At 43.6% G+C, this 72,089-nt stretch overlaps 1 long non-coding RNA gene across 2 annotated transcripts; it reads right to left on the minus strand.

Moving 5' to 3' along the window:
* Positions 1–4,419: 4,419 nt before the first annotated feature.
* Positions 4,420–26,126, minus strand: LOC101671660. Of its 2 annotated transcripts, XR_200029.2 has the most exons (4): positions 25,954–26,126; positions 9,208–9,391; positions 6,298–6,483; positions 4,420–4,545 (listed from the first exon to the last, which is right to left on the minus strand). It is a non-coding gene; the product is annotated as an uncharacterized LOC101671660 (long non-coding RNA). The 2 variants fall into 2 exon arrangements; XR_001180755.2 differs by lacking the exon at positions 6,298–6,483 and having other exon boundaries at positions 25,954–26,117.
* Between the last annotated feature and the right edge of the window lie 45,963 nt (positions 26,127–72,089).

A 72,089-nucleotide genomic window follows, 5' to 3' on the forward strand; every position in this document is an offset into this window, starting at 1 on the left:
CAACAACGACAACAGTAATAGTAACCCCCATTGTTGAGTTTACTCCGCGGGAGGTGCTCTGCCAAACACACATCATCTCACTTAATCCAAACAGCCGTGACGTTGACTTAAGATCCCCATTCTAAAGACGCAGACGCTGCAGCTTTGTAAGACTCAGTCACCCCCCAAAGGTCACACGGGCCCAAGGTCAAACCGGTGGTTGAGTTCCGGGCCCAGTTCCTTTGCCAACAGCAAATGCTAAGGTCCCGAGATTAGTCTTGCCTGTAGATCTGTTTGATTTGGCCCACGGGGGTTTTGACATTAAAAACAAAAATTGATTTCCTATATTAAAAAAAATGAGGGATTTTGGGGGCGCCTGGGTGGCTCAGTGGGTTAAGCCTCTGCCTTTGGCTCAGGTCATGATCTCAGGGTCTTGGGATCGAGCCCCACATTGGGCTCTCTGCTCAGCAGGGAGTCGGCTTCCTCCTCTCTCTCTCTGCCTGCCTCTCTGCATACTTGTGATCTCTATCTGTCAAATAAATAAATAAAATCTTAAAAAAAAAAATGAGGGATTTTTTACAGGGCTGTTGGGAGAGCTGTTTTCAGCAAATTACAGATAGCTTTCAGGTGGCTGAGCCAGGCCTTAGATTCCAGTCTGACTCTCAAGTCTGTGTTCTATCCAATAGAATATTCTGCCTTAGCTTTTTAAAGCAGATGTGGACCGGAAGAACAGTGTTTCCCTGGGGCCCAAGCTGTTTCCTCTTCCGTGGGCAGGTCCTTGGATCCCGTCCCTGTGTCCCCATGCTCTTCTCTCTCCCATGACCTGGAGAGAGGGTCTGGGCTGCTACTGGAACCTATCCCACCATTTAGACAATCTATCCACATCTTCACCTTTTGCATGATGTCCTGTGAGTGGACTGGGCTGTTGTAGCGGGAAAAAACAAAAAACAAAAAACACAACATAAATATGTCCCTGAAAAAATAAATTTTGACCTAAAGAGTTGGTAAAATTCAAGTCATTATCATCTGGATTACCTCCAGTCCCTGAGTTGGTAAAATAACATTTTGAAATGCCATTTAAAAAAAAAAAAAAAATTGGCCTGTCTACACAGTGATGGGTCTGAGAGGCCTGACAGCTCAGGTACTTAGCTTGGAATTTATGAATCAAAAGCTTTAAAACTTAACCCAAGAAAGTTTTTTTAAGTACTACTATTTCCACCTAATTAAGGACTGTCATACAAATATGATTTATTTACAGCTATCATTCATGTGCAGCATAGAACTATCCAAGGCTTTTTTAAAAAAAAATTTCTAATGACTTTTATGCATTAACTCAATCAAGGGGCTTTCTAAAAATATTATCTTTCCCCTTCTGGATAAAGAAATTAATGCCTACTTATCATATAAAATTTAGAAACTATAGGAAAATACAGTGAGAACATAAAAATTACTGGAATCCTACCACCTGGAGATAATCATGGTGGACACTTTGATAATAGTTTCAATTTTTTCTGTATGCCCTTGTATAAAAATTGATATATGTGTAGTATAAAAATAGATAAAGATATATATTGTTTTATTTCACGTTTCATTTGTACTCATTAAACAGACTCACAACTGTAAACATTGTTAGAAAACATCATTTTTAATGACTTCAAGTTGTCTCTCTCATGGACTTACCATAATTTGCTCAGTCTTTTCCCTATTATTGGAAACTCTGCCTGTTTCCAATTTCCTGCTATTACAAACAATGCTCTCATGAAAATCTTTTACATACTTTTCCCTTTTTGATTATTTTCTTGGTCTAGATATAAACAGAATTAGTGGGATGAATAGAGAATCAAAGGTCATGATCTTTATAAAGATCTCAAGGAGTCGCTCCCCTTCTCAGCAAGTTATGGGGAAAATGGTTCTTTTGTAATATCGGGTGGAAAAATTAGGATGGGGAATTAGATCTTCATTTTCTCAGTTATTTGAAACACACTAAAATATGTCTTATAGAAGGATATAGTCAACTGATTGCCTTTGGGCAGTGAATTGTTTTGTTGTTATTTGGTGGTTTTTTTGTTTATTTTCATTTTTTTACTTCTTTAGACTTTGCAACTTTTATACAAAGTGTTCCTGTGGTGTGTTTCTTCTGCCCCCTAGACGCAATATTATGAGCCACCACAACGTGCAGGGCTCATCTTTATCCATGCACTGATTTCTCATATTTTTGATTCTCCATTTCCTTTTTTCTTTCTTTTTTCAGGTTTTTTTTTGGAAAGTCATACGTGCCCTTTAAAACTTCGAGGACTCTAACCTAGGTGACATCCCCCTGTGCTGTCTACCCACTTTCCCGCTCCTTTCTTTTTTTGTTTTAAGATTTTATTTATTTATTTATTTATTTGACAGACAGAGATCACAAGCAGGCAGAGAGGCAGGCAGAGAGAGAGGAAGGAAGCAGGCTCCCCGCTGAGCGGAGAGCCCCATGCGGGACTCGATCCCAGGACCCTGGGATCATGACCTGAGCCGAAGGCAGAGGCTTTAACCCACTGAGCCACCCAGGCGCCCCAGAAGACACTCTATTTCAACTCATTTTACTCCCTTCCAAGTTTCCTGATGCCAAATGGCTCACAGATCCCATTTGATTAGTGGATGCATGGTTCCTGCTAAAGTCTCAAAAGTTTCTGGACGTTAATCATGTCAAAAATAAAGATTCAAGGTAAGTTAAAATGAGATTTTCTCAGGCTGAGTGCACAGTGAAGATTAGCTCAATCTGTGATGAAAGACCGTTTAATTCTATAGAGAAAAGTACCCAGTTGTCTGCAGCAAGTTACAATTGGAATTGTGTAGAGGGACAACATTGTTTTGTTAGTACTAATTGTTAATCTAGTACTAATTTCTTATTACTAATTTAGTACTAAATTATTTTATTTTATTTATTTCTCAAGATTTTATTTATTTGACACAGAGAGAGAGCCCAAGCAGGGGGAGCGGCAGAGGGAGAGGGACAAGCAGGCTCCCCACGGAGCAGGGAGCCTTACCTGGGGCTTGATCGCGGAACCCTGGGATCATGACCTGAGCTGAAGGCAGAGGCTTAAGGGACTGAGCCACCCAGGCACCCCAATACTAAATTGTTTTAAGGTATACTGCCTTTTAAAATGTTTTAGTTAATCCGTTTATTTAGAATCTATTTCTTGAAGACCAACCATATCCTGACCGTGGGCAAGAGTGTGGAGAAAGGCGTGTGACCTCTGACCTCAGGCAGGTGACACTCTACTGAGAAGTAAAAGGAATCCTGTCTCTGTTTCAACGTGTGGTTTTTTCCAGCACCAGCCGGCAATTAACGTAGTTCTGACCCTGTCGACCCAAGACAGCGTTGGATCCCACAGGTTAAGGTTCAGCCTCACGGGCTGCACCTCACCACCGACTTCAGAATCCAATCAAAAGTCCAGCGGGTCACCTATGCTTCTGACTATAGAGGTTCCAACCACCCTCTCCTTGGGTGGGGTTAATTTATTACGGTGGCTCCCAGAGCTCAGAGAAGTATTTCACTTACAAGATGACCAGTTTGTGATAAAAGGATATAACTCAGAAACAGCCAGATGGAAGAGATACACAGGGGCGGGTGTGGGGAAAGGGCACGGAGCTTCCATGATCTCTGGATCTGACACCCGCCCCATCTGGCACATGTTCGCCAACCCAGAAGCGCTCCCAACTTTATGGAGGTTTCATTACACAGGCGCACTTGATGAAATCGTGGGGCATTGGTGACTCAACCTGCAGCCCTTCTCCTCTCCAACAAGGTCCAAGAGGGACTGGTTGTTCCAAACCCTGATCATGTGGTTGGCTCCCCTGGCAACCAGCCTCCCTCCTCAGGTGCTCTCCCCCACCTGCCAGAGCCGGCTCATTAACATAACAAAGGACACATTAATCACCCTCATTACAAGAAATTCCAAGGGTTTTAGGGAGTCCTGTGCCAGAAGTGAGGAAGAAGACCACACATAGGTATTTCTTATTATAAATCACAGTATCACAGGAGGAGATGAGCAGTCAAGAGATAACCACAAGTAATTACAAATCAATAGGCAATTGCAAAGTGTGGTAAAGATTCAGAAAGAATACAGGCCTTTATATGTAGGGGAGCATGATTTCATCTGAGGAATTCAGGAGAGGATTGTGAGTGAAAGTCTGAACAACAAACAGTAAAAGAAAAAGAGAAAAGAATAATGCAGATAAGTAAACTCTACGCAAAGGCTTTCATATCCAGATAATATCACAGAACTCATGATTTAAAGCTACCGTCGCTTGAGGACTATCATTTTGTGTGGATGGGCAGCTTTGGTTGGTGGTCCCAAAGATGAATGATTTTGGAGCACTTTTCACAATAATAGCCATACCCTTTTGAATGTCTTAAAAAACAAAATTCAACTGAGTATGTTTAAAAGATCTCATTGGCTTTATTCAACAGTTCATGCATGAATCAGGGAGCTTCCCGTCCAGCACCTCGCCAGGAGCTTGGAGGAGCTGTGCAAAATGGTAGATCTTCACAGGCAGAAGGGGGTCAGAACAAGGAAGCCATACCTGCCAAAAAAATATAGGTTGGTTATTGCAAGGTCACTAATTTTAGGGGATGACGGGGGTCTGCCAGGCAGTTGGCCTCACTCGTGCTGATCAGGTGATTCCTGACTGCTTTGGGGTTCTGTTTCTGGGAGAGCTAAGACTGTCATTAAGTCTCCGTTTGGTGATGTGGGGCTCAGCAGAAACAATTCCATTTGGGGGCTTGTCTTGTCTTTTAATGCCTGCAATTTGCCAGACACACTGCCTTAGGTTTCTGATCCAAAATTGGCTTTATGAGCTGTCTGCTTTTATTACTATGCCTGTTTTAGAGAAGGGGGTGGGAGAGATGAAACAACTTATCCAAAGACCCCTGGCTCAGAGATGGAGTAGCCAAGTCTTGAACGCAGTCACCGGATTCTAGAACTCCTACTCACTGGTACGTTGCCCTGCCTCCCATGCTTGGAATACGACCCATTTTTATGCTCGAGTGTTCAAGGAAGGTAGCACATGGGTTAGCTGAGGATATGTATTATTGGCCTCTTTTCTATTCCACTGTATTGTTTAAATAATAAGTATTTATGAAACCTACAAACGCCACGACTTACCCCTATTAACGCAGTGTCATTTATAAAAATAACAACGTACTTGGTAGTACCGATGGACTGCGAGGAACTTCCTTTCTGCCTCAGGGACAAAGCAGCAAGAGAAAGCCCTGTTTGGGCAATGGCCCGAAGCCTGCTCTCTAGTCCCGAAATAGTACTTGGCCATGGGTGGGAGTTTCACCACTGCTCTATCTTCTCGTACCTTCCTTCTTCCCATCTGACCTCTGCCCTTGAAACGTATATAATCCGGGACCTAAACCGGAGCCGTCTGCGGGAGCCACAAGGGCTACAGTGAGTATTTGCCGCACGTTCGCTTTGTTTGAGTACATTGACACACTTTTCCCAGAGCATACATTTATAAAGATATATAAATATATTATTTTTAGGGCGTTAGGCTTTTTCCAGAACATGTCCTTTCAAACTTGTTTCAATAGAATGTAGAAAGAGATGGAAAAACAGCTTCGTATTTATTGGGCCGATTCGAATGGTAAAAATCACCTACTTTCCCTCCATCCCGACTGATAATTTTCTGTGCATACATAGGTATGTGAGGTATGTATACAATTGTGTAAAACAGTCATTATTCCTTAAAAAGGGCTCTGTTGGGCACTTGAGTGGCTCAGTCAGTGAAGCGTCTGCCCTAGGCTCCGGTCGTGATCTCAGGGTCTTGGGATACAGCCTCGCGTCCGGCTCCTTGCTCAGTGGAAGCCTGCTTCTCCCTCTCCCTGAACCCCCACTCCCGTTCACGCTCACACTCGCTCTCTCTCAAATACATAAATACAATCTTAAAAAAATTGCTCTATTAAATAAATACTTTTTACTCAAGAAAATATCGTGCTGTGTCAATAGAACCATTTTGAAGTGTAGGATTCCCTGCTCCACGATTTTACTGAACTATTTCCTTGGTGGTTTCCAACATTTTACCAGAATAAAAATTGTTGCAGTGGATATTTCTACACATGTGTATTGCATAGTTTCCGATTCTCTCCTTAGGGTAAAATCAGGGACAAAGGACTTCTGGTTAAAAGTGTAAAATAAACATGCTAAGCTGTTTGATGTACATGGCAACGCGTCTCAGCAATGAGAATACACCCATTTTCCACCAAATCTTGTAAGAGTTCCTGTTGACTCGTATCTCCCAACAATGGGATTCACCACTCTTTCAAACACGTACCTCCCTTGTAGACTAGGAACGATAGCGTGTTCCCGTGTTGTCCGGTCGGTCTGCGCGGAAAAACTTCAGAGACACCGTCTAAAGGAAAAGACTGGCCAGAAGAAATGGACCCTCTTCTTTGAAGATCCAGAAACTCACTCTTTCTCCCTCGCAAGGATCTGATCCCAGGAGAGTGACTCTCGCCAACTAAAATGCACACGGTGGTGAGAATATCAAGATATCCATTACTGATGGTCAATGGAAACCATGACCATGGCAAAGACCAGAAATCCATATGTGAATAAAACCAGTGTATTTGGCTTCAGAATGCTATACATGCACTGAATATCCATTGGAGACCTCTCTATGATTTTGTGTGTGTGTGTGTATTACTGTCAAAGGGAATAGAAAAAACCATGAAATCCATGTCACCAGCATGGTCATCAAAAAGTTGTTAGATGAACATGGGATCAAAATTAAGGCGAGGAGAGAATTCGATTCCATCATGGATGGATGGGTTTGCCGGAAGGAACAGTGTTTGGAGGCTGTTGGCTATCATCTCTCCACTTTGGCACCCATCTAAGGACAGCCTGCGGTTGAGATGGGGAACATTTGCAAGAGGTGGTTACCTGGGGCAGCATTTGGATAGAGATGACACTTATTATTTTTTTTTCTTCCTATGTTGATTCATGAAGTGGGCTGTCGTGGAATTTTGCTGACCACCCAGTGCATGGAGCTCAAAGTAGGGCTCGATCTCATGACCCTGAGATCTCCACCTGAGCCAAAATCAAGAATCGGATGCTTAACCGACTGAGCCACCCAGACGCCCCTCCTCTTTTTCATTCAGCAAATCAATGGTATGCTTATTTGCTATATTAATAAGGATAGAACCCTGGCTTGGCTTAGCTCAGAGAAAAAGCAGGAATGTTTACTGGCTCAAAAATGAGAACCAAAGGAGTGAGGTAGATGGGCTGGTGGGCAGCCAGAATGGAGATCCTAATGCCATCCAGTTCTTGGTTTCTCAGTGTGGCGCTCAGTTGCTCTGGTTTCATGCCACAGCGGGCCAGGGAGAGAGGGTGTGAATGTGTGTGTATGTATCAGTGGGGCAGGGACAGTTTATAGATGTGACTCCGGAAAGTTCCAGACTCAAGGCTTTCATGACTTGAACAGAGACCCAAAGACTCTTCTCTGCCAGATACCGTTGAAATAAGAATCCTCCTCCTCCCCCGCTTTTTTAAAGACTTTACTTATTTGAGAGAGAGAGAGAGCGCAAACATGAGCGGGGGGTAGGGGAGGGGCAAAGGGAGAGGAAGAAGCAGATTCTCAGCTGATCAGGGAGCCTGATGTGGAACTCGATCCCAGGACCCTGGGATCGTGACTTGAGCCCAAGGCAGAGGCTTCACCAACTAAGTCACCCAAGTGCTCCTGAATAAAAATTCTTAAGAAGAATTCCATTCATCCAGCTTGGGTCCCCTGCCCCAAGAAAGGTGAGTAATATATCCATTAGCAATACCTACTTGAGGAGAACATTTTCCAGTAGGATTTGGAGAGTCTTCTGCGCAGGTGAAATAATACACATTCGCCACGTGTCTCTATCATTAATAAATAGTGGGACTCCATTTCTAGTCTGTCTGTATTGACTCGTCTATTCAGGCTGTGATTTTTCACAGCTAGGTTTTTATGAGACTGACGCGCTGCCTACTGCGCTAAGGAGGCACCTCACAGCTAGGTTTTTAAACCGAGCCCAACATTGGCCCGATCCTCATGTGCACACACACACACGTATACACACACACACACACACACACACCTCGGTCACAGTACAAATCTGTAGACCATGGGACTCAAATGGGCATCCAGCTGCTTGGCAGGCTCAAGGGAATTCCTCTGTGACCTATCAAGGGATTATGGTGAAGGTATCAAGAGACGGTGCCGATCTCATCACCCTCTGCGCTGCCGCTCTTCTCCTGCCCGGCAGAGAGTACATCACAATTGTCTGGCTAACAGGCTTGAGAGGACGCACTGAGCTCTGTGCATCTAAGCTCACCAGCGAGGGACCCTGAGCCGTGGAAGAGAAGAAAATTAAGGTAGCGTGATCACAGGAGATGATTATCCTCCGTATATCCAGGGATATGTTTATTGTATGGTGGTTAAGAATCCTGACGTGACCAGCCCCTGGTAATATGGGTTTTAGGAAATCATTCCATGTGTGAAGCCCTAGGTGCTTCCGTCTGAAAAATGAAGGTGACCCACAAAACCACCTGAGCAGGTGATGCTAAACTAAGCATGTCCCCGTTTCCTATTGGATGGATTCATTTTTCTCCTTGTTATTAGTTACTACCATACGGGGCAGGTTTGAGATTTCAGTTTGGATGCTCAAAACCTTCAGAGCAACAAAAAATTCTTTGGGAGATCATCGGCCCTATACCATGTGGTCTCCTACTGGAATGGAATCATGAAACTCTACTGTGCTCCGTGGGGAGAACAGGGGTTCTGTGATCGAACTTCTTTGGAATGTACTGAACTTAACAGAGTTAAACAGGCTGTTGGAAGCTTCTACTCTGCTCATAGCCACAGAGATTTTTTTTTTTTTTTTGAAACAGAAATAATGATCAAGTCACCTTTTTGACCTGAAACTTTCCAGTGGATTCCCTTTGCACTTGGAATCAAATCTTTGTGCTTTGACCTCTACATCCTTATGTAATTTGACCCTTGGTCTCTCCAGGGTCCCTGGGTACCCCTCTCTGCCTTGCTCACTAATCTCTTGCTCTGTGCATCAAATCCTCTGCCTCCAAGATTTTACACTTCCTCTTTGTCCTCTCTGCAGTGATTTCCCTCCACCTCGTTCCATAGCAGTGCATTTGCACTCTCTAGGTCTCCGAGGGCTTCCTCCCCGACCACCCCATCTAAAGGAGGCCCTGCACCACCTACCTTGTTTCCCTCAAACAAACTCTTGGTTCACACCGGTCGAATAGTACCTCACGGGTGCCTTGGAAATGTTACATATTTTGCCGTGCTTTCCGGATCTGCTCCAGTTCTCCATCATCAAAGAAAACGGGTCTTCCTTCATCAAGCTGAAAATCCGTCCGTGTTTCCACCTGTCACTTCACGCAGCCTGGAATTAAGTGCAGTTGGAATATGCATGATGTCAGCATGAATATTTACAACAAGGCAAGAGAATTGCATCAAAGCAACCCTTGCCTTGAATGATTTGCATCAAAATTTTTTTCCACCTTGAATTCACTCAATGAAATCATGGGATCGATTAATGGGACTTTGGGGGGGTGGATTTAATGAAATTGTGAGCGTTCTCCCTGAAGCAGGGAGGTGTAACGGGCAAGCTGGTGGGTTTCTGTAACCCATTGTGTAACCCCACTGAAGGATTCCCCTTTCACGGGGCAGCCCTGTAAGGATACCTCCATGTACAAGTCCCTAGAATGTGCTTTCACGGGCATTGTCAGCAGACTTTAGCCTGAAAATCAACCAGTTGGGGCCAACCATATGGGACTCCCCGGGAGTCCTACACAGGGGAATGTGCTGTTGGGTGCTGAATGTGTATTCCCGGGAGGAATAAGGCAGGTTGATAGAATGCTGGAACTCGAGCCCTCTGAGATGTTGGAGCTGGAGCCATTCTTGATTTTGCAGGTGGAGGAACTGAGGCCCACAGAGGTACAGGATTGTGTGTGTGGGGGGGAGGGATGTGATGTCAGAGATGTTGAAAACCTGGCCACTTGATTCTCTGTCCAGAGAATCTTCCACCGAGTCACAACACCAGAAACACATAGGGCAGATGTAAGCCGTCACCCACGCAGAGGCACAGGAGGTGAGGCCCCGGCAGTGGAGGGATGGGTGCTCTACCACAGCAGGGAGCCGGCAGGTGGCTTGGGGGGCTGGGACCGTGAAGGTTACACTTGGATGGTGGTTATGAAGTTGGGTCTTGAATGGGAGCAGTGACAAGAGGCTGGAGCATCCCTGGGGGTAGCATTTTAGAGTCTTTTTTTTTTTTTTTTTTAAGATTTTGTTTATTTGTCAGAGAGATCACAAGGAGGCAGAGAGGCAGGCAGAGAGAGAGAGAGAGGAGGAAACAGCCTCCCTGCTGAGCAGAGAGCCCGACATGGGGCTCAATCTCAGGACCCTGGGATCACGACTTGAACCGAAGGCAGAGACTTTAACCCACTGAGCCACCCAGGCACCCTGGCATTTCAGAGTCTTGAAGAGTGAGGGGAAAGTGGACACATTTGCGATGTCCCGGGTCTGTCACTGCTCCCTCTAACATCTCTGTTCATTCTCTGTCCAAGTCCCTTGACCAGCTTCTTGATGCTTGTTCAGCATCCTTCTGGTCCGTACCTCATGCATGGGTGACCTCTCACAGGTCCCCAGTGTGTCAGTAAGTCCCCGGTGTCTGTCCATCAGGCCTAGGTCCTCAGCATGGGGGCAGGAGCTCTCTTATTGCGGATGATTTCATGCTCCCTCCTGTCTCTGCTGGAGCTTTCCCTGATGATCCTTGCTCTGCCATTTTTCCATTTACCGGATGCCTTTGGCCCTTGCTGCCATTGCTGGGTGTTTAAATACTCCACTGTCTAAGTTACCTGGATCTCTCACACTGGGTCATAAGCAGAGATTGTCCTCTCTGCTCCTCTGGGCCCGGCTCCCTGCTCAGGAGCAGTAAGTAACCCTAAGGCTCGGTTAGACAAGGTGGGTCTCTGCTCTCCACAGACAGTGGCTTCTGCTATGATCTGAAGGTTTGTGGCCCTCACAAAGTTTGTATGTTGAAACGCAATGGTATTAGGATATCGGGCCTTTGGGAGGTGATTAGGTCTTGCGGGTGGAGCCTTCATGATGGGATTAGCACCCGGATGAGAGACCTCACCAAGTTCCCTGGCCCCTGCCACGACATAGGGACCCAGCAAGAAGCACGTGGCCCGGAAGAGGGCTGTTCCCCAACCACACCAACATTTGACCTTGGGCGTCCGGTCTCCAGAACCATGAGAAATAAATTTCTGTTATTCACAAGCTACCTCATCTGTGGTATTCTGTTAGAGCAGATGTAACAGACAAAGACAACTTCTATCTGGTTTACCCTTTTGAGATCTCCAGCCGGGGCTCTGGGGGCATTGACTTGGTGAGCTCTGGTGTGGAGGCACATGCTTAAATATATGTGTATTTTTAAAATTTTGGAAACATATACATAAAATTTACCACTGTAACCATTCAAAGGGCACAGTCCAGTGGTACTAAGTACGTTCCCATTCTGGAGTGATCATTGCCACCCTCGATCTCCAGCACCCTTTGCAATACCTAGAGCTGAAACCTAATAACCTAATACTTAAAACTAAACACCAATCCAGCCCCTGTGTGCCTCCCACTCCCCTATCCCCCCCCACCCTGCTGAAGCTGCCTCTCTACTTTCTGTGTCTCTGACTTTGGCGACTCTAGGAACCTCACTCGTCTTCGTCCTTTTGGGACTGGCTTATTTCAGCGAGCAGTGTTTCCAATTCACCTATATTATAGCCTGCATCCAGAAAGTCCTGCCCTTTGCGGTGCCTGGGTGGCTCAGTCAGTTAAGCGTCTGCCTTCAGCTTGGGTCAAGACCCTTGGGTCCTGGGATCGAGTCCCTTGTCGGGCTTCCTGCTCAGTCGGGAGTCTGCTTCTCCCTCTCTCTCAGTCCCTTCCATCTCTCAAATAAATAAAAATCTTAAAAAAGAAAAAGGTCATTCTCTTTTATGGCAAAATAATATTCCACAGCCCGGGTACAGCCTGTTTTATCTACCCATTCACCTGTCTCCGGACATGCCAGTTGTCTCCACCTTCCAGCTGTTATGAAGTAGGCTGGATTGCACATGGCGGTGGAAACATCGGTTTGAGTCCCTGCTTTCCATTCTTGCTGGCTTTCGGCTCTCTTCTCCGAGGGAGAGGCTCACAGTCATATTGGTCCTCCTCCCAACTCATAAGTGAGAGGTGGATGTGGCTTGCACGGGGTGGGGGCAGGTGGACAACTCTCTGGGGCTCAAAGGGGTGCCTCGGTCCCCACTTGTCAGACTTTCTAATGACTCTCCCGGGTGCACACCACGGGACAGTTATGGGAACTTCAGCCTGAATGTTTTGGCTGACCTCTGCCACCTCCCCCACTAAATGGTTGTTAAAATGGGGGAGTTGCATGGGTGAGGGATTATCGTTACCTTAATTATTTTTGAGTCTTGAGAAATTAATCAGTGTCCCTGTGATTGTTTACGTTAGACCATGCGAGAACCCGTCCCAGCATAGCCGGCCCGTCCAGCTGCTTGCAGATGTTGAAAGGGGCCATCAGGAAAACCTAGTAGGCTCATGAAGAGTGGAGCAGAGGATATTTTCCTAATGATGTGTAACTAGTCATAAATGAAGTATTTGGTTCCTGCCCCAAATTTAATTTAATCTGTGACCCTGGAACACTCAGAAAGGAGGGAGTTAGAGAATATTCTGCAGCCACCGGACCCCTTCAAAGGGGGATTTTCTTCCTGGGATGAAGTAGGCACCTCCATCGCCGGTCAAACGGGACCACAGACACAAAGGCCCGGATTTTGGAGGGTCTGTATTATTTAGCAACGTGACTGACTTGTAAACGGCCTCACATTGGTTTATGCAAATAAGCAGATGCCCCTTTGCACGCCCCCCAGTCTGTTTTTACGTGTTCCTCTTACGGGGTTCTTTATCTTCAGTGAAAGGGCTTGCTGCGCTGTTAACCCCAAACCAGCCCGAGAGAGAGTGGATTCAGTTGTCTATCCACGCAACCAGTATTTATTGAAGAGCTACTAAGAGTCAAGTATGTCAGCTGGGCTCCCTCCCAAGCGGGCAGGGGTGGGGAGGGGAGAGAGCTGGGGTATGGCAGGGGGAAGGAGAACCCACGGAGGACATGCTGATGAGTGGGGTTTAGTCATGTTGCGGACACCTGAGAAAACAGGTGGTGAGGGTCCCAGGATCAAAATGATCGTGGTGAAAGCTATTGCAAGGCTCCAAACATACTGTTGACTAAATAAAACAGGACGTAAAGCTCATATTTGGTGTAATTTCAACCACATATAGAAAAACACGAGTACACACAGGCACACATGATCCTGACGTTGAGGTGATACTACTGTGATCATTGGATGGCCAAATGATATTTTGTAGCGCGCATATATCGTAAGTTGCTTTCTATTGTGGAAATAGTAGTTGCTTTCAGGTTTCAATAGGGCAGTGGATACCTTGAGCGCTAACCTGGGTCTAAATGTTTGAAAATTTCCTAGTGTAGATTTTTGACATTGCCATTTCTGAGTTGGAAAAAAAAATGAATATGTTTAAGGCTTTTCATAAATGTTGTCAAATTAGTTTCCAGGACAGCTGAAGTGTTGATAAATGTTCAGAAAACTACTCAAACTCTTGAATTAGACTGATAAAACTCTTTTGTCAAAATAATCAATCCGGTCATCCTGAGTTTTTATAGATTTTATTTGTTTATTCATGAGAGAGTAAGAGAAAGTGAGTGTGCCCACAAGTGGGGGGAGGGGGTGGCAGGCAGTGGGAGAAGCAGGCTCCTCACTGAGCAAGGAGCCCGGTGTGGGATTCGATCTCAGGACTCTGGGATTATAACCTGAGCCAGAGGTAGATGCTAAACTGACTGAACCACCCAGGTGTCCCTCGAGTTTTTAGATGCTTTTATTTTCATTATAAAACTCACAGAAATTCATTCAATGATACTGAGAAAAGAGAGAACAAAAAACATCACCTAGGCTTTAAATTGCCAGATAAAATTCCAAAGTTGCTTTTTATATAAATTTAACTAAAATATAATTTTAAAGTAGTTATAGTTTCTGTCTCTCCCTTTTTTTAGTCGCCCCTCTCCTTTATGACATCATCATCATTCTGAGCCATGTTTGTGAGTTTGCACAGGGAAACCCACCTATGTGCACGTATGTGAGTGTGTGTGACCAAAGCAAAGCTAGACATCTCCCTTTTTTTTTTTTCCTTTTGCAGTCCCTGTTGGTGCATTTTTCCTTGATTACTATTTTTAAATTGGGGATTTAGAGATGGTTTCTGAATGACCTATTTATAGCCTCACCAAGATACATCTTTTTTTTTTTTCTTAAAGATTTTATTTATTTGACAGAGAGAGACACAGCAAGAGAGGGGACACAAGCAGGGGGAGTGGGAAAGGGAGAAGCTGACTTCTGCCAAGCAGGAAGCCCGATGCAGGGCTCAATTCGAGGACCCCGAGATCATGACCTGAGCTGAAGGCAGATGTTTAAGGACTGAGCAACCCAGGAGCCCCCGAGATAACTCTAGAGATAACCATTGCCCAGGGCATGGATGCCTTAGGGAGGAAGTTGTGTTTTCCAAAAGAAGTTTTCAGAATGTTTTAAGAGTTCCACATGAGATGAGTCTGACACAAGATTTTGCATTCCTTCGACAAGTCCCTTTTGTGAGCTGGTTGCCAACACAGCTTGGGAACCTGGTTTTTCTGCTAGCAGGTGTCTCTTACTGCTCAGGTCACGGTAAGAGGGGCAAGCAGGAAGCCTTGAACCACTCCGGCCTTGCATTTATTGACGAATTCTATCAGGTTGACCATTGGAATCAGTGAGTCGATGAGGTGTCCTGGTTGACCAATGCAAGTTAAACAAGTTCCTTGCTCTTAAAAAAATAAAAGAAAGAAAGAAAGAAAAAGGGCACTTCTCTTCTTTTCTAACCATTCTTTCTGCCTCGTTCCGTGTTTGTGCGGCGTTGACGGTCGGTGGAGGTGGCCAGGACAGAGTGGTGACAAGGACAAAAGAGCGCGATAACACTTGAAGTTGGGGCCGACAGAGGGGTGAGAGGTCAGAAAAGCAAACAGAGATCAAGGGGCACAGATAACGGGGGGCAAAGCCCATGCAAACAGCGGCTCGCGGGCGGGCTGGGCGCCGGGCTGTCCTGCAGGGAAGGCTGCTGGCCTGGAGGCAGCTGCTGGCCCAGCCCAGCTGCACTTTGTCCCCTCTCGCCCTGCGGAGACCCGGCCCCCACTGAGTTCTTCCTGGGGACCCTGTCCTCGATGAAAACTGAAAGCAGCTGGCAGGTAGCTAAGCCTGGGGCAGAGGGAACCCAGACCTTCGCCCAAGACAGAGCCCTAGTGTTGCTTTTGCAAAAGAATAAGATTCCATGCTTCCTGTCTGTTTCAGGAACCGTTTGATTCCGTCCCGGCGAGAGGAGGTGCGGCGGGTGCTGGGAGCAGGGTTCTCAGTTTGCAAAAGGCTCTTCATCCGAACGAGCAAAAGAAACAAAACAAAACAAAACAAAAAAAGATGTGTGCTTCTTTAAATTAAGTCCTAGCTTTATTTTTTTTATTTTTTATTTTTTTTAAGATTTTATTTATTTGACAGAGAGATCTCACAGGCAGGCAGAGAGGCAGGCAGAGAGAGAGAGACAGGAGGAAGCAGGCTTCCCACTGAGCAGAGAGCCCAATAGCCAGGCTTGATCCCAGGACCCTGAGATCATGACCTGAGCCGAGGGCAGAGGCTTTAACCCACTGAGACACCCAGGCGCCCTAAGTCCTATCTTTAAATTAAGTTCTAGTTTCCCAGAAGCAGGGCCAGAGACCAAGAGTTTTGTGCGAGTTAATTTGGAAGGTGAATGGAGGAGAAACACCAGAAAGGTTGGAGGCAGTTGGGATGCCCCCAGGAGACCAGTTAATGTTTGCACAGTTAAGCAGGTTAGCAGGGTGGATGACTGGTCTCGGTGTCCCTGGGGAGCTCTGAGACCAGCGGAGGGCATGCTCCAGGGTTACCCCTCAGAGAGGAATGGGAGCTGAGCCATTTATCCATCAAGCCCCGAGAGTCACGGGTTGAGGACTTTTCCAGGAGGCATTCTGTCCCTGGCTTGTCCTCCTCACTCTGGCCGAGTGGGCTCCCAGTGGCCAGACAGATGCCAAAGGCAAGGAGTCCGGGTGCGACAGTGGGAGACATTCCGGGGGCTGCTCATGGTAGTGACCAGTGCTAAGGGACATGGGCAGAGGTCCGAGAGTGTGTGCCTCCAAAGGGAAGTGGGTGTTCTCCGTGATTGAGAAAATTCAACATTCCACTCAAAGAGGCATTCGAGATTCCGCCAGGAAAGCCCTCTCCCCAGTGAGCCCCTCCCTAGTGATCATTCCAACCATTTCATTGATCCAAAGTGGCAAGAATGTTCTTCCTCCCCCAGCCTGGCCCCCAGCCCTTTTACCTATTCTAGTGGCTTTTTGTTGTAAACCCTAGGAGTGTGTTTTACGTAATGAGGTTTGTTCGTCGTTGCTGTGTTTGGGGGGTATTAATTACCCGTTTATACAAATCCAGGATTAAGACACAATGTGATACGAGTTACAATTTTCCAAGGCAGCAAAAATCTGGATAAAACAATTAAGGGAAAGTACTCGGTGGACAGACGGTATCTGCTTTGCCAAGTTCATGATTTGTGAGCCAGCATCCTCCTGACAATTTTGATGTATGTTTCACATACTCATCTATTATCTTAATTTGTAACATTTCTTCTAAACTCACCTGAGGGCATGTTCTTTCAGAAACTTAATTAGTTGTTTGACAACACTTTTGGCAAGTGGTTATTGCGGGAGTGGGGTCTGGGTGTTTGACAGACAGAAGGACATAGCGCGGTTCTCTACAGGTGGGAATCCCAGGAGTGAGAGAAGCCTCCCGAAGGTTAGATGATCACGGAGCCCTAGAAGTCCTGACTTGTTACTCAGCAAGGAGTGGAGGGGATGAATGTCATTCAGGAAGTGTTAACTGAGCATTTACCATGTGCTAAAACAGTGATTCTTTACTGGTCTGACTGCTTAATACGCTGGAACATCATTGAAGACGGCAAAGAGCTTTTACATCTATACGGTTATATCTATGGATATTTTTCATATTAGAAATTAAAAGAGAAAAATATGAAAATTTTATTACTAATTGATGCCGAAAATAGCCATAATAAGGCCATTTCATGGTAACATAAGTAACATATTTTTATGGAAAATAACTCTATTTTCCAAAACAAAAGAAATGTATGGCAGGGGGAGTGGCATAGCTTTACATTTGTGCAAATGTCTTTTATGTCTGGCTTGATAGAAGTCAGCTGGATTTCTATCTCTGCTTCTGCATTCAATTTGTTGCAGTAAGTTGTTTTCGCTGAAGTCTGTCAAGAACATCCGACCTTGCAGAGATGCACGGTTGGAAAAAGGAGGAGTATTTTAATAGCCTTTTAGATAATTGTGGTTGTTTTTTTTTTGATGCAATACCCAAACTTGACAGTTCCCAAACTAACTTCCTTTCTTCCTTCCTTCCATATCTCTGTAACCATTTTAAGCATACATGTTGCTTTGCAAAAGAATAAGCTTTCTTGCTTCTTCTCTGTTTTAGGAACACTTTGACTCCCCCTAAGAGAAGGGACAGGTGCTGGGAACGGAGGTCTCCATTTGTGAAACGCTGCTCATCCGTGTTTTGACCAAATCTAAGAGGAACCATCAAAAGAAAACAAAAGCCAGTTGAAGACTCAACTTTTGATGAATGTTTCTTTAAAATGACCTTGTTGGGCAACTCTCTCCGTGGTCTCCTTCCAGAACTCTTCTCATCTTGCAAAACGGAAAGTCTGTCCCCATTCAACACTAACTCCCCATTCCCCTCCCCCTTAGCCTGTGGCAACCACTAGTCTACTTTCAGTCTTTGTGACTTTGACTACTTTAGGTATCTCGTATGTGTGGAATCATATATTCTTTGTCCTCTTGTGACTGGCTTATTTCACTTGGCATAATGTCTTCAAGGTCCATCCACGCTGTAGTGTGTGTCAGAATTCCCTTTGTTTTTTGGCTGAAAAATAGTCCGTGGTATCCCTTGTTTTGTTTATCCATTCATCCATCAGTGGATTCTCGGGTCTCTTCTGCCTATTGGCCATTATGAATAATGATGCCATAAAATATGGGTGTGTAAATATCTGTTTGAGTCCCTGCTGTCCAGTCTTTGGGGGTATATATCCTGAAGAAAAATTGCTGCATTGTACCGAGGTTATGTTTGTAATGTTTTCGGGAACAACCCTACTGTTAAGTAGTAGTTTCTTAAAAGTTAGTTACAAGGTGGGATCTGAAACCATATCTGTGAATGTTATGTGATCTGTTATGTTAACATTTATTAGTCTGTCTTGCACTTGGGATGGATTTTTAACCCATGCACGATTCTTAAAACAGTACGCATTGGTCATTTGGAATAGAGCAGCGCAGTGAGCTTTGCAAATCTCCCCACTAATGATTCATTTTCAATACAAGATAAAACAATCATGTTCATTCATTTCACTGCCGATATTAAAGCCTTTAATGCATTTCCAAGCTGTCAAGCTCGTGGTGACAGATATAAGTTTTCTAAAATTCTAATTATTCCTTGAAAGCTTTGCGTTTTATCCTTGACAACCGATGCCGTCAGTTGTTTTCCTTGAAGTGACAGACTCACTTTGTTCATTTTCGAGAACACGTCTGCCAGATAGCCAAGTGTGAATCACCCGAGCTTGTCACTTTTCAAGTAATGACGATATTCCAGGGAGGGGGAAAAGCTCTGGTTCAGTGTGTAATTCAGACAACTGTCCAAGTACTTTTCTGTGAGACACTGTCCTCCTTCGCTACACAGAGTTACCCATGGAAGAGTCTGTGTTGTGCGAACGGAGGTTTTGGTTCTTGGATTTACGACAAAAGTTACATGGGTATTCACGCTCAAACAAAGACATCTAGGAGGAAAGTAACAAGCACAATATAGTTTATTAAGGACGGCACACAGTCTCATTTTCCAAAGATTTTATTTATTTCAGAGAGAAAGAACATGATCGGGGGAGGGACACTGGGGGAAGCAGACTCCCAGCTGAGCTGGGAGCCCGATGTGGGACTTGATCCTGAAACTCCAGGATTGGTGACCTGAGCTGAAGGCAGACGCTTACCTGACTGAGCCACCCGGGGGCCCAGGACTGCATTCTCAAGAAGGGAGACCAGGCAGGCCCCGAGGTGGCAATGGCACTAAGGTTGGGGGGGGGTGTCTTTTCTTTTTATGTTACAGAGGGTCTGGGTCATAGCTAGGTCAGTCTCCTACCAAGGTTGTCTTCAATCATCAAAGGGATCCCACGTAGCGATCGGGAGGGAGGATTTGGGGCCATATGCTGGAACTGACATGGCTGTCTCTCCCCATCGGGGGATGGATTTGAAACCATGATGTAATTATGTTATAATGAAGCCCTCGGTTGCACTGGGGCAGAGATGGAAGAGGGGAGCAAGTGCTCTGCACCTGGAGCTTGGTCTCTCAGCCCCCCGGGGGCATTGGAAGCTGGAAGGTCATGATGCTGTGCCCTCAGCCTTTGAAGGGGTCACCTGTTTATGCATAATGCGTCCCCTCTGACGCCAGCCCACAGCTAACTAACTGCCTATCAACAACGGAAGTGTTTTCTGTATACTTTCCACGTCGTTGCTCAGAATATTAAAAACACTGGTATTCAAGGATCAGTCAGGATTTTTAAAAAATTTTATTTTTAAAAAGATTTTATTTGTGTGAGAGAGAGAGTGCACAAGTGGGGTCGAGGCAGAGGCAGAATGAGCAGAATGAGAAGGAGGTTTCCCACCCAGTAGTGAGCCCGACACAGGACTCCATCCCAGGACCCCGGGATCATGACCTGAGCTATAGGCAAAGCCCAAACGACTGAGCCACCCAGGCATCTCATAATCAGTGAGGATTTATTTTGATTTCTATTCATTTATTTATTTATTTATTTAAAGAACTCTCTAGTTTTTTTTTTTTTTAAGATTTTATTTATTTGACAGAGATCACAAGTAGGCAGAGAGGCAGGCAGAGAGGGGGAAGCAGGCTCCCTACTGAGCAGAGAGCCGGATGCGGGGCTCAACCCCAGGACCCTGAGATCATGACGTGAGGTGAAGGCAGAGGCTTTAACCCACTGAGCCACCCAGGTGCCCCATCAGTGAGGAATTTTATTTTTTTTTTTTTAAGATTTTATTTCTTTGACAGAGATCACAAGCACGCAGAGAGAGAGAGAGGAGGAAGCAAGCTCCCTGCTGAGCAGAGAGCCCGATGTAGGGCTCAATCCCAGGACCCCGGGATCATGACCTGAGCCGAAGGCAGAGGCTTTAACCCACTGAGCCACCCAGGTGCCCCTGCTATCAGTGAGGATTTAATAAAGTTAATCAATGTGACGGTTTGGTCAGGGGAACAATTTAGTGACATTGCATTCTCTTACCGTCTGTGTGTTGGTGGGGAAACAGAGACTATGCATGGGTGTAGTTTGGTTATTGCCTCTCCTTGGGCTAAGGCTACTGCACGTCCCCCACCAGCACCCCCTCACCCCTGCTTTCATGTCATCAGTTTAAATATCACACAGTGAAGAAGGCACATAACAGCTTAGTGTGTTTTTCACGGCTTATGTTTGACAAAGAACATTATGTTAGTTTCAGGTGTCCAACATAGTGATTCCACAGCTCTGGACCTTAAATCATGCTCCCCTCAGGTGTAGCTTTCATCTGTCACAATACAGGGCTCTTTTTTGTTGTTGTTTTGTTTTATTAATTTTGTTTATTTATTTATTTGTCAGAGAGAGAGAGTGTGAGCTTATCAGCGGTGGGGGGGGGGGTCCCGCAGCCAGAAAGAGAAGCAGGCTCCCCATGGAGCAAGGAGCCTATTGTGGGGCTCAATCCCAGAACCCTGGGATCATGACCTGAGCTGAAGGTAGACACTTCACCGACTGAGTCACCGAGATGTCCCACCGCATGGGACTCTTACATCCATTGACTATGGATTCCCCATGCTGCACCTTCTGCCCCCCTCCCCTGACTCATTGGTTCCCACTCCCCTTCCATCTTGCCACCCATCCCCCACCCCCAGACCCCTCTGGGCACCATCAATTTGTTCGCTCTATTTATGGGTCTGTTTCTGCTTTGTTTGATTGTTTCATTTTTCAGATTCCCCATGTAAGTGAAATCGTATGGTGTTTGTCGGTCTCTGTCTGATTTAGTTCACTTAGCACATGTTCTGGGTCCATCCGTGCTGTCACAAATAGCAAAAAAAACCTCGTGCTTTTTTTTTTCTTCAAATATGTTATTTATTTATTTGACAGACAGAGATCACAAGCAGGCAGAGGGGCAGGCAGAGAGAGAGAGGAGGAAGCAGGCTCCCCACGGAGTAGAGAGCCTGATGCGGGGTTCGATCCCAGGACCTTGGGATCATGACGACCTGAGGTGAAGGCAGAGGCTTTAACCCACTGAGCCCCCCGGGTGCCCCCAAACCACATTCTTTGTTATGGCTGAGCTATATTCCATTTATACATACACCTCATTTTCCTTATCCGTTCATCTGTTGACGAACTCTTAGATTACTTCCATACCTTGTTTATTGTAAACAATGACCCTTAGTATTTTTTAAAAAGATTTTATTTATTAATTTGTCAGAGAGAGAGAGAGCACAAGCAGGGGGAGCAGCAGGCAGACGGAGAAGCCGGCATCCTGCTGAGCAGGGAACCTGATGAGGGACTCTATCCCAGGACCCTGGGATCATGACATGAGGCAAAGGCAGATACTTAACTGGCTGTCTTTAAAAAAATAATAATAATTTGCTATCTTTGCTTTCAGCTAAAGACCTATATCTACATCTTTTTATTTACATATATACTCCTTTAAAAATGGAATCATATCAAGCAAGCTGTTACATAACTGGCTTTGCTTGTATAATGATACGACATAAATATTTTTCTATGCAATTAAAGAGTTTTACACAAATACAAGTTACAAATACAAAGCAAATGTAAAACAAATAGTTGGTATCACAACCTGGGGCACAGCTAAAATGTATTTTAACCAAACTCAATTGTTGTGAACATAGCTTATTTCCCATTACTTTGCTATTGTAAAAATTCTCTACCCACCATTGTTATACCTGAAGTGTTTAATATATCCTTGATGTTTTCTTTCTTATTTTATGTATTTGTAGTGGTGGAGTTGGTAGATCATGGAATCTTCATGTCTTGAAATAAAAATGGATTTTAATTGTCCTCCAAAAAGTTGTATCAACCTACTCTTTCATAGGACAGTAGAAGGATGTCCGGGTGCCAGCTGCTGTTTATTGATTGATTGACTGATTGATCTATGTATTTATTTATTGGAGAGAGTGTGGAGGAGTGCAAGCAGTTGGGGAGGGGGAGAGAGAGAGAGAATCTCAAGCAGGCTCCATGCCCAGTGTGGAGCCCAGTGAGGGGCTCGACCTCATGACCCTGAGATTACGACCAGAGCTGAAGTCAAGAGTTGGTCACCTAAACGACTGAAACACCCAGGTGCCCCCAAATGTACTCTTTTTAAAAATTACCATTTTGGGGCACCTGGGTGGCTCAGTGGGTTAAAGCCTCTGCCTTTGGCTCGGGTCATGATCTCAGGGTCCTGGGATCGAGTCCCGCATTGGGCTCTCTGCTCAGCGGGGAGCCTGCTTCCCTCCCTTTCTCTTTTAACAATTACCCTTTTAACAATTTTTATGCATATAATTCAATGGCACTAAGTACATCTATGCTGTTTTGCCCCACCATCCATCTCCAGTACTTTTTAATAAAAATGCAGTTGAAGTGAATCTGCAGTTCAAGGATTTTTTTTTTTTTTGAAGATTTTATTTATTTGACAGAGATCACAAGTAGGCAGAGCAGCAGGCAGAGAGAGAGGGGAAGCAGGCTCCCTGCTGAGCAGAGAGCCCGATGTACGGCTCCATCCCAGGACCCTGGGATCATGACCCGAGCTGAAGGCAGAGGCTTAACACATTGAGCCTCCCAGGTGCCCCAAATTACGACTCCAGTACTTTTATCCCGCTCACCTGAACTCTGTCCGCAGTCAACACTCGCTCCCTGTTCCCTTTCTCCAGCCCTTGGCCGTCACCTTTCTACTTTCTCTCTCTATACCTGTGATGACTCTAGGTACCTCACCAAAGTGGAATCATACAGTATTGGTCTTTTTTGTGAGTGGCTTCTTTCACTCAGCATGAGCACCCACAGATGTTTGCACAGTATTTCACTTTCACAAGTGCCCACACGGCAACACTGGGATGGTTCGATCGCACTGTGTTTGCAGGTGGGCAACATCAGGGTTGTCATGTTCCTCAGCACATTCGGTCAGGAAAGGGGATGTATGCACAGAGAGTCTTCTCTTTGGAGGGATAATTTGTCTAAATGCATTGTCCGAAGAAATGACCCTAGCTGTGAATGAGGCTTCCGGGGACTGTCCGTCGATCTCAACAACAAAAAAGGACTTTTAGGTGTGTATTTCCTTGCAATGTCTACGGTAAAGAGCACAGTGACCAGGGCCAGGAGGATTTCTGAATTCCTGGGACGTCATTGTCTTACTCGTCCTCTTACACAGAAGGAGCCCTCATTCCAAAGGCTGGTTTGGATCAGGTGCTCTCGTCTGGATAGAACATTGCAGAGCTGGCTTTGTCTACAGAAAGTACGGTATTCACACCCCCAAGCGCTGGGTCCGTGACCGTCCAGTTCCTTATTAAAATCAAGCTATCGGCAGAGTCAGAAGTACTCAGACGCTCGCAGGATTGCAGAGTATGATATATAGAGAAGCTGAGGACTTTTTCAGATGCTCATAGTGGTAGGATCTGACTTCTCCTGAGGGCTTGGTGTGTACCAGGCACCGGATCACTGGCCACATTAGCTCATTTCATTGTGCTAAAATGCTGTGCCCTGCTTCTTCTCAATGACTTTTCTTTTCAAATGAAGAAATAGAGGATAGAGAGATTCAATAAATTCCTAAAATTGCAGTATGCAGCAAAGCAGGATTTGAATCCAGGCAATCTAGTTCCGAAACCTTGGGTCTTCATAAACCAACCTAAGTTTCCTGATCTCCCAACAGATGGCTGAATATTTATTTATTAGACTGATCTGCTTAAGTTCCCTGTAACCGTTTCATTTACAAATATCAATAAATACTGTATTTGAGTTATATTCCTTGCAATTATGGAAACACAAGGTACATTTTGTTTAAATTTTTGAAATTATTCTTATGTTATTATTCTTAAATTTAAATTCTTAAATTATTCTTGTTCTTATAGCCTTTCAGTTAGCCAACGTGTAGTACATCATTAGTTTCTGGTGTAGTGTTCAACAATTTGTAAGATAAATTTTTTTTAAAGCAATTGTTTTTGAAAATATTTTGTGGGGTTCTGCAAACAAAAATGTTCAAAAACCCTGCTCCGTTCACAAACGATGTCGTAAGAGAATAATGATGATCTATTTTGATGGGAAAGGGGGAATGATGAAAAATTTTTTGAAAGTGATCTACAAAAAACAGTGCTTTGATGACCTTATTTTACCGTATTTACTTACTTAATTAAATCAGTAACTTTAGTTAATGTCAGTGCAATATTAGATGAAATGAGAGGCTGTCCTCAATATAGTACATGAAAATTATTTCCTTTATGAAAAACAGAATCAGGACTAACTCTGCTCCGAGAAGAACGTTACGAAACAATGCAGGTATCCAAGGCGTCCATAGACTTGGCAAGTGTAAGTAAAATTTTAACAGCCTTTCTTCCTCGTTAATAGTGATCTATGAAGCTATGCGCTAGCAGAATAAGCCTATGCTTTTCATCCAGGATTATGACAGCAGAGTAGGCAAGGTCCAGAGGGAGGGGACAGCTGGCGTCAGGACTCCCAACCGCCTACTGAAAATTTAAAGAAGTTTTCTGTTTTCTGATCCCTATCACACACGTCCCCACTTTACTGCAAGAGGCAGATTATTACAATCCCCCCGGGAGCCCCTCAGAGGGACCTTGGGGCAAAGAGGTCATGTGATTCAATTGTAAGAATATTTGATGAGCATCTACAAGGAACTGGGAGCTGTGGTGGTTGGGGACCGTTTGGGGGAGACAGAAAAGCTGGATTAGACTAAGGTTCTTGTTCTTATGGAGTTGATGGTCTTCTTAGGAGAGGAGGCAAAGCGTGTGCAAAGTAAAGAGAACACGGGGACAGGAAATGAGCAAGTGGGTGTCGCATTCAGGGGGGGCCTGATGAGGGCCTGGCAGAGAGACAGAGCATAGGGATCGTGCTGGAAAGAGGAGACCAAGTTGGTATGGGCACTGTATCCAATAAAAGCTTAGCCATGGTCCCCAGGACGAAAGGCAGAGGAGTGGAACGGACCTAAGAGCTATAATGCAAGAGAAATTTCCTAAAATCAAAAATACAAAAAGATTGGAAGCTACATATGGAAAGGTACTACGTCCCTCAGAATATCAACCCAGAATGATCTATGCCAAGACATAGTCTCATGAAAGTTTTGGGCTTTTTGTTGTTGTTGTTAAAGATCTTTTTTATTTGACAGAGAGAGAGAGAGTGTGTGTGGACACACAAGCAGGGGGAGTGGCAGGCTGAGGGAGAGGGAGAAGCAGGCTTCCCACTAAGCAGGGAGGCTGATGCGGGACTCGATCCCAGGACTCGGGGATCATGACCTGAGCTGAAGGGAGACGCTTCACTGACCGAGCCACCCAGGCGCCCCAGTTTTGGCCTTAAAAAAAGTGAGAGGAGAAAAATCCTTTGGACAAAAGGCAAAACCAGCCAGTGACATGGAAAGGGAATTAGGTTATCATCAGACTTCTCACAGCACTGCGTTACGCTAGATGAAAATGGAGTGACGTCGTTAAGACAGTCCCTTACCGAAGAATGTTCCAGAGGGCAAGCTTCAGACAGCTGAAATGGCTCGGAGCAGTTCCATGAGGGCTGGTGTTGAGTATTTGACGTGGGTTACTGTAGAACTCGGATCAAGGGAGGGGCAGCAAGGAGACAGAACCACACATGTGAGGCTTGGATGATGTCACAAAGCAGGTAAGGAACAACCATACAAAGAGAGGGGACGTGGGGAGCGCATACTTGGAAATATTTCTAAACAGCTCTCAGAAACTCAGTTAGAGTATGGTGTTGCTCTTCTGAGACGGCTGACGTGTGTAATGGGGTAAGCTACGGCTTTTTCACATTCTTGTCCTTTTACCTGCCCGAGGAACAGGTACCCTAGACATGGCACCGGCCTTTTGTAATCTCTTTTTCATCGATTTTCCCCTTCCCTTCCCGTTCCTTCCCCTTGCTTTGCCGTTTCTTTCCTCTCTTCTCATCTCCTTTTTGTTGTTTCCTTTTTCTCAGTAACCATGCCGGAAGGTCTGTATCTTACACTTCTCCTTCTGGACGTAGCAGGTCTCTGGTTCTGGGCTGACGGCCTCTGCTCCTTGCTATCAGGATTCTTGCAGTATTCCTGGGCTGTCTGGCTTAGCGTGTTTTTAAATCTCAAAGAGTATTTCTGTTCGGATTGATAAGGACTTTTTGCGTCTTGCGTTAATCTCTCAATGTCTGTCCTGGGCCACTGATAGCCACTGACCACTTCTAACCTGATTATAAACAACTAATCCCTCGTTTCGCTGGAATACTCTGTCCTGTCGGAAACACAGCATGGTCCCCCATGAATTTATTTGTCATAAATACTCAGCACAGTTTGTTTTTATGTCATCAAATGGCCAGTGGCTTAATTCTCCTCTCTCCTTTTTTGCATTTCCTGTGGCAGGAAGGGGAAAATGTCAGGTCCCCATGATGCAGAACACGCCTTTGGCTTTTCTTTGTGACACTGACCGTTAGGTGGCTTCTGTTTATGCCTTCCTCAGCTCTCTCCCCATGGCCCCCCGGGACATTGTGCCTTTGTTTCTGTTCCCCAGCATCTGACAGCAATGGTATCTTAACAAATATTTGTTTATTGAATGAATGAAATGCTTTCGGATGTTATGCATTCGTGATAAAGCAAATATATGTTTTCTTCAAGGGAGGCCCCATTAAGTGTTCCAGGCTCTATCATGGTCATGAAGAATAGAAGAGGAAGAAGTTTTAGGGAAAGTTCTGTCAAAATCCAGAGAAAGAGGGGCGCCTGGGTGGCTCAGTGGGTTAAAGCCTCTGCCTTCGGCTTGGGTCATGATCCCAGGATCCTGGGATCCCATGATCCTAGGATCCACGTCGGGCTCTCTGCTCAGCGGGGAGCCTGCTTCCTCCTCTCTCTCTGCCTGCCTCTCTGCCTACTTGTGATCTCTGTCTGTCGAATAAATAAATAAATTCTTTAAAAAAAAAAATCCAGAGAAACATTCCCAAAGATTCCTCTAGAACCTATTGTTGAGCTTATCTACATACCAGGGTGACTGACTGGGTGGCTTAGATCGTTGAGCATCTGACTCTTGATGTCAGCTCAGGTCCCTTGAGGTCCTGGGATCAAGTCCTGCTTTGGGTTCCCTGCTCAGAGGCGAATCTGAGTCTGCTTGTCTCCCTCTCCCTCTGCCCCTCCCTTATACCCCACTCCCTCAAATAAATAAATACATCTTAAAAAAAAAAAAAGATTATCTACACACCTTCCAGACATGAGGGCATTTTTCATACCAAATAACTGTGGTAGGTGCACAATGTTTCACTTAAATAAATAAATGAGTAGATAAAACAAACGTTAACCTTTTAATACGCTGAGATGGGGTCATCACTCAACGACATTACACTCCACCACAAAATAGTGTATCTTTAGTAAGAAAAGCAGGTCGTTCTGCAAATCTGAGAGCACGTGAGTGTGGACAAATTCTGTGAAGCGGACTCTGTGGACAAAGGGCGTATGTGTTTGGGATTTTGATAGATCGTGCCCAGTTGCTTACTGTGGAGAGGTGTATCAATTTACACACCCCTGCCATTTACGAGAGGGCCCCGTCACCACTCTGGGACCTTCTATGTGCCCAGAGGGGTCTGTGAAAAGCACAGAAGACTTGGATCCTTTCCGAATGAAGGCAACCACTGTTTTGGACTGAGACCCAAGGACCCAGGCAAGTCAGCTTACTGGGAAACAGGACTCGTTTCTGTTCAGAAGGCTGTGAATTTTCTGGAATGCGTGCTCCCCGTGCCATGCTCAGGCATGCATGTAGGTGCATGTAGGGATCCGTAATGAGTAGGTAGGTGCCCATCGCCCAAAGTACCAGCTGGCAGCGGGCGTGCTAGCGTTCCAGAGGCTGGGTCTCTTGCCCTCAGACCCTGGGGCCAAGGCATTCTTTGGCTACTGGACCAGTTGATTCTTAGCTGGGATTTTCTTCTCGTTTGAAGGAAGGTCGGTGGGGGTGGGGGGCACCACATATCACGGAGTGATTTCTGTACAATCGATGAGCTCAGCAGTGGCATGGGTCCAATTTCGTCATTAAGGCCGTGTGTACATGATGTGAAAACAGCCTGTGAATTCCCTGCGTTCAGATATTTGGTCTGTTTGCTGGGGTGGGGTGGCGGGGGGAGATCAGTTAAACTGATTGTTAGATTTAATTGACTGGCGGCTTGAATTGATGAGACAGTTCCATTAAAATGGTCGATCCAATTAGGCTTGTAAGATGATTGAAAATACAGGATCAATCGCTTCTGGTGTACTGTTTTCACTCGATGCAGGCTGAGGGGTGGGAGCTCCTGCCCTGTCTTCCTGCCACGGGTCTGGTGGTAATACCTGGGTGGCCCGAGTGTGGCTGGGCTGGAGATTGGGGGTGGGGGGTGGTCCAAAGAGAGGCATTCCATCTGGGCAAAGTCCAGGCAGTGCAAAAAATCTGCCTCAGGAATAAGCAATGCACTTTCCAGTTGTTTTTGTTGTATTTTGAATCACAAAAGGAGAGGGCAGCATAATCTCTTTTTGAGTGTAGCCTTCTAAAGGACTTAAGCCAGTCCTGTAAAAACAATTGATTTTATATATATATATATATATATACACACACACACACACGTATATATATATGTATGTATACATATATATATATGTTTGTTGTCATTATTTTAGTTAACATGTGTTTTTAAAAATTATTTATGTATTTATTTACTTATCTTCAGTAATCTCTACATCCAAGGTGGGGCTTGAACTCACGACCTGGGCATCGAGAGTCCCACAGTCTTTGAGCCAGCCAGCTATCATTATTGTATGGGTACGTTTTCCTAAGCTCATTGCCCAAAAAACTCTTGGTTAATTTCTTTAACATTTCAGCACAAGCGACTACCAGACATCCCAGGGAGCCACGCCATTTGCCGGTGGTTAAATAATGAGCCTCGTGCTTTTTCACTCAGTCTCCGATTGGAAATAGTGCCTTTTATATAAACAGCCAAGCTTAGCAACGTTAAATAATGGATTACACATCATAGTAATGCTTTTCCACTGTGGAAGAAAACAGCCATGCCAAGTGTGGAGACAAAAGAAGAAGGAAGAAAAACACCAAAATATCTCCAGAGTTATGGAGATATTTTGTTATTATCTACTTAAAAGTTTTGGTGAAAAGAGGGGAGTAAGAATAAGTCAAATTAAACTTGTTTTTTACAATTTTACAATTACAACAATGTTAGGATTCATTCCTCCCTGTACTGTAAGAAAACTGAGCATATAGTACCAAAAAAGCACGTAAGCATGAATAGTGTGGTTGGTGTCCATTTGACCCTAATTGCATGAGTATGTTTTACTGAAATTTTTTCTTTTAATTTGGGAATAAAGCTCTTCCACAACTCTGAATTTCATATCCAAATCCTTCATTTATCTGGTTTTTAATTCTCTCTCTCTCAGGAGTGAGAGTTTATCTGATGCTGCTTTTTGCAGACATAAGGGAAAACCTTCGTTTTCCTTACAAATGTTCACATTAACTCCTCAGGTTTAAGAGATAAGGAAGCTTGTCTCGGTGGGACAGGTGTCTCTGAGACAGTTGGTCCAATTTCTACCACAGGGCCTTTGCAGTGAGAATTGTCTGGTGAAGGTGACTGGTCTTTGGAGTTGGGAGTGAAATAAGTTGACTTTTTCTTTCCCCCCCCTGCTGCTGTTTTATGAACTGAATTCGAAGTAAAACCATTCCCTTAACAAGCAGCTATTTAAAAACCCTGTTTCAGGGTGCCTGGGTGGCTCAGTGGATTAAAGCCTCTGCCTTCAGCTCAGGTCATGATCCCAAGGTCCTGGGATCGAGTCCCGCATCGGGCTCTCTGCTCAGTGGGGAACCTGCTTCCTCCTCTCTCTCTGCCTGCCTCTCTGCCTACTTGTGATCTCTGTCTGTCAAATAAGTAAATAAAAATCTTAAAAAAAATAAATAAAATAAAAACCCCGTTTCCAACACTGAGTGTGTCACTGTTACACCACCATTAAGCCAAAGAATGTGTTCTAAAAGAACCAAGCTGTCTTTCAACAAAAATAATTTTAAGGGAAAAGTAAATATAATTCTAATGGAATATTAAGTTGAATAAGATAAAAGAGAGAGGGATGGCAGACTTGGCCCCTACAGTCTCAATCCCACAGAGTCATTGTACTGAGTGCCTATGGTGAGTGCGAGTCTTGTATTTCTACCCACCCCACCTTATTTAACCGAGGTAAGGACAGCTGAGGGGTACGTACGGTGGGAGGGGGCGTCGGGTTAGGGACAGAAAGGAATGAAGGAAAAGAGGTCGTTTCCAGTTTCCCTTGATTTCTCTAGAATTATTTTTATAGCATAAACTATAGAATATGACACATAACATGAAATTTGGCATTTTCACCATTTTAAAAGAGTGCAGTTCCGTGGTGTTCATTGTATTCCCAATGTTGTACAACCATCACCGCTATCCATTTCCAAAACTTCATCTCACAAGCGAAAACTCTGGAACCAAAAAATAATGTCTCACCCCTTCTCCTTGCAGTGCTGGCTAACCTCCGTTCTACTTACTTTCTCCATGAATTTGCCTCTTCTGGGTTCCCCATACAAGCGGAATCATACTGTATCTGTCTCTTTGTGTCTGGTTGTTCGCTCAGTGTGATGTCTTTGTAGCTTCCTCGGAACGAGGATCGGAACTCCCATTCCTTTTTTACGGCTAAATAATATTCCTTGGTACGGGCTCACCACATTCTGTTCCTTCATTCCTCTGTTGATTGTCCTTGAGTTGCTTTTCCTTATATCGTCAAGGCTGCTATGGCATTGGCATACACGCGTATCTGTCCAAGTCCCTGCTTTCGGCTCCTTTGGGTAAATCTAGAAGTAGTTCCCCTTTTAAAAGTTACCTTTCTGGGTGTCCCAGGTAGACTGACTCTACATTATAGAAGTGGGAACAGCTGATTCCGTATCAGGAGAGCAAACCAAGAATTAGCAACAGAGGGTTTTTATTTTGTGTTTCAAACTGGAGACAGACTTTAAGGGGGAAAAAATCCAAATAAAAGCAAGGACTCCCATTTTCCCTCTGTCTTCTCGTTCCTTCCCCCAGCCCTCAATGCACTGCAGACACCCCCTCTCTCCTTTCAAGTTTATAAGGCCGCTCTGCAATGTGATGGCTCCTCTAGGACCTTATTAATGACATTTACAATTCCCATAATAACTAAACCGTGCCGTTCTCCCAATACCAGACCTCGGAGAAGTCATTACCCTGGTGATCACAACAAAACTGAATTCTAACGGGCTGCCTGCTGCTACAATACTCTGGGAGGAACTCTCTGTGTTCTGGCAGTAAAAACAAATTAAATTAAAGATCCCTGTTCACCAAAGGCCTAATTCTAATTTTTGCAAAGTTTCCATTAAACAGTATTGTCTACGGAAAGTACACACTAACATGCTCCCCCCTGGGAACTAACTGGAAAGGAAATTCTAATAGGAGAATTATTAAATTTCCCCATTAATTTTGTGTTACACCCTCTTAGCATTTATTAAGAATATTAGGAAGATTCAAAGATCTGTCCTCTTTGAATTCCGTAAAGCATTTATGGAAATTGCATTTCATCGGGGAGACGGGAATTGCTGAAAATCAGAGATGAACAAAGCAGTAGATTAAAAGGAGTTTGCTTTGGTAATAAATATGGTAATGGCGTTTCTTCCTTTTATTAATGGCACGGAAACAGTTCAGGGGATATTTTAATATTGTGTTCCCCCGAAGAACCTCCATCTAAGTAGTTTTTCTTCTAGCATTTAATGACAGTGGTTTTCACCTTGCCTTTGATTTAACAGTCCTTGGAAACAGTGCATGGTGTCTGGGAAAAACAGGTGTGGTTTCCACACCGCTGGGGGCGGGGATAAAATGGCGCCTCTGGGAGAAGGTGTGTGGGTGGGCTTCCCACACTGGTCTGTGGCTTGGTTGATTGTTACTGCAAGGCTCCAGTGAGTTATTCCATTTCTTCCATTCCCCTTTATTTGAGATGGATTCAAGTGTTCTCAGACTGTTTTTCCCAGGTATACGGAAGCAGCGTTATGCTAAAACAGGAGAGTGGAAGAAGGTGGCAGAACGGGGTAGATGGAGACTTCTGGAGCCTCCCCGACCAGATGTCAGAGACTTTATGCTAGATGCTTTTGTATATCTTGTTTTATTTTGATTCTCACAGTAAACCTCTGAGGTACCTATGTTTATTCTGTTATGGACAAGAAAACCCATGTAAGGTCACAGCTTTTCAGTGAAGAACTCTCATTCATTCATTCATTCATTTAAATATTCAACTACTATTTTGTGGTATTGATTTGCGCTAGGAGTAGTACTAGGCTCTGGGGTTCAACAATTGTGACCAACATAGGTGTTTGTTATCTAGTGGGAGGGAAAAACAAAAAAAAGCAATCATCATAAAGAATTAGAGAACATGGAAACACTTTCCATGGCTTCAAATCCAGGAGTGACCATTTCCAAATTCCATTTTCTTTCCCCTGAACCCTTCTGGATTTACTGATGTGGTGGTAAGATTTTGCCAATCACTTAGGTACCCAAAGCATCTTGATCTACAATTACCACCAGCAGGACTCAAAACAGTTATACAGATGCCTGTGCCTGCTGCTCCAGGGGCCACTCTTAAAGTGTCATTCAGATTTTGGGGTCCACAAGTCTACAAGCCCTGGGTTTAGGTAAAAGAGGATCCTCAGGGCTAAGCAGTCAAGAAACAGTCTTCAAGAGAAGTCTTCAAGGGTCTCTGTTGGGATAGTCATAATCCCTGGCAAAGCAGAGAGTATCATGTCCAATGAGGCTTCCTGGGTCTGAATGAAAAGCAACTTAAGGAAAATCCATCTGGTCTTGTCTGAGTGGGCCAGAAATATCTCTTAGTGATACATCGTCAAGGCAATTGAACAAGGTTATCTTGTTCAGTGACATTCTTGAGGAGAGTAACTAGGCTTCTACAATCAGAGTTTCTAGAAACATGGGGATCAGAATGGTCTGAGGAGCTGTAAGAAGGGGCTCGTTGATATATCAAGGGACTTAATAATGCCCCATTGGGTTCACTGTCCATTGGGGGTCGGAGGTTTGACTGGAGCATGGGGACTTGACCAGTGTGTCGGATAACATGGGCCTCTGGCCTTCTGTTCCCTTTGCTTCATTCTGGGGCTTCCTGCTGTCCTCTTCTGATTTATGTCTTTCCCTTATTTCATTAGGTTTTCATTATTTGAAATAATGAAATAATTTCATTATTTCTATAGCTTAGGTTGGGTCCTCCAGAGCAGGGAGGAGGCTGGAGATGAACGAGAAGGTGAATTCTATCTGAAAAGGTTCTTAGCAAAAGCTAGTAGGGAGCTAAGGAGATGGGACCAGGACAGGAAGAAGGCCAGGGTGACAGAGTGATACCTTGCAAATTCCCATGGAGGGTGGCATTGGCCCCATGCTTGCAGGGAAAGGGAACCTCACACCCAACAGTCATCCCTGGGGAGACAAAGAGCCTGCGGAGTGCATCCCTGCGTGGCCGGTGAAGGGTTGATTCTCAGGCACTTCCAACCCTCAGGACTCTCAGGAAAGTGGCGGGGAGATTTGGGTGCTGGCCACATGTGTAAGCACTTGGGCAGCTGGAGTGCCCGATGAGGACAGGGGCCACGGTGGAGAAGGGCAGTGTTTACCGCAGCGTGAAAATGATTCATGCAGGCTCCTTTGTATTTGTGTTATTTATTGTGATGTTTTAGGACCTTTTTTTTTTTCCCCCTTATAAAGCAGGTGGAGTTGGGTGTTGCATGTTTTTTTAAAAACAAATTTACTGATGTGTCCTGGTGTTTTATCTGCAAGTTCTGATGATATTTTCCTTTTTGCAGTTCCTCTACAGCAGGGCTTCTCAATGTGTGGTCCTGGGACCGCAGAGCCAATATTGTGGGGACACTTTTTTAGAGATGCAGATTCTCAGGCTGCATCCCAGCCCTCTCCACCCAGAAACTCAGGGGGGCGGACAGTAACCTGTATTTTAACAAGTTCCCCTGGTGATCCTGATGCTTCTGAAAGCTTGAGAAATAGCTTTCTGGAGACTGGGCAAGAGTTACAGAGATAAGAAAGGAAAGAGGGGGAAATTCACATTTAATAAACACCTACTTTATGCTAAATAGAGTCTTAAGTACTTCATGCTCATGACCTCATTTATTACTTATGACTCTACCTTTGCATGAGGTTAACATCATAAGCCCCCTTTTCACCAACTAAGAAGCTGAAGGTTAGGAGCATAAACTGACTTGACTATAGTTAGAGTCAAAGTCAGGATTTGAACCCAGGCCTGATTTTAAAGACCATGCCTTTTCTCTTTCTTTCTTTCTTTGTTTCTTTCTTCTTTTTTTTTTTTTATTAACATATAATGTATTATTAGCCCCTGGGGTACAGGTCTGTGAATCATCAGGCTTACACATTTCACAGCACTCACCAAAGCACATACCCTCCCCAGTGTCCATCACCAGCCACCCTATCCCTACCCCCATCCCCCAGCAACCCTCAGTTTGTTTCCTGAGATTAAGAGTCTCTTATGGTCTGTCTCCCCACCAATCCCATCTTGTTTCATTTTTCCCTCCCTACCCCCCATGACCCCCAACCCTGCCTCTCAAATTCTTCATATCAGAGAGATCATATGATAATTGCCTTTCTCTGATTGACTTATTTCGCTTAGCATAATACCCTCTAGTTCCATCCAGGTCGTTGCAAATGGCAAGATTTTGTTTCTTTTGATGGCTGCATAGTATCCCATTGTATAATTATACTACATCTTCTTTATCCATTCATCTGTCGATGGACTTCTAGGTTCTTTCCATAGTTTGACTATTGTGGACATTGCTGCCATAAACATTTGGGTGAATATGCCCCTTCGGATCACTACATTTGTATCTTTAGGGTAAATACCCAATAGTGCAATTGCTGGGTCATAGGGTAGCTCTATTTTCAACTTTTTGAGGAACTTCCATACTGTTTTCCAGAGTTGCTGTACCAGCTTGCATTCCCACCGACAGTGTAGGAGGGTTCCCCTTTCTCCGCATCCTCGCCAACACCTATCATTTCCTGACTTGTTAATTTTTGCCATACTGACTGGTGTGAGGTGGTATCTCACACAAATCTTTGATTTGTATTTCCATGATGCTGAATAATGATGAGCACTTTTCATGTGTCTTTTGGTCATTTGGATGAAGACCATGCCTTTTCTAATTCATTGCGCTGCATTAGGAAAATAGATGCCAGAGAGTGGGGTTCACCGTGAAAACTGGAGACAAGCACAGATCCATAAGCACTGCTTTGGAGGGGTTGCAGTCTTGCCTGGGGTTCTGGCTCTGATCCCCTCATGTGCACGTGGACTCAGCAAGGAGTAGTCAGGTCTAGTGGAGGAGCAGAGAGGGGAGTGTGAATCACTACCACAATGGATGTGAGCTGAGAATCTCTCTCTCTCTCAAATATTCTGGAGAAAGTTGAGCCTGGAAGGGAGTAGGGGGAAGCTAACTAGCTTCTGTTATTATGAGAATGCGGGGTTTCCAAGTAACAGATATTTGGCTTTGTGATAACAGTGAAATGATAATTGCATAATCATATGCTAGTGATAGTGGGAGTGATGATGGTGCTGGTAGTGTGATGATGGTGGAAGTGGTGGTGATGGTAGAGGTAGTGATGGTGGAGGTGGTGATACGGAGGTGGTGGCGATGGTAGTGATGGAGATGCTGGTGGTTGTGGAGATAGGTGGTGGTGGTGATGGTGGAGATGGGGGTGGCGGTGGATGTGGGTGGTGGTGGTTATGGGGTGATGTGGTGTTGATGGTGGAAGTGGGTGGTGGTGTTGATGGAGGAGGTGTTATTGATGGTAGTGGTGATAGTGGAGGCTAGTGGTGGTGCTGATGGAAGAGGTGGTGTGATGGCAGAGATTGTGGAGGTGGTGGTGGTGGTAGACGTGGTGGTTAAGGGGGAGGTAGCAGTGATGGTGGTGGTGGTAATGGTGGAGGATGGTGGAGGTGGTGGTGATGGTGGAGCTGTTGGTACAGGTGGGTTTTGGTGGTAATGGTGGTGGTGGTGATGGGGGAGGTGGCAGTGATGGTGGAGGTGGTGATACTGGCAATGGTGGTGGAGGTGGTGCTGTGGTGGTTGTAATGATTATAGCAGCTACCACTTACCAGGTATTGCATTATAATAAATTTCACATGTATTGTCTAATGTAGAGTCTCACTTTAATCCTCATGATGATCCAATGTGAGGTAGGGGATACAAGGCATCATTACCACCATTTTAAGGATGGAGAACTATAGTCTTCTGAAAGAATCACACTTTCCCAGCTTTAAAATCCAGAAGCTAAACTAGTGGTGACATGTGTATTGATCATAAATTAATCACTTACTTAATCCTCACAAGATCTTTATTAGGCAGCTATCATTGCCTAGCAAAGAAACAGAAGCACAACAGGAAAGTATTGTATTGTTTATAGATCTATAAGCAACAAAGCCGGGAATTGACCCAGGGTCCACATTTGACCCCTAACCTGTACTTGTCTCTCAGAGTATGTTCAGTGGGGAGTGGAATCTTTGGGATATGCCTGATTCTTTGCAAGATTTCATGATGACTTACTGGAATTTCCTGGTGCTTGCATAGAGAAATTGTTGCAGTTCCTGACTTTATAAGTCCCTGGGAACTCTAGTTCCCAAGTTTTAGTTGCATCAAGGAGTTGCGTGTGTTTGCAGTTCTTTCCTGTTCCACATTTGGCACAGAAAATTGCACTTCTCCAATGCAAATTCCATACTAATTGACTGATTGAAACAGGATTCTATTTCAAGTGTGCTTTGTAACTGAGCACTCTTCTCCGGCTATAGCTTCAGGTCACTCATATAAAGAAAAGACAAATCTTGAAGTTTTATCTCTTTCTGAGAGAGTAACCATAATTTGGCATATTTTGCATCCTATTAGAGTGGGTTCAAAGCTATGCTAAGTTACAAAAGGCTCCAGCTGTCACTCTGGGAGATGTCTTTTTGTACATCCGTCTGGAAAGGATTTGTTCCCGTGGAAGCTTCTATACCTTACAGATATCAAATGTGGCTTGGGATATGTGGGCTGGGACTTAGAAACCTTTCATCCTTGTAAGATTTTTTTTTGTACTTGGGGTACATTTTGATAGTATTTGACCAGTACTGACTTCTTCTAACACTGCTGGCTAACAATCCTAGTATTAACGGAAGTGTGGATGCTGGATATTATGTGAGAAGCAGAGTGTCTTATATGAAGGGTAGCTGGAGAGGTAGGATGGTGTAGTGGTTTATCAGATCACCCAGTCAAAGTGTGATCTGCCAACTATTGTTGGTCTAGAACGTTCTGGTATTGATTCACAAGGAGATCTTAAGGTTGAACCAGAATGTAAGTCAGTGAGGAAACTAAGCATGCTGTTTAGCTCAGCATCTGTGTTTTCCTAGCAAGACTTTTTCAATGAAGGATGTGCTGCATTGATTTATAATCTGGTATGAACTCCTTATTTTCTCCAAGATCAGTATGAAAAAGTTGGAAGTCCAGCACTTTGGGTTTCTCTGGTTTAGAGCAGAAATTCTGGGACCAAAATGGGTGGGTTCAAGTCCTAGCTCTGCCACTTATCAGCTGGATGATTTGAGGTAGGCTATGTAATTTCTTTGTGACTCACTTTCCTCATGAATTAATTGAGAATAAAATTAATGCCTATCACTATTTTTAAAAAGCTTTTGTTTACTTGAGAGAGAGAGAGAGAGAGAAAACACAAGCAGGGGAGGGGTGGAAGGGTGGAGGGAGAGGGAGAAGCAGGCTCCCCACTGAGCAGGGAGCCTGATGCAGGGGTTGATCCCAGGACCCTGAGTTCATGACCCAAGCTGAAGGCAGACACTTAACCGACTGAGCCATCCAAGTGCCCCAGTGCCTACCACTATTAAATACCTGTGTATATATGTATACACATATATGAATATGTATGTGTGTATGTATATATACCTATATCACATAGTAGCCACTATACACGTCATTCATGACGTCAATAAAAGCACACCAACAATTATATGAATGGAACAACCAGTGTGGTCGTTCAGGGGCAGCCAGAGGTGTGTCTGTCCTTCGACCAGAGATGACCAATGGGTGAGCTGGTGAGTTAAATCAAGGAGAAGCTGGGGCTGGTGTTGAGTTTTGTGGCTGATAAAGAGTTTTATTTACTGACTTCCCAAATTGCCCTGTCATGTATTTCTGAAAAAATACAGGAGGATCCCAATTAAGGAATAACGTAGGTGGCACCCGGGTGGCTCAGTCAGTTGAGCATCCGACTCTTGATTTCATCCCTGGTCATGATCTCTGGGTCGTGGGATCAAGCCCTGGGTCAGGCTCCATGCTGGGAGCCTGCAAAGGATTCTCTTAGTAAGCAGTAGAGCCTGCTAAGGATTCTTTCTCCCTCTTGCTCTCTCTCCCTCTCTAAAAAGGTGACCAGGGTTGGAGGAAGGAGGAAAATGGTTATTGTATATTCCAGTGGATTTGTTCTGTTGAGTGCAAGCGCTGGACTGCGAGTTCCATGAAGATGGTGTTTGTTACACAGAAGATACTCATAAATATTTGTTGGATGAATAAAGGAAGGACGGCTGGCATCACCAGGAATGCAAATTCTTCATTCTGTGGATGTTTTCAGGTCTAGAAATTAACATGCCCCAAGAAAGCGATTTTGCACAGATTCTATTTGTCACTCCCTTCTATTGTCATATTTGTCACTCTCTTCCCACCACTGGCTCCACGCAGCCTCGCCAAGATGACCTGTAGCTTTTTGTTGTTTCCTTGAAAAGACCTGAGCTTCAAGCAACTCACCTTTTGTGCATCACAGTTACATTCTCACGACACTGTGAACAGAACTTGACGTCCGTTTTAGAAGTTTGGCCTCTTTGGGTCCTAGCATTAAAATTTTCAGCTTTCCTCCATGCTGTCGAATGCTGTTTAGTTATGGTGTTGGAAAGTCATGGCCTTCAGAGCCCCTGGGAGAACAATTCTGAAGTCTCCTAAAACCAGAACTCCAGGGATGTTGTGTTTAATAAAGAAGGGCAGGAAGGGGAGCAGTCATGTTGTTTTTATTTATTTTTATTTCCTCTGATTTCCCCAAGGGAAAAATGAAGGCTGGCAGAAAACACTGGGCTAAGCTGGAGGCTGGATCCAGAGAACTTAGGTGAAGGAAGTAGGGTACTTTCTCAAAAGCTGATTTTGATTTTACTTATTTAAAAAAATATATTTTTAATTGGGGCAAAATGTATACCGTATTAGCATTTTTCAGTGTACAAGTTCAGTGGCATTAAGCACATTCACACAGCTGTAGCGAACACCACCACCATTCTCCTCCAGAACTCTTCCTTCTGCAAAACTGAAACTCTGTCCCCATTGGACATTCTCTCCCCAGCCCTTGGAACCCAATATTCTAGTCTCTGTTTCTATGAATTCTCTGTCTCTGTCTCTGTCTCTACGAATCCACTGATCCACATCAGGGGAATCACACAGCATTTATCTCTTGGTGACTGCGTTATTTGACTCGGCATAATGTCCTCCAGGTTCAGCCATGTTGGAGCAGGTATCAGAATCCCCTTCCTTTTGTAGGCTGAAGAATATCCTGTTGCATGGATATGGCACATTTCGTTTAGCCATCGGTTTGCAGACAGACACCTGAGTTGCTTCCAACTTCTGCCTCTTGTGAAAATACAAACACGGGTGTACATGTGTCTCTCTGAACTCCAATTTTAGTCATTTTCATAATGAGTCCTGATATTTTCATCTCAGCTCCTGTAGCCCAAGACAGTGACCTTCAGTAGCTGCCCAGGTGCTTTTAATAGAAAAATTGTGTCTTCTTTTTCTTTTCTTTCCCTCTCTTTCTTCTGTCTCTTTGTGTCATTCTCTCTCTTGGTGGGTCTCCCTCCTTTTCTCCCTCCCTCTCTAGAGCTTGCTCTTGTTGGAGGGCGCTTATAGGCAGAAACAACCCCTTCTACCCTCGCAACACCTTGCAAAATGGTTAGATTTTATCAAAGAACATATTGGAGAATTACCACCAAATGGAAATAATAGATTAAGCTTTGGTTTAAGGGAGAGCTACTGTAAAAGCTAATGTGTTTTGGTATGAAGATAGATCCCCTGGATTTCATGCTTATTCTTAGAAAATGAACTTACCATTAGATGAGAGGCAATTCTGCCCCCTTTGCAAAGTAAATCATTTGAACCAATAGGCCTGTTGTCCGGGCAAAACAAAAAGAAGGTTAGATTTGGGGCACGGCACAGAGTACACTCTTTGTAGAGCAATGGAGTTCCGATTTAACTGCCGAGAGATAGAGATGCGCAGCTGGGTGCAGAAAGTAGCCCGTAGAAAGCTCCCAGCAGTTACAGCTCTGCTCTCCTGTCTCTCACCCACCGCTTGCTTGGTCTGAGCAAGTCATGCATACCCCGCTACGAGTGGGCAGCGGTGTCGAAATGGAAGGTGGAAGTGTTTGTGATCATGAAGAAAGATGCAATGGGAAAAAGACTGATAGGACCTCCCTTAACGCCCCCTTCTGCATCAGCCCCCCTTTCTCCTGCTCTGTCTGTTGGGAGCTGTTGTGAGAACTGGACACTGACGTTGATTCTCTTTTCCTAAAACACCCAGATTTCCTTCTGGAGAATTACTTCTCCACCACTGGGTGCTCTGTGGGTGGATATTGTGTTGAGTAGCGCCTGCCTTCTTTTTATGGACGCCAAAGGGGCCCTTGGAATTCTCTGCTACCTTTTTCTCTTTCTGCCTCCTGCTTCAGAAAAGGAGCAGACCTGGGACTTGAGTCTAGCCATTCCGATTTGTTTCCTGAGATCCTGAATGTTGAATGGCATGTCCCAAGATGGGGAAAAACTGTGTTGGCACTTCCGTGACCCCCTGGAAAACCCATTGAGCAGTGGTTGTCTCTAAGCCTTTATGGAGCTGCCTGTGTTAGCCTGTTCTGAGCCTTCCCTTGGTTTCCCTGCCTTCCCTTTTCTCCATTCCCCTTTTGTTTAAGATGACGAGAATCAATCTCTGTTGCTTGCAGCCAGAGTTCTCATTGAAATCCCGAGCAGTGGAAACCGTAAGTAGTCATTTCAAGGGTCCTATCAAATTTTGTTGCTTCGCAGGTGCTCATACCACAACAAGGTCAGATGCTAGGCTGGGCAAGAGGAACCAGAGAAGGACACTCAAGGTCCAGCAAGAAGCAGAATCCTAGGCACAAGGGTCCAGTTGAAGAGAACCTAAGCTTCGGGACAATTTCATGACTACAGTCAGAGTTTAGCAAACCTGCAAGGAATATTGATCACAGGAGGACTAATGAGAGTGGGAAGCCACTACCACTTTCAAGACGGAGGAGGGAAAATGGTGTCTCTTGACCTGAGACGGAGCTGGAGCCTGGAGTTGTGGAGGAGGGGCTCACTCCAAGGCAGGTGGTCTTTTTTTTTTTTTTTTTTTTTTGGTTTTTACAATATCATTGAGATAAAATTCATGTATTATACAATCCCCCAGTTTAAAGTATATGATTCAATGGCTCATAATGGAGTCACAGAGTGGATCAACCATTTGTTTGGAAGCATTCACATCACCCCAAAAAAGGGTTGCTGTGCCCATCAACAGTCGGTCTGAACTTCTTCCCAACTCTCCTTTCTCGCAACCCCTACCAACCACTCCTCTACTTTCTGTCTCTGTCTGTTTGCCTGTTGTGGATGTTCACGTACATAAGGTCGGTTCTCGTGGTTCACAGTAGGGGCATTTTCTACGCGTGCAGCAAACCTTGAATTAGTGCATATGTGTCTCTCATTGCTCTCCTGCGCGACACAGAGGAGCCTTGGGTCATGACATTTGCATCAGCAGATCAAATATATAAGCTTGTACTATGCGTATGCCTGTTTAAGGACACCTTATTTAACACCGATCGTTGATTTATTACCATTGAACTGAGGTCAACAGCACTGCAATGCCGCTGATCTAACACGTATTGTTTTGCTAGAAAGCACCTCACAGACTTCTTGCACTTAGGAAAACTGGACATCACTTCAACACTATCCTTGGGGGGATGTTTTAGGAAGCAGAATCACCAAACAGAAGCATAAAAAGGTGGGAACGTGGCATTAAGTTGACGGCGGAAGGAATGCTTGTTTGTGGTGGGTTTGCCGGAACAAGAAGACAGAGCCTTGCCTGGGAGCGCACTCAGGGTTTTCACCATTCTGCGCATGTCTGTGAATGGCCACAAATGCACCATATCGATTTTGCGGTTGTAAGTAGGGAACTTGCAACCAGGAAACCTCTAATGAGGGTTAACCATGTTATCATGCAATATGTGGCAATGGGCTTCTTTCACTGGGCATGACGTTTTCTGGCGTTCTTCATGTTAACGTGTGTCAGAGCCCCGTTCCTTTTTATTGCCACGTAATATTCCATTGACTATTGTGGATAATGTGTAAGGGTCTGTGTGACATATGTTTTCACTTCTCTTGGGTGGAGAAGGAAGAGTAGAATTTCTGGATCATGTGGCAATTCTCTGTTTAACCTTTGGAGTAGCTCCTGGACGGTTTTTTCAAACAGGTGCATCATTTTGTGTTCCCATGAGGAGCATAAGGGGTTCCAATGATGAGCCTAAGGGGTTCCAATGAGGAGTCTGAGGGGTTCCAATTTCTTCGCATCCCTGCGAACACCTATTATCTGACTTTCTGACTACAGTCATCCTACTGCGCATGAAGTGTGGTTTTAATTTGCATTTCCCTAATTAATCGTGTTAAGGTATGTGTGTGTGTGTGTGTGTGTGTGTGTGTGTATGCTTATTGGACATTTGTAGAAATGCCTATTCAGATCCTTTAGGATCTGATTCAGATCCTGAAGCTTTTTGGAGCCAACGTCACAGCCTGCTGATACTTTGGAGTCCTTTCTTGGAATACAGCTAATAGAGTTACAAAGAAAACCAATTATAGTAAAATAAAGTTATCAAAATATCTTAAAATACCAGATTTGTCATTTGCTTGAAAAAGACTATCCTTACTAACGTGTTAAATAAATTAAGGGGCAGATTCAATAATGCCTTCAACTGAAGGTAGTGATGAGTATCAACCATATTTGAAGACAATTGCAACAACGGTAACAAAGTCCAAGAATATGTTTAATTTTGATTGGGACACAGAATCACAGAACCGATACTCCTGATTACCATTACTCACTAATATTGCTAATTTTTTTCCTACCCTTATAACTGAAGGAAATGCTAAATTTTAGTTAGAAGTTCATGAAACAAATGGTGTAATTTTTTTTCCCTTCTGAGATCACAGACCCCTGGAGTTCTGTGCAGGTGGGAGACCCTTCTGAGATCACAGACCCCTAGAATTCTCCCCAGGTGGGAGACCCACAGATCCTAGGTTGAGGAGATGTCCTAGAAGGATGAAGCCTTTTCCAGAACTGTGATACCCCTGGAGGGAAGGACTGGGGAAGAACTATTCCAAACTTTCTCTCCTTTTACTCTCTAATCTCCTGTGATATTTTCCACTGGCTGGACCCAACCAGAAGCCAGGAGGCTTCTTCATTCTGGATGATTGAAGGCATAGGATTCAGAGCCCCATGGTACAGACAGAGCTGGGAAGGTGGAGAATGGATTCGTTGGGGTGATGGGAAGGAAAGGTGGGGAGGGAGCTTGGGTGAGGTGCAATGGTGGCCACACACTGACCAACACTGTGACCCTAAGACTTGCAAAGTTTCGCTCTCTATTGAGCTTCTGTACCAGAAAATGGAGAGACGAGGAATTTGGCTTCCTTATGGAATTTGGTGGAGAGCAATGTTCTCTAAAGTGACCTTCTTTGGAACGTACTGGGAAACATTGCAACATCTATCCCTCATTTTGGTCTTGGAGACTCACAGTGGATAGCAGCCTATTAAAGCTTCTGGGAAGATCTGTAATGTTGAGGCTTTTTGAAATTCTAATTTCTCTGATTTGTGTGGTCTAGACACTTTCTTCATAACCCTCACAGAACAGAGCTGTGCTGAACACCAGTTTGGGACCTGTCAGTGTAGTGCATGGTAATTTCTACTCATAGGCAGCTAGCTGTCAAAAGTCTTGCACATTCCTTATCTTGTTTAACCTCACAGCAGCCCTGGGAGTCAGAATCGTGGGATTCAGAGAGGGTGCCTGACTTTCCCAAATCTGCGCTTGATGGCGCAGGAATTAGAAAAGCCTGTTCTTCTGGTGCCCTAAAACACGATAAACCCGCCTTTTGGTTTTTGCTTTTTTTGGTTTTACTAATGTCTCATGCTTTCTCCAGATGGAGAACCTAATGAACCCAGTTGTTGGCTTTGACCACGTGAGGAACAGCTTTGAAGATAATTAAGCCAATGGCTTCCTCGTTCTGTGATCCTGTTATGTCTTCTGGCTTAATTGCAATTTCTTAATTGTTAAGTAACTTTTAGTTATGAACCCAGTGATTTTAAGGAGGAATGAAAAAAAAGCACTATTTTGCAGTTCTTCTTATTTGAAACTACTTTCCCAGGAGGTGTAAGGAAGAGGTCCCATCCCCATGGTCATTTTCAGAGTACCTTCCTACTTTTGGAAAGTTACTATTTCAAAAAAGGGGGAAAAAAAGAAAGATCAATGCAAGTACTCAGATTAAGGGCAAACCAGTCTTTGCCCTCAGTCATAATGGGCTTTTCCTGAAGGGCACAGGAGTTCACAATAAGGATTGTGTCGTGAAACGAATGGAACATTTTAATATATTTGGTCTTTTTTTTTTTTAATAATTTTTTATTTTTTATAAACATATATTTTTATCCCCAGGGGTACAGGTCTGTGAATCACCAGGTTTACACACTTCACAGCACTCACCATAGCACACACCCTCCCCAATGTCCATAATCCCACCCCCTTCTCCCAAACCCCCTCCCCCCAGCAACCCTCAGTTTGTTTTGTGAGATTAAGAGTCACTTATGGTTTGTCTCCCTCCCAATCCCATCTTCTTTCATTAATTCTTCTCGTACCCACTTAAGCCCCCATGTTGCATCACCACTTCCTCATATCAGGGAGATCATATGATAGTTGTCTTTCTCCGCTTGACTTATTTCGCTAAGCATGATACGCTCTAGTTCCAACCATGTTGTCGCAAATGGCAAGATTTCATTTCTTTTGATGGCTGCATAGTATTCCATTGTGTATATATACCACATCTTCTTGATCCATTCATCTGTTGATGGACATCTAGGTTCTTTCCATAGTTTGGCTATTGTGGACATTGCTGCTATAAACATTTGGGTGCACGTGCCCCTTTGGATCACTACATTTGTATCTTTAGGGTAAATACCCAAAAGTGCAATTGCTGGGTCATAGGGCAGTTCTGTATATTTGGTCTTTTAACAGTCTTGTAAGTCAGGTAAAGCAGCAGGGGCTTAGCGAGGTCATACGGTTGCCTGGCTTGTAAGAATGTCAGCCAACACATACAATTAGGAGACCTGCTAATTCAGACTCCGGGTTCTTTCCATTTGTATGGCTCTGCCTCGAGCTTTGAACACCCAGAGCACAATAATGGTGTGTAATTGTTGGGTGCAAATCTCTAGGAAAGGCAGGTGGAGAGCTGGGAAGTTTCGAGCTTCCCAGGGGTGGAGATGCATGGGGATAAATAGAACAAGGAAGACAGGCGCCGTCCCAAGGTATGCCTGGTGTCCATGGTGGTGGGCGGGGGACCGTTGGAGATCTTGTGCTTGGATCATTTCAAGGATAATCATAAACCAATGTGCTGCAGTAGGAAGAGGGGAATGCCAGGAGACACCAAGAGTTGAAAGGCTTCCATTTTTGATCTGCCGCCAGATAGTTCTAAGAACTTAGGTTGGGTGTATGGCCCCTCTTTGCCTACTTCCTCATCTATACAGTTAGTAGAGTGTCCACAGTGAAGGTACCCAGGACCAGGTACAGGGTCAGGAAGACCTCCTCTCTTCAGGGAGCTTAGGGTCCAGCGGGGGCAGCAGCAAACGGAATGATAGGAAACAGTGTGGTGGGTAAAAGCAATGTGCTCTAGAGACTTGTAGCCTCCTGGACCAGAGATTGAGAAGGATTCCTAAAAAAAATGTGACATAGGATCTGAGAGTTGAAGGATGAATAGAAGGTAGTGAAGGGCGAGATTGATCGTGAGATGTGGGGGAGAACACTTCCTGGGGGAAAGGAAAAGGATGTGCAAAGGCACCGAGGCATAACCTGTTGGAGGAATGAAAAGAAATTGTCTTGAGACCAGGTGGGGGAGGATTGGTGGAAGGACTTCTTTTCAGCTCCCTCTGACTGATTTACATATTATTTTTATTGAATTTTATAAGTACATGTTATGTGCACATCAGATGCCCCAAAAGTATTAAAAAAAGCATAAAACGGGAAGTGTGACTTTCTTCTTTGCCCCTTAGCCATGTATTTCTGCTTCTGAGAGACTGTCATCAGCATCATTTCCCTGTCAATATTTTTAGAAATATTTTACAAATTTACAAGCATATAAATGTGTTTCCTTAGAAATGGCAATATTTTATATACCATTATTATTTTTATTACTTGACTGTATATCTTTGATTTTATTACTTAACCACCTTTCTTCCAGTTTTTTTTTTTTTCTTTTTCATGGCGTCTGAGAGGTGAAGGAATTTCAGTTCTTTTATTTTAAGCAAGGTTAAGCTTCTTTTGGGTTTGTGTCAGAGCATCTCTACTTTTTTTTTTTTTTTAAAGTTTTGATTTTAATTCCAGTTAGTTAACATGCAGGGTAATAGTAATTTCAAGTGTACAGTATAGTGATTCAACACTTCCATACATCACCCGGCACTCATCATAATTGTGCCCCTTAATCTCCATCACTTGTTTCACTCGTCCCCCAACCCGCTCCCCTCTTGGTGACCATTAGTTTGTTCTCTCCAGTTAAGAGTCTGTTTCTGGATTTATCTCTCTCACTGTCTTATTTTTTCCCCATTGCTTATTTGTTTTGTTTCTTAAATTCCATATATGAGTGAAATCATATGGTCTTCGTCTGTTTTTGGTCATCTCACTAAGTGTTATGGTCTCTAGGTCCATCCATATCATTGTAAGTGGCAAGATTCCATTCTTTTCATGGCTGAATAATATTCCATTATATATATATATATATATACCATAACTTTATCCTGTCATCTGTTGATGGACACTTGGGCTGCTTCCATAAGCTGGCTATTCTAAATAGTCCTGTGATAAACATAGGGGTGCATGTATCCTTTTGAATTTGTGTTCTATTTTTGGGGTAAATACTCAGTAGTGCAATTGCTATATCACAGGGCAGTTCTAGTTTTAACTTTTTGAGGAACCTCCATACTGTTTTCCACAGAAGCTGCACCCATGTGAGAGGGTTTCCTTTTCTCCACATCCTCACCAACACTTGTTATGTCTTGTCTTTTATTTTAGCCATTCTGAGAGGTGTTTTTATTTTTTTAAAGATTTTATTTATTTATTTGACAGAGAGAAAGATCACAAGTAGGCAGAGAGGCAGGCAGAGAGAGGGGGAAGCAGGCTCCCTGCTAAGCAGAGAGCCAGACGCGGGACTCGATCCCAGGACCCTGAGATCATGACCGGAGCCGAAGGCAGCGGCTTAACCCACTGAGCCACCCAGGCGCCCCCTGAGAGGTGTTTTGATTTACATTTTCCCGATGATAAATTATGATGAGCATCGAAATTCTGGTCTTCTGCCCATTTTTAAAATTGGATCATTTGTTTTTTTATGTGTTGAATAGTGTAAGTTCTTTATATATTTTGGATACTAGCCTTTTATCCCTTTATTCAAGATGTCATTGGCACACAATCGTCTCCCATTCCATAGGTTGCCTTTTAGTTTTGTTGATTGTTTCCTTCACGGCAGAAGCTTGTTATTTTGATGTAGTCCCAAAAGTTTATTTTTGTTTTTTTCCTCCTTGCCTTAGGAGACATATCTAAAAAAGAAGTTGTTATAGCCAGTGTCAAAGAAGTTACTAGAGCATCACTAATTTGAGTTCTGTGAACAATCTGTTTATGTATTTAGCAAGATTTTTATTGATTTGCCAGAACTTTTTATATATTGGGGAAATTAGTCCTTTGTGACATGACCTGCAAATATAGTTTTCCAGTTTGACATTTTACTTTTGGCTTTCTATGTTTTTTATTTTATTTTGTTTTGATATTTTGTCATACAAACTTTTTCAATTTTTGTAGTTAAGTTTATTATTTCTAATGGCCTCTGAGTTTTACACTTTTTAAAAAAGATTTTATTTATTTGACAGACCGATCACAGTAGGCAGAGAGGCAGTCAGAGAGAGGAGGAAGCAGGCTCCCTGCTGAGCAGAGAGCCCGATGTGGGGCTCGATCCCAGGACCCTGGGATCATGACCTGAGCCAAAGGCAGAGGTTTTAACCCACTGAGCCACCCAGGTGCCCCAGTTTTACACATTTTTAGGAAAGTTTTATCCTAAGAAAAATGTCTTATATGTAAAAAATACATATATATATGTATTATATAAATATATATAAAATATGAAATAAAATATGTATGAAATAAAATATTTTATTTTAACATTTTTATAGATTCATTTACGATATTTCCAATATTTACTCACCTGTGAGTTACTTTTAGTATAAGGTATGAGTTAGAGACCTAAATTTATTTCTCTTTTTCCAAATGGCTATCCATTTTCCCCAGTATGACTTATCTTTTTTCCTTCATTGACCTAAAATGCCACTTTTATCATATACTAAGTTCCCAAATGTATTTGAATTTATTTCTAGATTTTTCCACTTGATTTCATTCCTCTGCCTGTCTGCTTCTGTCCTGTTACCACATCATTTCAGTGTCAAGTTCTATAACATACATGTATTTAATATCTGGAAACCTAGCATCTCCTCTTTCAAAATTTCCCTGCCTTTTCCTGCTCTGAGGGGAACCCTGGAGAGGACCAATAACTAGGTGGTTTGATTATCTTTTGCTTCATTGTCAGATCTTGAGATCTAAGATCTTTCCTTTAGTTTCTGCCTACCTCTGGCTGCTTCAAGGAATTACTGGATTACTAGTAATGAATGAATACTCTGCTTTGTGATCTGCTTTTCTGGTGTTATCAATCCTTCCTGGGCTCTGGGAAGAGGGACTGGACAGATTATTTGCGGTAGAGCTATGACTGGGACCTAGATTTTCCTGACTCTGGTTCAGGATTTACCACTATTAATACCACTATGATGATGACTTGTTATTATTTCTACTGATGTCATCATCCCCAACCCCCACCGCTCCTATTAAAAATGCAGTGCACCACGCACTGTGCTAAATACTTTTGATATATTATCCTTCTTGTCTTTACACGGCACCCGGAGGAGGTGGAATGTGCTGCTCTATCCACACCTAGCTGTTGGTGGTCACTCCTGGTGCATCTCACCCTCAAACATGTTCCTTTTATTGGCTGCTTTCCAGCTCTGACCAGGAGCCCAGGCATGCAGACTTTCTAGTGCTCCAGCAGACAAATTGCTGCACGAGTGTGTTTTTATTTCCAAAGTTGTAAATTGCACCCAAATAGTTTTTATGCAATTTACAACGTGTCTGACAAGAAAACAAGTTGTTGCTGCCAACTCCTGACTTTTAATTGAATCTCTCGTTGAATGTGGGGCACAATAAATAACCCTACCCATGGGGGGGCATAAGGCAACAGTAGAGGCATTCGAGAACGTCTCCCGGGAAGGCCAGGGGGCAAGGAGCCTGCAGGTTTCTGGATGCCCTGCTTACGTTGGTTATTTCTGGAAAGGTCTCTTAAAGGGCCATTGTAGGGAAGTCCATGAATTCATGGCTGCCATTTTGAAAAGAGTCAAGGAGCAAAGCAGTCCTGCTGAGCCATGGGGGCTGAACTTGGGCTTGATGTGATATTAATTGGACTTGGTAAACCCTAGATCACCTAGGTTTGTTCTACCCACGTCTGACAAGCCATTGTGCACACAGCGAGGCTTCCTTGTCTCACTGGACCTTTTGTTTGGGGATGGAGTTTTGGAGAATGAGGATGTTTGACATTTTCCAGGTGGGCTGAGAGCCAGTGTGCGCAGCACTGTTCAGAGTCTTGGGTCAGTCAGTCAGTGAAATGGCATCATAAGTGGATGCCTGTTGGTCTGTAGCATTCCGAGGGCAGCAGGGGCTGAGCTAAGCCTGCCAGGAGTTCCCAGCAGGGGTGAGAATGCTGGTGTGTTTGTGAGGAATTGTACCACGGCTGGTGCAACATCTGTTGTGAGAAGCGAGAGGAACCGGGAGATAGCAGGAGCCAATGGTCTGAGTCATGAATGCTGGAGGTGATTGCAATGTGGATGATGGGTTTGACTCTTTTTTTTTTTTTTTTAAAGATTTTATTTATTTATTAGACAGAGAGAGAGAGAGAGAGAGAGCACAAGCAGGGGGAGAGGCAGAAAGAGAGGAAGAAGCAGGCTCCTGGCAGAGCAGGGGAATCCCGACATGGGACTCGATCCCAGGACTCCGGGATCATGACCTGAGCTGAAGGCAGAAAGGCTTAACCCACTGAGCACCCCCAGGTGCCTTGATGGGGGTGATTCTTGAAGGCTGGTGTCCACATAGCAGCTGTGTCAGTGCTCTGGAGTCTCCTAGACTTTCACTACTTACACTTATCCCTGATCTCATTTGAAATTCCACCAATCCTATACTCTGGGTGTTACTATTCCTTACTCTCTGATAAAGAAATTGAGACCCAGAGATGTTAACTTGTTCTGAGATGTGGGTGGCTACTGAGCCGTTTTTCCTGACCTTCAACTTCAGAATGTTGAGTGTGAGGTTAATCTTCTAGATAGGAAATAAAGGAATGGATATTTTTCTCTGAATACACCCAAATGTTTTGCCTTAAAAAATGATCTGTTTCTCCAACCCAATGTCCCCCACAAATTCCCTGCTGAACTCTTCAGGGTCACTAGGAGGGAATAGTCCTCCTGTTTTAGCTTCCCACAGTTAACACAATGATTCTGTTTCACACACATTTATTGATCACTTCCGGGACTCTGGCGCTAAAGCTGTTAAGATGTGATGACACGAAGTATGACATATTTTTTAAGATGCTTCTATGTGGAGACTTGAAAAGCCAATATGTTAAACTCTCAGACAGGGCTATTCTCCAATTATTTTTCACATACTTAAAAAAACAACTTTTCCTGGCCTGAAAATTATGGAACCTCTTTTTTATGAACTTCAGAGTCTGTCGTCTGTTCCTTTGACATAGTTTCATTAATGGAAGATTGAATCTTTTGAGAATGGATTTGGTTCTTTTGGATTTGAGTTTGGAAGCTGGAAAAATCATTTAGAGCTGTCTGGTGAAGAAAGTGGATGATATAACTTTGTTTTTTTTAAAAAATGTGCTGTTAGAGAAGAGAATGGTTTTCTTGCATGTTTTGTGGGCATATTTACAAAGGTGATTGTTAAATACTTCACCAGGGGAAAGGCTAGCAAGTAGTATAGAACTATGAAAACATTCATTTAAAAATTGTGCAGTGTTGGGCGCCTGGGTGGCTCAGTGGGTTAAGCCGCTGCCTTCGGCTCAGGTCATGATCTCAGGGTCCTGGGATCGAGCCCCGCATCGGGCTCTCTGCTCAGCGGGGAGCCTGCTTCCTCCTCTCTCTCTCTCTGCCTACTTGTGATCTCTCTCTGTCAAATAAATAAATAAAATCTTTAAAAAAATGTGCAGTGTTTGTTATAAAAACTCAGTATTGGTGTCATTGCCTTCTGCTTAGGTCATAATCCAGGGTCCTGGGATTGAGCCTTGCATTGGGCTCCTTGCTCAGTGGGAAGCTTGCTTCTCCCTCTCCCACTCCCCCTGCTTGTGTTTCCTCTCTCACTGTGCCTCTCTCTGTCAAATAAATAAATAAATAAATAAATAAATAAATAAAATCTTTAAAAACAACAACAACAACAAAAATATTTTCCATTTTCCATGTTGTGCGTGTTAGCAGCCAACTTGGATTTCTCATAATTCTTAGATTATCACCAAGGATTTTGAACATGCTGCCTGAGAATCACACATGTGGTGAGTTAACCACATGGCCCAACTGTGCTGTCCAGGTCTTTAGTTTTTGTGAAGAAACCACAGAGACATGGGATTTCAACTAGTCCATTCTGTTCAAAATATGTTTTAAGATATTCAGAAAAGGGAAAAGCTATTCAAGTCCCTTTAAGCTGACAGCTGAAATAATTCACAATATTATGAAATCAGTCCAAAAAATTATGAAATCAGGTAATTGCAGGCCAAAGATTCATTCAGTTTAAAGGAGAATTAGAAATGTGGGTGGACTGAGTGAGGACTGGTGGCTTTGTTGTTATGGTAACCATAGCAACATTTACTCTTAAGAAGAAGGGGCAGGCTCAAGGAAATCATTTTGCGGGGTGGGGAGCAGGAAAGGAGAGAAATCATGACCAATCCAATGAGAGTGTTACCGGATCTTAGCCTTTTGATAGTGACATTGATATTTTGCATATAAAACATTCATTGGTTTGTGTCCATGTATCCCTCGCTTATTGGAGTGGACAAAGTTGGGTACCTCAAAGGATGACCAAACCAACAAAATATCTGAAGACTAGTTGGCCTTTTATGACAGGGTCGACTTAACATTGTTTCCATTTGTTTTTATTTACAGACTCTTAGTTATTTCCTTTCTCACTTGAAAAATGTTGAATTAATTATCCTGTTCCTTTGTCTGGTGCCTAGATGTTTTGGGTGTGACTACTTTGTCTTTGTCTTCTTCCTCTTATAATTTGAAGGACAACTATTTAGTAAAGAGATTAAGGAACTTGAAATATCTTAAGATGGGCAAGGTTTCAGCTCTACTGGGACGTGTGTCCTGAGGTGTAAGGGAAGATAGAAAATCAAAGGAAACCAATAACTGAATGTGATAATACAAAGTACTGAAGAGGACTCAGAGATGTTATGGTGGACTCAAAAGATGTTATGGTGAACAACTGGCATGTGGGGGAGACAAGTCGAGATCACTGAAGATCATTTTGAAGAGGTGATGTTTGAACTGAGACCCCACGTGACTGACTGCCAGAGGGAACAGCAAGCACAGGGGCTGAGATGGTCGTGAGGTTGAGGTTGGGTATGAGGGACAAGAAGGCGAGTGTGGCTAGAACAGGGACAGGGGCAAAAAAAACCCCCACCACCAACAAAAAACAAAACACAAAACAAAACAAAAGACATAAAGGGCTAGAAGTAGGTAGGGACCAGGGCGTAGTACCTAATATTCTATGAAATATTAGATACTTAGACTTTCTTTTAAAAATTTATTTATTTTGGTGGGGGGAGGAGCAGAGGGAGAGGGAGAGAGAGAGAAGCGCAAACAGACTCCTCATTGAGCGTGGAGCCTGACCTGGGGCTCAATCCCGGAACCCTGCGATCATGATCCGAGCCAAGTCTGTCACTTAACCAGCTGAGCCCCCCAGGTGCCCCAAGTAAGGGATTTTATAAGGAGAAAAAAACCTGAATGTGTATTTATAGCAATAGAGGAAAGAGGAAAACAGAAGAAGTTGAAAACATAGGTAAAGGGGAAAAAACGAAGGAAGGAAGAGTTTTTGGGGAGGGGTGCGGTTTTGATGAGGAGGACGGACTTGTGTGTGTCGGATGGTGGAGGTAGAATTTGTAGCCTTGCTTTGTAGATGGGGACAGACAGTTGACGTTGATGGCCTCGATGATCATGATGAAGGAAGAGACAAGGTTCTCTTCAAGTAAAAAGTTAAGTTTTAGTAGAGGGCCTGAGACGAGTGCAAACCCTTTTTAGATGGTTACTAGAGATAGAAGACAGAGTTGCTTGAGGATAAAGACATGGTCTTATTGGGCCGTGCTGAATATCCAGTTGAACCTGGACAGGGAGATGGGTCCAGAATGGGGAGTGGTTGGTTGATGTTCTTTGTAATAGTCAGTCAATCACAGCACTGAGGAAGTTGGTTGTGAGGCTGCTGTCTTGCTGTTTGGTGGAAGAACAAGGGTGTGAGAACTACAGGGGATGATCAAAAAATATTTCAGGTGGTCACTGGGATCCTCCAGACAGGGTTCAGAAGCAAAAGAAACTTCTGGGAGGCTGAGGGGATCCTAGGATATTTTTTTTCTTCTTTTTTAAAGGAATGACAAATCAGAAAAGTTGGCATAAAGGCAACTTGAAAAAAAATTCTCTACTTGCTTCATAAAGTTATTGTAAACTATAAATGAGTTAATTCATGCACGTTGGTTTGGCTACCACCTAGTACATTGGAAGAGCCCAGGGAAGGCTACTGGTGGTAGCAGATGCTCCTGCCTTCTGTGATCGCCTGGCCTCCTCTGGCTTTAGGTGCAGCTCTAGTGGACAGTTCCTGGGCATGTCCATGACCTCCCTCCCCCTCAAGGGCTTGCCATGTCCTTTACCCGATGCAGTAAGAATTTGTTCACCTGGAGCCTAGGTGCAGCTAGGAAATGGTACAAATACTAGAGTTGCATGCAAATGGCTCAGCCTCTTGTCTTCCAGCTGGAGGTGTGTTTTTGAAGCTTCCTTAGATGGTCTCTGGCAGGATTGATAGGAGTGGTTCCCAAGGGCAACCAGCTCAATTTCATGTGCTGTATTGGCTTTCTCCTTTTTGTCTCTCCCTTTTCTGTTCCTTCATGTCTGCTTTCTGGGATTACATTCCAAATAAACTATTTGTGCTCAAGTCTCTGCCTCAATGCTCTTCTTTCAGCATGGGTGTGGGGCAGGGGAAAGCCACATGAACATAACCATTATTCATGTTAGTATTATTGTTACTGTTACTTTCAAAACAACTATTAATTTATTATTATTATTATTTATTCTAGACATCTGGAAATTTTTATAAAATTTCTCATTTCTTTCCTGGACAGAAAAGAACCCGAGTCCAGACATCCAAAAAAGACTCACAAAGTATCAAGCAAAATTATTGGATGTGACCGAAACATAGACATATCTTGGTGAACTTCTGAAGATCAAGGAAAATTATTCAAAAGGCATTTGAACAGAAAAGTCTGTGGACCACACAGGAACAAGATTTAAACTGCTTCTGAAACTCTCTGCAACACCCAAGGGCAAGGGAAAGGAAGTGACATCAAACAGGGGTTGGGAGGGAGATCAGGATGAACAAGGCCATATTCAGGAGTGTCGTACAAATAAGAGAGCAATGAAAAACAATGTTCTTAGATGTGCAACTCAACTTATTAAAGTTATTAGACTTGCTGTGATGGATGGCGGGATGAATCAAAATACAGAACTCGAGAATTTGAAAGTCACACCAGCGACCATTGAAACAAACACACAAAAACACGGATTCTAGATGATTGTTTTATAAGTGGTGATATAACAGAATGGATGTGTGAAAAAACAACCCTCAAAAATGAAGAGTGATTTAATTATAATTTAGGTCTAAGGTGTTGTCATACGAAAACAAAAACTAAGAGACCCAATAATAGAGGAAAATACAATTTCCTCATTGTTCCCAGGGGGATATTATTTCATTCTCAATAAAGACAACCGGACAAATATATGTTCCAGGATGTAGTTTTTAGACCCCAAAATAAGAACAAGTTGAGATAAAAACAGGATGCATATTTTCCAAGTCACTAAAGAGAAAGGCCAAGAAAACAAATTGCACGTATCAAACATACTCATCTAGCACACTGACATTGGGTCTTTAATCTTCTTGTCTCCAGGAACTCCCGTGATTCGTCATCCCCCCCCAGATCTTAGCATCACCTCCAATATCATTAATGCAAGTGCTCCATTTCTGACCACAACTTCCTCCCTTTCCAGCTTAGCTTTTTAATTAAAAGCACGAAAATAGTTTTTGATCTCACTGTGACCCCTCACTCCATTATCCTCCATTTTTTCTACCCTTCCGCCATCTCCTTTCTTCACTTTGCTACCTATCCCACTTAGATTTCTGGGGCCATTTTTTTTTGGGTTATTACTGCCAATATCCTAAATTCCCCTCGTCCTTTGCGGGCTTTTGTCATGCCACATCTGACTGAAATCCAATCCCAGAGCAACCCACTATATGCTTTTTCTTTTTTCGTATTTGATCAGCTGGAGAAACACCCAACGGGGAAGATTGTTGATCTTGAATGGGCCCCGTGGTGCCAGTCAATCCTTAATGTATTCCAGGTCAACCCATGGTCCGACTTTCCACACTGGCTATTCCAAACCTCCTTCAGCTTCCTCAAATGGCCAACTTCCCCACCTCCCTATCAACTCTCAACACATGTCCTCATTTCATGGGAGAACAGATGCTGTTAGATAAAAATCCCTCAGAACCCTGCTACCAAACCCACCAATACCATCCCATTTGTATCTGTCTGTTCTTCTTCTTGCCTGTTACATGGAGGAGTTCTCTCTCTTCCTGATGGAAGCCAATTCCTTAAGAGTGTTTTGGACCCCATCCCCTTCCTCCTCCTCTGGAATTTTATACAGTAGATCGTCTTATTTCTCCTCAATATCCAGATTTTTTCTCAATCTCATTAATTCCCTTAACTTGTAAACATTAAAAAATTCCATTCTATTAAAAAACTATCTCACCTCCAGATTCTATCAGGTATTTTCTAGACGTACTGTCTTGACTCACTTACTTTTACTGGCTTTTCCACTCACTTCAACTTGGCTTCTGTTCTCATCCCTCCACTGTGGCAACTCTTGTAAGACTTCTAGTAACTTCCATGATATTAGATCCCATTGGCGATTTTAACACAGCCATGCTACTTAACTTCCCAGGGACTCTTGGTGCTACTGACGACTCAAGTCTACTCTTTTGTTGGCTTCTCTGATACTCTCTTCTTCACTTTCTCTCTCCCTTTCTGTGTATCATCTCTGTCTTCTTTTCCAGGATCTCATTTTCCTTTTTCTGCCTTGTCTCCACGTTGGAGTTAAGTTCTTTGTGTTCAATTTTAGTTGTACAACAAGGGTATCTGGGGGTGTTTCTCATCATTATTGATGTCTTGGCCTCTCCCCAGACTATTTGGAAGTGAATCTATGAGGCGGAAGCCCAGTTATCTGTATTTTAAAAAAACTTATTCAAATTAGGGAAGTGTTTGGATGCATTGTTGGTCAGAATGCAAAATGGTTCAACCTCTATGGAAGTGACTTTAACAAAGTTTCACTTGGGCGTTAAATACAACTTCTAGAAATTTACCCTGAAGCCACATCCCCAACAATACAAAATACTTATGTATAAGGTATAATGATGGTAGAATTATTAACCTAAAATCATACAAATGTTCTCTTATGTTGTTTCTTCTGGAAATTTTGTAGTTTGAATTTTGCAATTAGATCCATGACCCATTTTGCATAAAATTTTATATATTTTATGTATGGCATAAGGATATCTAATTTTATATATGCAATAAGGATATTTAATTGTTCCAACACCTTTGGTTGTAGGAAGTACTCCTTTTCCATTGAATTGACTTTGTACCTTTGTTGGAAGTCAAGTGTCTGTATATGGATGAGTTTATTTCTGGACTTTCTATTCTGTTCCATTGATCTATTCATCAATCTGGTTGCCTACACCACTTTGTCTTAAGAACCGTACTGGTCTAGTAAATCTTGAAATCAAGTAGTTGCTCTTCTTCCTCAAAGCTGTTCTAACTCCTTCAGAATATCAGTTTTTCCATAGAAATTTAGAATCTGTCAATGGCTACAAAAACTTCTGAGTTGTGTTGAATCTACAGATCAATTTGGAGAGAACTGACATCTTACCAGTATTCATCCAGGAATCAGTGTATCTCTCCATTTATTTAGTCTTTAATTTCTCTCAGTAAGCAGTTTTCAGTATAAATTTCTTGCTCATCTTTTGTCAGATTTATTCCCATTTTATATTTTTGATGATGCTTTAAAGGATGTGTTTTCATTTTCATTTTCTACTCCTCATTGCTAACATTTAGAAACACAATTGATTTTTATATACTGACCTTGTATTCTGTAACCTTGGTAAACACATGTGTTAGTTTTAGTAGCTTTTTATAGATTTCTTTGGATTTCCTACAGAGATGATCATATCTGTGAACAAAAGACAGACTGACTTCTTCATTACAATATAAAACACTTTTCTCCTTTTATTCCACTGACTGAAACGTCTAGTACATAAATAAAAATGGTGAGTGGGTATCTGTGCCCCACTGAAGGTGAAGTCTTCAGTCCCGTTAAAAATGGGACTGCTAAATTATGTATTTTTTCTTTTTTCTTCCTTCGTTTGCATTGATTTTGTGTTATTTTTATTCCACTCTATACTGTGTTTTTTTTTTTTTTAATATGCAATAATCTTTCTACTTTGTTGGTTTAAGAGCAGCAATTTTTTGTTTGTTTTTTAGTGGCTACTTTAGGATTTGTGGTATAAATTTTAATCTTATCTCAGTCTGTCACCTGATAACAAAGTACCACTGTGTGTTTGTATAAAAACCTTAAGACTGTGCACTTTCCTTTTTCCTTTCAGCCTGCGCTGTTACTATTTTTTTTTTTTTTTTTAATGTAAGCTCTACACCCAACATGGGGCTTGAACTCTCGACCCTGAGATTAAGAGTAGCACGCTCTACCCCCTGAGCCAGCCAGGGACCCCCTCTGTGCTACTATTGTCACTGATTTCACTTACTATGTAACATTTCACATAATATGTAATGCAGTATCTGGTTGATAACACAAGGTTATCCACGGTCTTTACAAGATATTTAAGTAATAACAAAAGAAGATCTGTGTATTTGTCACACAGTTATAATTTCTGGTGCTTTTCATTTTCCTAAGAAAGGCTTTTCGATGTTGGCGCTCTGAACCTTTGGAACCAAATGATTCTGTGTTGTGGGAGCTCCCCTGTGCCTTGCAGGATGTTCAGCAGGATCCCTGGCTTTTCACGTAGCGCTTCCCAACCTTGACAAAAACTCCTGATCTTCTCTTCTTCCCCCTAAACGCAGTCTCCTCTGAAGATCTTTGAGAACGGTATTATTATGTCAACAGTTGCATAAACCTGAAATCTAAGAATTGACCTTGCTACTTCTCTCTATTTCATTGTTCATATCCAGTTTGTCATCAAATTACATTATTTTTACCTCCTTAATATACTTGTTTTTCTCATTTTCTCATTCTTTGTTGCTACCCTTCTTCTTAATCTAAGCTATTATAATGTCTTACCTAGAATTCAGCAATAAATTTCCGATTTCATCCTATATCCCTTTTCCTTCCATCCTGCCTGTTGTTCACACTGTAGCTAGTTTACTTTTCAAAATACAAATCTTGCAAAACCCACCCCTCCTCCCCCCAACCCAACCTCCCTCCCCTCCTCTCTCCCCCATTTTATAACCTAAATAACTAATTTATGCCTCCTATGCCTGCAGCGTACTGGTATTTGGATAGCTAAGAAATGTGATAAGCGGGATTCACACTCACGTCTGCATAACTCTATGAATAGACCGTTTTTGAGTTTTTGAATAGGGATCAGCTCAAAATGAAGGAAGATAATGAATGTTCAGGAGAGAAAAGTCGAGGGAATCACAGGTATGAAAGTAAGTGTTTGCACCACACAAAAACGTCAAGAGCTTCCTTCATATTTATGCAGCAGAACATTGTACTTACTTTTTCCATCCTTAAGAGGTGTCTTTACCTCCTTTTAGTTATTGGGATAAGGTGGGTAAGGAGAGGTCACCAAAGAGAACGTTTAACGTACCTTTGCTATACAATCTTGATCTTCGGTAGCATGGAGATCCTACTCTAAGTACCATGGGGGACACAAACAGAAAGACAAACAGGACATAGTCCCAGTTCTCAAGGACTATTTGAGTCTTCGGGTCTCCTCATTTGCATATCTCCTCCCACTTCCCCACTGCAGGTGACTCCATCATGTAACCCTTCACCGCTGACATTTTTGCGGGTAGCTGTGCATTCAGTGGTCTCAAGCTAAGGGAGCAGAGGGGAGGGTGAGATTAAAAAAAAAAAAAATCCCATAAGGGCTTGTTCAAATCACATTCAAATTAAGAAAGACAAAATGACTCACAGAATCAGAAGGGAATTTAAGCTTTTTTTTTTTTTTTTAAAAAAGAAGAACAAAAAACAAAACAAAACAAAACAAAAGAACAACAACAAAGCGGGCTACCTGAAATCCAAAACAGTTTCCACTTGAAATCCGTCTCTCTGAATGGAAACAATGAAGCATTGCAAGTTTATACTCTTGAGGAAAGCGAAGCATCAGAGGTAGATTAAAAAGAGGGCTAAGGGGGACTCGGAAAGATCAAACAAGGTGCTGTTGGGTGGTAGCATTAGATAAAATGATTTCCTATAAGGCATTCTGCTGGGAAGTCTATAAAAGCTGGCATTGTTACTATTTAGTAAGAAAGAGCTTTTGATTTGGAGAACACTCTCAACCTTCTTTAAAAGGTAACCATTACAATCTCAAAATGAGAATTCTAGCATTTGTAAAGCTTTGATTCACTTCAAGTCACATTGCCAAAAAAAAAAAAAAAAAAAAAAGGAATAAAAGAAAAAAAAATCAGTCTTTTAAACTTGACTTCACAAATAAAAAGGCTTCTTATACTGGGCTGGGATCAGAGTGGCCAACCAGCATGTGTTCCCGATGTTTGTGAAGTGTGGGATGTCAGAAAGCCGGAGGATTTTCAGGTTGCAAGAGTCCTTAGGGAACACTACGTCTTTTGAAAGCAGTGGAACTCTCCCTTCCTTTCCAATCTTACCTGGAAAACCAATATTTAAAAAGATGAGAGCAGATGGGAGATTGACGGAGAGAGGAGGGGGCAATTGGGGACACAGAGCCCGTATCTGAGGCACCTCTGCCACATTGAGTCTTTTAAATTAAAAACAAAATTTTAGGGGCTCCTGGGTAGCTCAGTCATTAAGCATCTGCCCGCAGCTCAGGTCATGATCCCAGGGTCTCAGGATCGAGTCCCGGATCGGGCTCCCTGCTCAGTGGGGAGCCTCCTTCTCCCTCTCCCACTCCCCCCCCCCCCCGCTTGTGTTCCCTCTCTTGCTGTATCTCTCTCTGTCAAATAAATTAAAAAAAAAATCTTTAAAAAAAACCCCCAAATTTTCTAAAAAGGTTTTATTTATCTGTCAGGGAGAGTGAGCACAAGCAGGGGGAGTGGGGGAGGGGGAAGCTGGTTCCCTGCTGAGCAAGAAGCCCCACAGGAGACTCGATCCCAGGACCCTGGAATCATGACCTGAGCAGAAGGCAGATGCTTAAATGAGCCACCCAGGCGCCCCATTAAATTTTTAAAAATTAACTATTTTTTTCTCTGTCAATTTTTACTTCATTATATTGAAGCTCTGTCATTAGATTTGTAAATACTAGATGCATGAATATAATTGTTAGATTTTGGGGGATGTTTTGCTGTTATGAAGTTTTCCTCTTTTTCTCTAGTAACAGACCTTCTCTAAAATCTGCTTGTCTGTTATTAATACAGTCACTCCCATTTCCTGTGCTTACTATTAGCGTGGCACATTTTTTTTCCCCCAGTCTATTTGCTATTTACTGGTTTATTCCTATATATTTAAAGATGAACTCTTATAAACAACATATAATTGCTTCTTGCTTTTTTCCCCCTTGACTGGAATATTTAATCAATTTAAATTTGGCGCAGCTTCTGAAATAACTGACTTCAGGTCTGCATTTTGCTACTTGTTTTCTTTATCCCATTTGCTTATTTAGTCCTCCTCTTCTACCTTTTTTGTGTGACTCAAATATTTTTTTAACATTTTGTTTTCATTCCTCTATTGGCTTTCTAGCGATCAAGCTAATTCTTGCATTTTTTTATTGAGGTGTAATTGACATGGAAGGTTATGTTAGTTTCAGGTGTACAGCATCATGAGTCGATATTTGCTTAGATTGTGAAATGATCACCACGATGAGGGCAGGTAACACCCATCACCTCACATACTTACGTTATTTTCATGTGATGAGAACTTCTAAGATCGGCTCTCTTACTGACTTTCAAATATGCAAAAATACTATTATTAACTATAGTCACCATGCTGCACATTATATCCCCAGGATGGATTTATATTATAATTGGAACTCTGTCTCTTTTGGCCACCTTCTCTCATTTCCCTCACCCTCCACTCACTTAGTATTATTCTTCCCACTTACCAATGAGGAAACTGAGACCAGAGACATAGAATGACTAGGTCAAGTGCCTTTGTCTGGATAGACTTAGGGCTTAAGAGAGCTCCTTGATATGGGCTCCCTGGTCGAGTACATGTTCCTCAAGCTCTGATTATGATGCCTATCTATATTCTGTTGCTTAAGCAAGTCCCTTTTTGGGGTAAAAGGTTTTTATTTATTTTTATTTTTTTTTTTTAAGGGTGGAGGAAAAATCTTAAAAATAGTTCAAGGGGTTGACATGGAGTTATGTGGTTTTAATACCAAAGGCCGGGCTCTGGAGAGAGTAAGGAAGGGTGTTGGTGAAAAAAAAAAATTACGTGCACGTCCAAATTTGCAAGTGATTCTGTCCCTTTCCAGACACGTCCGAGGTCACAGGAGGCTTCTGCCAACTGGGATGTCCCAGGGCTGTGGCCAACATCACAAGCATTTGCTAGGAAATCCTGGTCTAGAGAAAAGAGCGATGTTCATGCTTCCAATAAAGAAACTGCACTTTGGTGCCGGGTCGCTGTCTCCTTCAGCATTTGGGCTTGGAGAATGTGGGCTTCAGGCTGCCTTTCCTGTGTGTCATTTCATCTCTGGGGACTATGATAACCATCTCCAGCTCCTGCGTAAATAGGTTGTAGGCTACCTATGGGTACAAATCTTAGGCTTTGTTACTGCCTCTCTTGTATCTGGCACATTGATTTGTCCAGAGGGTGGCTCTTGCTAAATATCTCATCTGGAGCTCGAGAGTCAGGTGGTCTTGGTTGGAAGGGGGTTTTCCTGATAGTCTGCTAAGATGAGAGGTGGGGGAAAAGGTATGGGATTTGTGGGTCAGATATGGTTATGAACAGGCTCAACCACTAACTTATTGTCAGCGTTGGTTTATTTGGTTATTCACACCTCCTAGACTTCGCTTTCCTCCAGTATCAAGTGAAGAAGACAGACTAGATGGTGTGCAGGGTCCATTCCAGCCTGAGACCTCACCTGTTCCTTGCGTCCATAATGGCGATCATTCCCGTTGTACTTAGGGAGGTCCAGGGTGCACACGCGGCACGCTTTCATCAGTGCATCCCACAATGTAGGAGCATCAGTGTACTTGAATGACAAGGAGATTTAGAGGCTAAGACATTAAATAGCTCGCTCAGGTTCACATGCTTAGTAAGGGATAGAATTGGGGTTCAAGTGCGGTTTGCCTGATTCTAAAGTTCCTCCATGCTGCCCTGAACTTCTGATGAGAAATTACAAGGATAGTGGGAGGCCCTGGAATGAAGAGACCTTATAAGTCATTCCTGGCCTCCTTTTTCTTGCCCCCACAGTGCTCAGGAGTTTCGCCGGTGACCTCTTGACTCTGCTTTGGCCATTTCTGGGCCAGAAAGCTCATTCTTCTTCACATGTCTCCAATTGAGACCTGTTTGAATTATTGAGCTGGGTTCTTCCTAAAATTTCTCTCTCTTCCATATCCAGGTCTGAGTTCTGCTCTCTGGGGACTTTTTGTGAAATAGCCTCCTCACCAATGGCTAGGATTTGAGTTTCACATCATAACCCCTTAGGGAGATCACCTTAGTTATGCCCAGCTTTCTAGGCTATGTTTAACCAAGGAGTTCTGTTTGAACCAGATTTCTCCAGAAGCAGAAGATTTCCATCCATGTCTCTGTGAACATTCCTGGTATGTGGGATGGCCTGAAGGCCCTCAGTTTCTGGTTCTTTCCAGAAGGGGCTTGCTAGTTTTGCACTAGAGTCGTACGTCCTAGCTGGATGCATTGAGACTCATTTTCTTGGGCCCCAACTTCTCTTTGAAAGTGCAAACAGACACCTAGTGGTGTTTCCCCAGCACCTTGCCTTTTATTTCTAAGTGACACTAAGGTTATTAAATTTTTACCCCTGGAAGTGCAGGGGCAGCCCACACCTTCCTGTGCTCTGTTCACCCTGCTTGGCTTCCTGTGTTTGCTCCTGTGTGTTTCCTGTGTGTTTGAGTCTGGAGGCGGAATGCTTCAGGCTGGAGCTGACCTGGGGAAAAGCAGTAACTTTAACGTCCCTCAGGACCCGTGCAAGGAATGAACTGGGTAATAATGCCAGTGCACTGCACTCCAGAGAGACTTGACCTTGCCATTGAAATATTTTTCTCCCTGAAGAGTGCTTTGTGAAGGGGATGCCCCTCACACGCTTCTCCAGATACAAGTTGGGAGGTGCACCTTCCAACACCAATGTAACAGACATTTACATGTAAATGGAAATTTACAGGAAACAGACATTTACATGTAACACATTTGTAACAGGAATTTACATGTACAAGTACAGGCGCTCTCAACCTTGAATTCGTCTTGCTCCTTTTCCCTGCAGAAGACCTTCATCCCCCATGACTGCCTCCTCCTGTTAGGATCTCCAAGTAGCCCTTCTCCCTCATAGGTGGCTTGGGCTCCATATATATTTGATAACATTTTTTTTAAGACTTTGTTTATTTGAGAAAGAGAGAGAGAGCATGAGCAGAGGGAAGGGCAGAGGGAGAGGGAGAAGCAGACTCCCCACTCAGCAGGGAGCCTGACACGGGGCTCAATCCTAGGACCCTGGACTCATGACCTGAGCCAAAGGCAGATGCTTAACCAACAGAGGCCCCCAGGTGCCCCAGGTAAAGATTTTCTAATTACAAAAAATAAAAATCCCTCATCATCCTATCGTCAGAGAGAGCAAATTGACATTTTTTCCCCCCTTTTAGTGGGGGATTCTCTGCAGGGATATGTTTCATTTTATGTCCCTTTTCCCTTAATGCTATCTTGAAATTTCCGGGGGAGTGTCCGTAAGGGAGAAAGCAAGCAGCTATAGATAGAATCCAACAAATGTAGCCCTTAATAATTCCTCAGCATGTTACACAAAAAGGCTTGGAAAGAAGCTTTTCCCCCTGTGGGAAAGAGTAAGAATTGAGTCCTCAACAGAGTTATGTGACCTCAACAGAGTTATGTAATCATACAAATGATTATTGAACTGTGGATCAGGGAAGGAGCTCATTTCTTTATAGATTAATTGTTATTAATACACACTTATCGAAGGCCAGGTAATTAGAGAATATTGTACTTCAGGAAACACATGAAAACATACATCGTACCACACCTGCTAAGTGGGTTGCTCTGGGAATCCAAAAACCCTGAACTGGGAGTCGGGAGACTTGAATTACACCTCCAGCTCTAAAAACAGCCCGATGACCTTTGCCTGCTCAAGGATGATTTCTAGATTCTTTCCGGTTTAAGGTAATGTTATTGTTTGCTGTGATTCCCACTAGGACTTGACCCCAGGAACCATGCTGGGTTTTCTGCGTGCATTACTTTTTCTGATCTTATATTAACCCTATGAGGAATGTCTGTGACAGGTTAACCTCAGACCTAGAAGCAGCCAGCAAATTCTCACGACAAAGTGAAGGGAGTGTGTCGGGGGGTGGGGGTGGGGAAGCGAATGGAATTTTCACATCGCTGTAAATGCTCTGAGTGTTTGTCCCGGTCATGCTGTTGGTACCTACTGGTCTACCTCAGATAATGTCTCAGATAATGCCGGTAGAGTCTGGACCTGGGTTCTCCCCTACTTGCATGCACCTGTCACCAGATATGCAATCTTCATTGTGGCAATCAAAATGATTCACAGGCAATGGGCACAGCCCATGTATGGAACGGCCTTTTTTTCCTTTCCAAGTTGAGATCAATGTGACAAGCCACGTCCATGCGGGGTGTCAGTCCTGGGCCATTCTTTGGGGCGCAGGTGTTTGCCGGAGGCTGGTGTGTGGTTTCAGGGTGTGGATGGGGAACTGCCAAAAGCTTTCAAATGAACAGAATCCAAGGCAGCACTCCCTGCGAGACCGCAGGCCTGGGGGAATGTGGAGCAAGTTCCTTTCTTCCCAAGGAGATGAATGGAACGGGTAGCACTGCCAGATTGTTCCCACACTGTAGCTCTTTCTCAGGATCCCTTGTTACGTGTAGGTAACCTTGGCCTGATGGTTTGCGCCAGGTGGGTTCCACGGGAGAAGAACAGGACTACAGCCTCTCCGCTGTCCAGGTAAGCGAGTGGAAAGGTGCCCGGTGTGGGAATCATGGCAGGAAAATCGGCATAGGGTGTCTCATTCCCCCTGTGCCCTGAGGTGAGCCTGCCTCCAAGTGGTCTCCAAGCGTGGTCCCATCTGAACGGCAGTAGGCAGCTGATGGCAGCGGTCCTATTGGGTCCTTGTCCGACATCCTTCCAGTAGGTTTCCCACCGAAGGGGGGGTCGAAGGAAGGATGACAGGGTGTTTACGAAGAAACGGGTCCTCAGGGTGAGACCTGTTACTTTTCAATTCTGCATGTTAGGAGAATCTATCCCTGGCATATTTTTCCTATCTTTCATGATGATTTTTTTCCCCCTTCAATCATAAAAATTATATATATATATATATTCTCTTTGCAGAACATTTAGAAGATCAGGTAACAAATACGTACACACATAAGTAAGTTCCAAGTCCCCCTACAGAGACAAAAATACTGTTAATAGTGTAAGAATATTTATTTCTCAATAGACATATAAAAGCGTGTGTGTGTGTGTGTGTGTGTGTGTGAGAGAGAGAGAGAGAGAGAGAGAGAAAGCGCCCGCGAATGCACACGGAGCTGTGGGGGAGGGGCAGAGGCAGAGGGAGAAGCAGACTCCCTGCTGAGCAGGGAGCCAGTTGGGGGCTCTATCCCAGGACCTTAAGATCATGGCCTGAGCCAAAATATAAAAGCAGATGCTTAAGTAACTGAGCCACCCAGTGCCCCATGTTGTGTGTGTGTTTTTTTCCATATTGTGTATTTTTTATACTACTTTTCCCCATTTAATATTATTTATGAATATTTTCTCATGCCATTAAATATTCCTCAGGATCAATAATTTCAGATGACTGTAACATATTGTATAAATACATTTTGGCTTATTTATCCATTTCCATAGTGCTGAACACTCAGGACACCTCTGTATTTCCGGTGTTAGGACTGATGAGGCAATGGACATCCTTTTATGTTCTTCTTTGCACACAGATTTGGTTTCCTGAAATATTCTCAGAATCCTGTATGGTGGAAAATATCATTATTACAGCTTAAACACGGTTTGGGGTCTGGTTTTAATTATGGGACCTCATGCATTTGGAGATGAGAGTGACACTTTATGGGTGAAAATGTAAACCTTGGGGCATCTGGGTGGCTCAGTGGGTTAAAGCTTCTGCCTTCGGCTCAGATCATGATCTCAGGGTCCTGGAATCGAGCCCCGCATCGGGCTCTCTGCTCAGCAGGGAGCCTGTTTCCTTCTCTCTGTCTGCCTCTCTGCCTATTGGTGATCTCTGTCAAATAAATAAATCAAATCCTTAAAAAAAAAAAAAAAAGAAAAGAAAATGTAAACCTTTGCAAGGTTGTGGGTCGAGTTCTAGAGATGCACACTGAGGCTCCTCCACGGTGGTTTTTCTCTCTCTAGGGAGGAAAAGGGAGGGGAGTCAGTGCCGTTCACTCCAGTGAGGCCCTTCCTAGTCCCAGGGAATTCCCTTCCTCCAAAGCAGCTCCCACCTCTGCAGCATCTGCAGCAGGGAAACCACCGTCCGGCTGCAAGGTTTCGTCCTAGGGTCATGCCCTACTGAACTCATGCAAGAAAACAAGCAGGTTTGTTTCGCTCTTTGCCAACCAGCGTGAGGGCAGACAGTGGGGTTCCAAACCCTCCCAAGGTCAGGAGATGAGAGTGAAGTGGCCAGGGGCCCCAGTCCAGGAGGTAGAAACCTATGGAATGAAACATGGACTGGGGGCTGGGCTTCTGAGTGCAGTCAGGGCATGGCCAGGAGCCAGCCCAGCTCAGACCCGGGGAACCCCTCCGCGCTGGATGCTCTCTTCTCTTGTCGGCTTTGCCACCTTGCTGCTCCGTCTCCTTGATCGTTTCCTCATTTTACTCTTCTACCTTCTTCTGGATGTGGGGCCTTTTGAATTAAGTTTCTTTGTTCCCTTTCCTTCTATCACCCGCCACCCCCATTTTTTGGAGGTTTCCTGAAATAGGTGTATCTACACCCTGCTGAATTTTAAAATTTCTGCTTACATTCATAGCTGTTCTTTGCAAGAGCTCCTTCCTTTCTTTTTCTTTTTTCCTTTCCTTTTCTCTTTTAAAACAAAAGACTATTTATTTATGTATGTATTTATTTGACAGAGAGACAAGGAGAGAGGGAACACAAGCTGGGGAAGTGGGAAGAACAGGCTCCCTGCTGGGTAGAGACCCGATGTGGGACTCAGTCCCAGGACCCTGCCAAAGGCAGACGCTTAAGGACCGAGCCACCCAGGTGCCCTCTTTCCTTCTTTCTTTTTAATAATGCAGCTCTTCCTTATTCTCGCCTCCATTCCCATTCCTGCTATGAGAATACAACACCGTTCAGCCTCTCTAAACAGATTCGGAAGAGTTGTTTTTGTTTGTTGTCTGTTTTTCAAGTTTTCTTCTCTTTTTAAAAAAAAATTATGTTTCTTTGGGAGCCGTTTTCTGTTTGTGCATCTGTCATAGCTCTATCATACTGGATGTGTCCTCTGATTGCCTGGTAGACCTTTATGCTTGTTTGTGTATAAGAATCGGGGTCCAGGAAGAGGGCCGGGGGCTCTGGGAGCTGGGTGGGCTTCCTGTGGAGTCCTGCAGGCTTCAATTCAGTGTGTAAGCTGGGAAGAGTCTGGCGTTTGTCGGATGCCAAAGCAAGTTATGTCCTGGACTGCCAAGCCTCACTTTGACCTCATTCTCCCCAGCGACTAGCTTAATTTTTAGAGAAAGACCGTGAGGTTTTTTTTTTTTTTTTTTTTTTTTTTTTGGTAGGCTCCAGGCCCAGGGTGGAGCCCAGTGTGGGGCTCGACCTCGTGACCCTGAGATCAAGACCCAAGCTGAGATCAAGAGTCCAACACTTAACCCACTGAGCCACCCAGGTGCTCCAAGAAAGACCTTGAATGTTTGGGTCTGGGAATAAATGCTTGAGCAGTTGCTATCTTTCCGGGAAATGGGGGAGTTTGTGATAGACCTTTAAGGACTCCCTTCCCCTCTGCTCATTTCCCCCTTTGTGCCCGCCTGTGTCTTCCCGAACCATCTGGGCTCTGCCACACACTCAGGCTAACGTCTGCATGACAGCCCCTCTGTCATCGTGGGCTGTGGAGCTCTCCGCTCTGCTTCACCCATCAGTACCTTCCATCTGCTTTCAATTTTATTTTATTTTTTTATGATTATGAAATATTTCAAATATATGAAAAACCTCAGGACACCAGATTATCTCCTGCCTCTACTGCTTAGATTGGACACACGTGAACATTTTGTCAGAGACACTCCAGATCCCGTGGACTGTCCACGTTTTGGACTTTTCCACTTTTTTCCCCATGGATGTGAGTCTTTCACTTATTCTTTGTGCTTTTCTGTTTCGTGCTTGTGATAAAAAAAAAAAATAAATAAACAACAAGGAAACAGACATGTAGGCTTCAGGAGGGAGGAGAGACAAAGACAGGTACTCAGTTTGATATCTTGAAGGAGTTGGTCCGGCCACACTTTCACTCCGGTAATTGAAAGGATGTTGATCCAGACTCGTACCCAAAAATATACTTTCAATGCGAATTTGGTGAAATAGGAAGTAAGCAAGTTTCACTATAAATAGATTTTTTTGATCTTTTCTAAAGCCCTTCCACTGATTATGTTGAGTTCCTACTAGGTGCTCAGCATTGTTTTACATCTTTGGGGAAAATACGAAAGATAATATAATAATAATAATTTTATATAGATATAGATATATACATACATATATATATATTATATATATATAAAATCCCTGTCAAAGCGTTAGGGAAATAAAATTTTCTTTATAGATTAGACTTGTCGTCTAAGAGTCCAAGCCTCTATGTTGCTTTACGTTCTATAAATTGCTTTCCTGGAGGTTCCCTTTTGATCCCTCAACAACCAAGTCAGGCAGGGACCCCATTAGGAGTCCTATTTAAGAGGGAAAACAACCAGTTTTGGCCAAGGCATTGGAAAGGCTTTATGGATGAGCCAGGACTTGGGTTGGAATTTGTTGTGTATTCAAGTGAGAGAGATGAGCCGGAAGGTCCACCCAACTCCCTATTTTCTTAACTGTCTCACAATGAACACCGTTTCTGAGCAGGAAGAGGGACCACTGAATTTCTGAGAGCAAGTGAATTCTACGGGGTTTCTAATGGAGAATTATTTGTACTAAAATTAAGGAATTATTTCTATTCTTCCTTTGTCAAGTAAAGAATCTTTTTATTAAAAGAAATATGTGAAGGATGTATTTTTATGGCCAGAACTCTTCCCTCACATGCCCACTAGCTAATCCCTCTGAGGGCTGGCCGGACGTTCATGGACTAAAAATACAGTCTTGTAGGTATAGAAAGAGTCCTAGAATTTGGGGTTTCTTGGGATTCTCTTTTACTAAAGTATCTTTTGTCAATGAAACAGGCTCCCCCCCCCCATTGTAAAGGAATCAAAGAATGTTGCATTCTTATTGTAAAAGATTCAGACTATGGAATACAGTAAAAAAGAAAGGAACATTATCTCTAATCAAGGACTTCTACTTCCAGTAATGGTGGATGAGATCATTTGGATCAATTCTCTATCAGCGGGCATCTACAAAAGCCAGACAAATATGAAGAAAAAAGGCTTCCTGAAGCCATCAGAGAATTAACAAGACAGAAAGAAGACAGAAATCCAGAGGCGGGATTGCTCTGTAGGGCTGTTTTCCTTTGGAGGCATTGACGATCCCAGGAATGGTAGATTAGAACTAAGGAAAACCTCTGGCAGCTCTGCTGGGGTAAGGAACACAATTCAGAGTCCAGAACTTGCTACATCTCCAGAACTTGCTAAATAGCAGCATGTGATACCTGTTCCCCACGCTGGGAGCAGCGGTCCCAGGCAGTCAAGCCATGGTCTGCAGATACTGGGGTCGCCAAGAAAGACCTGATGGCATGACTCACACCAGCACTGCCTTGAAGGTCACTTTCTCTTCTGAGTGAGATCAGCTTCAGGAGTCCATGTGGGTTCCCCATGGCCAAAATTCTCGTCCTGCAGGTGATGAAAGATAATGGTCTACAGGTGAGGGACTGTGTTCTCTCTCTGCCAGGAACAGATCAAGCAGTGGGGATAGCCAGGTGCCGTATGAAACACACACTCATTTGGAACAGAGAAGTGCACATCAGACCTGGAGGGATATTCTCAATCAAGGCGTTCTGACTAGCCCACACTCCGAAGGCTCCCCATCTCCTTGGAAGGAGACTGACTGTCACTTTTATGTGACTCTGCTTTCTCAACACTAAGGGTTGGGACACTGATGGATCCCCTAGCCCGGGGTGGTAGCCTTGACTGGCTGTGGTCTAGAAGTAGAGACCAATGAGAAGTGGTTCTGGGGGAGCCTGGGTGGCTCAGAGGGTTACGCCTCTGCCTTTGGCTCAGGTCATGATCTCGGGGTCCTAGGATGAAGCCTTGCATCGGGCTCTCTGCTTGGCCTGCCTCTCTACCTACTTGT

Source organism: Mustela putorius, unplaced genomic scaffold (assembly GCF_011764305.1).
Source record: "Mustela putorius furo isolate JIRA1106 unplaced genomic scaffold, ASM1176430v1.1 tig00000867_pilon_pilon_pilon, whole genome shotgun sequence".
NCBI lineage: Eukaryota > Metazoa > Chordata > Mammalia > Carnivora > Mustelidae > Mustela > Mustela putorius.